This window comes from Falco punctatus (assembly GCF_963210335.1).
Source record: "Falco punctatus genome assembly, contig: scaffold_33, whole genome shotgun sequence".
In the NCBI taxonomy this organism is placed as follows: domain Eukaryota; kingdom Metazoa; phylum Chordata; class Aves; order Falconiformes; family Falconidae; genus Falco; species Falco punctatus.
The window spans coordinates 452,810-524,319 of NW_027660146.1; the positions used below are offsets into that span (position 1 = coordinate 452,810).

General features: G+C 47.9%; 2 protein-coding genes and 1 pseudogene across 3 annotated transcripts; 2 read left to right on the forward strand and 1 right to left on the reverse strand.

The window, feature by feature from the left end:
• Nucleotides 1-5,262: 5,262 nt before the first annotated feature.
• Nucleotides 5,263-24,418, reverse strand: LOC308057796 (heat shock factor protein 5-like; annotated as a pseudogene). Its single transcript, XR_013931980.1, has 6 exons — nucleotides 24,289-24,418; nucleotides 23,258-24,036; nucleotides 20,059-20,433; nucleotides 16,721-16,818; nucleotides 11,424-11,940; nucleotides 5,263-6,413 (listed from the first exon to the last, which is right to left on the reverse strand). The product of XR_013931980.1 is annotated as a heat shock factor protein 5-like (transcript).
• Nucleotides 24,419-24,868: 450 nt separating this feature from the next.
• Nucleotides 24,869-30,366, forward strand: LOC308057804 (olfactory receptor 14C36-like). Its single transcript, XM_080411848.1, has one exon. The coding sequence runs from the start codon at nucleotides 27,485-27,487 to the stop codon at nucleotides 28,418-28,420; it is 936 nt and encodes a 311-aa protein (XP_080267974.1). The 5' UTR covers nucleotides 24,869-27,484; the 3' UTR covers nucleotides 28,421-30,366.
• A 26,173-nt stretch (nucleotides 30,367-56,539) lies between these two features.
• On the forward strand, nucleotides 56,540-61,689 carry LOC308057799 (olfactory receptor 14A16-like). Its single transcript, XM_080411844.1, has one exon. It carries the CDS (start codon nucleotides 56,983-56,985, stop codon nucleotides 58,132-58,134), a length of 1,152 nt encoding a protein of 383 aa, XP_080267970.1. The 5' UTR covers nucleotides 56,540-56,982; the 3' UTR covers nucleotides 58,135-61,689.
• The last annotated feature ends 9,821 nt before the right edge of the window (nucleotides 61,690-71,510 follow it).

Genomic DNA, 71,510 nt, shown 5'->3' on the forward strand with positions numbered 1-71,510 from the left:
TTCTTCCAGCTGTGACCAGCTCACCCTTGGTCATCGAGAACACGGAGAGAACAGCAATGCGACACCCACTGCCGTGCCAAAGCTTCATTTATTGCAGCACCGCTACAAGTCTGACAAGGGAATCTAGCTGGCAGCTGCTGCACATCTGTCACCTCCAGAAAGCAGCCCCGCTTCCAAGGTGCATCCACCAGCAGACGGAGATCTAGGAAGAAAAGAGAGTGCTGAGTACACAGCAGTGCTCGGGTATGTTTCCCTTGGCAGCATTCAGAGCAACTCCATTTCTATCAGGCACTATAAAGTACGCTTTCAAAGGCAGGCTAGAACCTGATCACCTGAGGCCCACCCTGCCTGGGCAGGGGTACAACAGGACACACAAGGGAAACCACATCCCACCCTGCTCCTGGTAACAAGACTGTCGGTAAAAACGTCTTATTACAGAAGTTGCTACCTATTTAAAATACCTTATTACAAAACATCTTACTACAAAAGTTACTAATTTTTTTAAAATATCTTGTTACAAACCATCTTATTACAGAAGTTACTACTGGTTAAGAAAGATCTTATTACAGAAGCTGTAAGGAAAGGTTTTGCCTCAGTTCATCTTACTGCCCGGTGCTCCCTTAACACATCCTGGCCCCAGCTGGGAGCTACACAAGCCGAGGTGGTCCTGACAGCTTCTCTGCTCCCTTCTCATGCGTTTCGCTCAGGGCTGGCTCGTATGAACACGCATGAAGCCATTACATTGATGGTTTAGGTGCTCTTCCACATGGATCTCCTTAACACCACAAATAGAGGATGTGCCCCCTTTATCCTTCGAACAGTATTTTAACATAAACACAAATGTATAGCTATTAAAAACTTAAGATCTGCTATCAACGTACATATACAATCTTCCTCTAAAAGTTTAAAAAATATTTTCAAGACATAATTAAAACAGAGTGCTAGAACAATAAATAACAAAGATATTAATAAATAACTTATGATTACAGATACCATTAGCATCAAAAGAAAATTATTAAACCAGAAGAATTCCCCAGGAACGTAAAAGATCAGCAGCTGTGACATACATACACTTGCTGGTGGAACAGAGAGCTGGTTCAGGAAGGAAGAAGGTTTCCTGGTTAATCACTTAGAAAATTAGCTCATCTTTCCTTTAGCTGCCCTCCTGAAATCTCTGACCCATTCAGACCCAGAATCTTGTGACTTTCCAATGCTTTTGTTTCATACACGATCCCCAGTAAAGGGCCACGGTATGACTGCAAGCAAAGACAGCGAGAGCACCAACCACCACCTATGCTGAGCATAGTGTAGCTCGCAACAATGTTAAATAAATAAATAAATAGTTAAATAGATTCCTAATAGAGCACTAAAAACAATTTGCTTCCCTGTAAGGATGTCTCAAGAAAGTTTTTAAGGTTTCCTGTTTACAAAAAGTTCAGACTTTCCATATCTAAAGAATACAAACAGTTAAGTAATTACTTCATATTAATTACTCTGACCACTAGGTGCTTTATAACTTGACAGGTAGAAAATGTAATGAAAGAGGCCTACTAAACAATACCCTACCAAGTTAAAAAGAAAGCAAAAAATAAGAGTGGTGTGGGGCTGGGTTTTTGTTGATTTTATTTGTTGGTTTTTTGTTGCTTTGTTTTGGGCTTTTTTGTGTGTGGTCTTTGGTGTTTTGTTGTTTTTTCTTTTTTCTTTTTCTTTTTTTTTTTTTTTTTTTTTTTTCTTCTTTTAAACACAGCTGAAATGATCCAAAGTGGCTGTTGTGGGCAAAGCTCCACTGCTGCTGGAGTCTGACAGGGGAATCCAGCTGGCAGCTGCTGCACATTTGTCACCCACTTCTCACTCTCTTGTTTCGTCCTCCAGAAAGCACGCCTGCTTCCAAGGTACATCCACCAGCAGACGGAGATCTAGAAAGAAAAGGGAGTGCTGAGTACACAGCAGTGTTCGGGTATGTTTCCCTTGGCAGCATTCAGAGCAACTGCATTTCTATCAGGCACTATAAAATACGCTTTCAAAGGCAGGCTAGAACCTGATCACCTGAGGCCTACTGTTTAAAGAAATAGGAATTCTTCCAATTTTTCAAAAATTTAAATATAAAAACCCAACAAAGCAGATGATAAGAAAAGTGCTCCTGTTCTTCAGTATGTATTATTTAGACGTGCCTTCGCTACCGTGGATACCAAAAGCCAAACATTAATTACTATAAACCCCTGGCAGTATCTACAGAAAGGCCTGACCTGCTTGTGCCGTATCCCTTTGTTTACCCAGAAAAGGCACAATTGCCTCAAAGCACACCACAGCCAGCACCAGGATCCCAGAGAAAACTCGTGGCGTCACAGAGAAGACGAACAAGAGGCTCCTTTTTTTAACAATTACCTTGATCCACAGCAAAACAGAGATACTTCCCACGTATGGCCAGATCTTGCAGGTCAAGAAAGCGAACAAGTACCCCGATAAAGTCACAACAGCGCTACCACTGCAAACATCACCCACAAGAAATTTAACCTCTAAACAGACACATTCACATCTTCCAGCCTCTGTTCGTTCTCTGTACTACAAAGTTCCTGCCCAATAGGCACCACTTTTGCACTTTCTGACAGCTGCCTCCTGCCAAAGCAGACTCTGTTGGGAACACATCTTGAAAACACATAAGGATGGAGAAATGAGGGGGCTTGTAACAATGCACCTCTAAATTATGTCAAGTTAAGACACAGGGTATAACATCCACTCATCCCAAAGAGCAGACTGCTAGGACAGGCAATTTGAAATGCCTTCAATGAATATATAATGACGTCAAGGTAATGGCAACTGAGCTGGAGCAAGCAGCTGCCGCTTGGACCCCCGAGAGCAACTTCGCTTTGGGCTTCGCACAGATGTTCAAGAGTTCAGGGCCAGGCCTGTCCCCACATTAACTCTTAACACCTTTGTAGGAAGAGAGCTCACTGTGACCTGCTAGGAAAACTAAATGAACAGTAACAATATTTTTGGCTGGAAAGTGCAGGAAACAGTTCAAGGGAACAGATGATAGCATGGGAGACCTTGCCTGAATGAAGATTTGCCCTTAGCAATTGCACCTAGAAATCTATTTACCTTGGAGAGAATGAGAGAGAACGCACAGTGACACAACTGTACCGGCATGGGAGTGGGTGGTAAACGTCTAGGGCACCTTGCAGCATGATAGTGATGGATTCACCTGAGACAGCAGCATCTCAGTATTATGTCTGCATTCTTGCAGGAAAAAAAAAGAAAAAAAGTCAGAGAAAATCATCAGATTATTTGAAGGACTAGACAACTCACAGAAAATACATGGTCAGCCATTGAGAAAGAAAGGTTTTTTCCTTAATGTCTTAGCATCAGCTTAAATGCTTCAATCCAGAAGTAACAAATTCCCCCTGCTCCATTCTGAGATGCCTATTTCCAGAAAGATGGGCTGCAAACAAAAATTCCTCCCATCAGAATCTGGTCCTTCTCCCGTGCTCTTTTAGAAGAGGAAGCACAAGCCGCAGGTATTAGGTCCAGTACAGCTGTGTTCACTAGCTGAGTGTACCTGTGGAGCACAATACAGAGGAGATGGGGAAGGAGACTCAAAAGTATTTACAGAGTTCCTCTCAATTGTATGTGAAGTCCAAAAGGACTCCTGTTGCAAGTGTGTATGCTGCCAACAAAAATGGACAGATTTATTTGAAAACTCCCATTTTAACAGACGAGCTCAGCTAGAAAGTAGTGGGAAAAGCAGATGCATCATCAGCACCTTCAAATCTATGTCCTAAGAGCGAGCTTGGGGCTGAAAAAAAGCAGCCCCTGAAAGGAGAACTATTTCTTGCACCTCCGTGTGATAAACACGGCAGGAGCTAGAGCACCATACCCATCGCCTCTCAAGAAAAAGAGGGGGAAGGGAACAGATGACACAGCCTGTAATCATTTGCAATGATGTGTCTTAGTGCTGAGTTAAGTTCTGCACCCTCTGCAGCAGACTCTGGCTCCCGGGAGGACTCAGAAGTAGTTGAAGAGGAGGGTTCTTCACCCACTGTGTAGTTAACCTGCATTAATGACATTAACTTATAAAAACCACAGTGGATGCTAAATGTTTGCACAGCTTCAAAAAGGGACTCTAAAAATCAGTTGAAGAAAAGGTTACTGAGGCCTTTTCTGCTTAATGGTACAGAAATGCCAAAGACACTGTTGGAGACAGGACAACGAACTAGAGACACCTTTCATCTTGATTCTGCTGGGCAGAATGTTCTTAAAACTGGTAAACGAGAATTTAGCTGAGAAGGTTGGTTAAATACATTGGTTTTCCATTTGAAGGAAGCAGATAACCTATTTCAGTGATTTATGGTGCTGCAGAGATGGGCTGGAAGCTATGGAGGGAAACCCTGGGGACGGTGTTTTAGTGAAAGGACGCTCGTCTTTTCTTGCTACAGAACAGCTGTGAAACGCAAAGAAGTCCAGTCCAGCTCTTTGGAGGGAAGCAATGCCTTCTCCACAAAGGCGGGTTTGATTCTTGGTGCATTTTTACAGATTAACACCTTGGGTTGGGCTCAGAGCTGCTCCCAGTCACTGAAGTGACCCTTCCTTCCCCCTTCATTATGTACCACATTATATTGGCTCTCGCCGTGTGGCATCTAGAACTCGGTGTCACCACGTAACAAAGAAAAGTGAACATGTCAACAGCCTACTGAAACAGATGGAGCAAAAGCCTTTTCCACAGCAGGGTATATGTATCAAGGTGCAGACTCAGAAAACTTGCAAAGGAGTGCCCAAAGGAAAACAGGAAAACAGACAGGACTCCATCACACTCAGAGGGTAAGTTGCCAAGAAACACCTGGTAATCATCGTGATGCATTTTAGCACAGAAAGATTAAGAAATAAGTTGTTTCCAAAGTCTCACAGAGGAGAGGAGGTGCTGACAGACAAAGGTGTGGTCAGAGCAGCAGAAGTCAGCTTGCACTTGAGCCTGCCTGCTTCAGGCTTACAGCTGACATGCAGCCGACAGGCTACGCCAGCTTGGAGGCTTGTATCACGCACCCAACTGATTTTGGGCTAGCTTGAGCCTGATCACGTTTGGCTCAGGTGTGCTGTCTATCTCTACCCTTAACACGCACACCAAGCCTCAAAGGTACAACAGTGGAGATGCAGGCCTGGATGACCGTCACATTTCCCAGAGAGCAGACTATGCCAATTGTTGCTAATTAGCGTTAGCATAAACGTGTTTCATCCCTGTGGAACATTCTCATGGGAATGCTTTCCAACATGTTCCTGTACATCACTTTACAACTGGCACGTTAAGCGAATGTTTTGCTTCAGATACGAAAGCTGAGAAGTTTGCTAATTATCTGTGATACCAGGCAGTAATTGAACAAGAACTCTCGATTCTGTGTTTTAAACAAGAGCTTGTCTTCTTTCAAGGTGGCATCCGACCTTTTTTCTCAGCTTCCTGACAGAAATACTTTATTCCTTACTTAAATGTTTGAAACTGATGGGCATTATGAGCTGAACTATTAACTAGCACCATGATCTGGAATCTAGAAACTACCCTTTGAAGTGAGCAACAGCTCTTCAAACTCTACCATCTGCTTTTTGATGAACACCTGTGAGGGAAACAGCTTCTTAGAGACTTGCAAGCTGAACCAAATTCTCTAGAATGTATCCCAAGTACTTTTTGTGTCCTCTTATATCTCTCTAATCTGTGGATGTTTAGGTTTTTCCTTCAGTTACTAGATTTGTGAAGTTTTTAGCCTCAGATACTCTGCTGCTTGTTTTTCTCATGTGTTTCAGGACACGTATCAGACTGGTACAATGTATTCAGTGATCTGAGACAAAGAGTTCAGACTTCTACACTAACTTCATCAGTTTGGTGGTTTTTGCTCCTGGAACTTCCATAGTTACCTCCTTACTCAGTGTTTCCTTCACAGCACTGTCGCCCTCCAGCAAATACATCTATGGACTTAATCTCAATATTGTGACATCCAGGTTTCTGACACAACTCCCAGAACTTCAAGTTTTATTTACTTACATAATTTATACCCTTTCCCACATCAGAGTAATTAGCGTAAGTGTATCTATAGAAGTGTGTTGGTAAGTACACAAAGAGGTTGTACAAGTTTAATATTTTAACTGAAGGAACAATGAGGTACTTACACGGCAGACAACAACTAAATTCTTCTACTCTCCCCTTTCTGTAATAGTTAGTTTCAGAGTAGCTGTCGCCGTAATCTCTGAGAAAACGTAGAATCTTTCTTACCGAGAGAGTTGCCTGTATCTGAACCGCATCTTTTCCTGGAGAAAGATTTTACAGATGAATCTGTCTGTCCTACAGATTCGTTCACAGGCTCAGCTCCTGAAGTGAATTGTCTCTCTTCTGTCTCCGATGTCCTGGATTCACTTTTAACACTAGTATTCTCCTTAAAAAAAACACAACACAACAACAAAAGAAATAAAACCAAAGATCACTCAATGTTATCTTATAATAAAACTAATATAAACCAATAAAACAAAATAAAAGCTATTCTTCTCCACTCCAAAAGGGCATCTAACAGGTGTTGAACACTGCCTAGACAGTTGACGTAGTAAGTGTTTTTAACTCAGAATTAAGGTTGCTAAATTGAAACAAACTCTTACAAAATACCGTATTAAGCAAAATACGAGATCAGAAATCTAGAATACACAAAGTTAGGGTACATGTCTCCACAGTCTGAACTTTGCCCTCAGTTATTAAACTAGCTAGAAGAAATAAGCTAGAAGAAATACAGGTGCGCTCATTGTTACCAGCACCTGTAATAATGACGACAGATCTAGCTCAAACAACTTGGCAGAGCTGTGTGATGCAGAACCACACGTGAACCACACATTTCTGGTTGGGAATCTCACCCCACCCCATCCAGTCATTAAGACATTAAGTTATAATGTGTTGCTTGCTTTTTAGAGCCCTCTGCTGCTGCCCTGCATGTATTTTGCAGGCAACCATTGGGCAGACTGGTACATTTCCATGATCATGTGGCAAAAATCTGTAGCTTAAAAAAAAAAAAAAAAAAAAAAAAAGGCCAAACAACCTAGTTCTATTTCTATTTCGCTGAGGCAGTACAGGCCCAAAGTTAAGCACCTGGAATTTAGCTTTAGACAGAAAAATTTTCTCAATATCACCTGTTCTAGAATATTCATCTCCTCTGCAAATACCTTATCCATCAATAACCTAAAGATGAATGACTGCTCAGAGTCTGCAATGTTTCCTTCTGTTAAGGGGAAAAAAGCTTTTGAAAACCATTATGTGTGAGTTTACAGAAGGCAAGAGGTCACACTTGGTAATAAGATAGTCTTTCCAAAAATCACGCTCGCCACCTTGAGTCTGTCATTACTCAATGTTGAATATATAACAGGCTATGTGTATACATATCAATAGAAACATACATACATTCCTTGACAAAGTTGTATAATAACATTTGAAAAGGCCTGTGCAAATACAGTAATGGAGTACTCCAGGGAGAACTAGTTCCCTCCAACACACCTCCTGCACTTGCTGGATACCCACTTGACTCTTTTTTTCTTCTTTGAAATGTGCTGTCTGGATGTATTGCTTCAGTACTATTAACAAGGCCATGTGAAAAACACGTGGCTAGCAGTGCCTTTTGTCTGATGTCTGAACCACAACTCCTTCCCAGGCACAAAAACAAAGGAGGCAGGCTGGCTGTAGGTCACTACCTACACCAGCTAGAATCCAAGTCTCACAAGTGATGATGACCTCTCTATTCCTGGTGACATTTACATAATAGTAAATTTCCAGGAAAATTAGTGAGCAGCCTTAATGAAGTAGTGAGAGAAGGGAAGATTTCTCAAGTAAGCATTCTAAACTGGATATTCCACCGAACAACTGCTCTAGAAACAATTCTGCAAGTTTCATTATTTAAAAAGAAGAGAATAATGAAGAGCAATACCAGGCGGGGGATGTAGAAACCAAATTGCAGTGTTTGATAAAGAAAAAACAAATAACATGCATATTGGGATAACCATTATTAAGAAACTGTTACTAGCCTACGTGGTGAAAGAAGTCTAGACACTCTAACTAGCAGTTCTGCAAAGGACCTGGGGTGCTGCAGTGCCCAGTAAGGCACCTTGGGCTACACTGGGATGAGCGTGGCCAGCAAACTGAGGAAATTTCATTCCCCCTCACTGCTGAACCTGTACTTCCAATGCTGTGTCCAATTTTAACCCTTACAGCTGCGTGTGTGGAAACTGAAGAGCAGTCATACTGCACAGCACCCCTTTCAGATTCCTTTTTATCACTGTGTTTATAGAATCTTACACACCGACTCTTCAGTAATCTAATATAATAGGTAATAATATTTTCATCCAAACAGCATCAGCCTAGCCCACACAAGTCTGGTTCCCAAGCTATCCCTTCTTTTTATTGTTTGGTCTTTTAAGTGAACATGTTTCTGATCATGGATTCACCGCACCTGTGGACAGACCCTCCACTCAGGTCTAATACTTCTGCAACTTCAGAGTCCAAAACATTGTTTGGCAGAGAATCAAACAAAGCTACCAAAGCTGACAGGTGTGAAAGTTTTGCCTTTTCATTTCAGTTACTGAAAAACGCCAAAACTGCTGCATCTCACTACTTACACGACTTACGAGACACTGACTGGACTATACCTATACCCAGCTGGAACCATGATGGGAAGCTGAGGTACTAAAACTAGCAACTCGCATGAATGGGGTTTGCTGGATTAACCTTCCCCAAAGAAAGCAAGCGTTTCAGCCTTCACATAGGTATGCTGCCAAGGAGACTGAACAAAATTGGAGGCAAATTCCTCTTGATCAATCGTTACAGACATGTTCTATTTCCACTTTAAGAAGCCAATAAAACATTTCTTAGGAGTAGGAGTGGAATAGAATATGCCTATGAAAGGCCAAAGCCTGTAAAGTCTAGGACAGAAATTCACTGAGGTTGAGAGGGCAACACTGGATCTGAACTGTTGAACATACAAACTCTTTTCATGTAAAGAACTGCTCTTTAATTTGCTGTCTTTTAGGAAATCGGGAAAGCAGAATGAAGCAGGTTTCTACTAAACTGTTACTTGTATGAGGAAGACAGTTCAAGGCTCAGTGCTGGTCACAAGAGTAATTAAATGCTGGGAAATACCTGAACGAAACAGAAAACAAAACAGCAAACATCTTTGTGTCACTGTAAAAATGTTCTCTTCATTCCAGAAGAGGATGTACTAGAAAAAGTTGAGAACAAATCCAACGCTAACCAGAGGTGCAGAGCAGCTGCCACGCAGAGGAAACTACATCAGGGCTGTACAGTCAGGAAAGAGGACTACTGAGGCAGCTGTGATAAGCGATGCGGAAAGTCACAAGTGACATGCAGTAAGCAGCCAGGGATGACAGCTGAATGTCCCTTCTGAGACGGAAATGGGGAAGCATCACATGAAACTACTAACAGCCACGCACAAAAGGAAGCTCTTCGTGCAGGAATAGCTCGTGAGCAAAGTACCAGCTTGGTCAAAAGGTCCTGTATGCTAAACCCGACAGTTTCAAGGGCTGACTTCAGTCCACAGAGCGGAAACCTAAGATGAAGTACACAGTATCATCGCAAGGCCTCGGGCTGAAAGTAGCTGGAAAGTATAAGCAGGAATGCCCTGTTCTGTTCGCGGGCCTTGTTCTTGCTCTTCCCTACACATCAGATTACAGCTGTTGTTTTGAGACTTGACACTGGGCAAGACAAAAGAGCTGTTTTGATGCTCTTGTACAAACAGTGGAGGAATTTGCTCCCCCTCTGCTCCTATAGAGAGGAATAGAGCGGTCTTCTGTGCGCGCCCACTGTTCTGTCATAAGCTTGCTCTAAAAAACATGGTACCAACAGCCACTGAAAGCCTGAGTGCTTCCGGATTCAGGGATGAGGAAGAAAACTGTGCTGGAGCCTGAAGTGAGGAGTACAGGCACAGAAGCCTCCTCTGAGAGTTCTGCACCTGCCATGACCGCAGGCTCTGGACAAGCAGGGTGTTAAGTTAACCTTCCCTCTCCTGAGTTTGGGAGGAGGAGACTAGTTAAAGAGTAGTTCTAACAGGAAGAGGGAATCTGTCAAACAAAACGCTGAACAGTCCCCGAATTGCTCTTCAATTGCTCAAAAAGTGAGGCCAGTTATTTAACCAGTTACGGTCCAGGACCAACATCAGGATTCTCACAAATATACAAAACCTCCCTCCCAAACAACTACGTGGTTCATGCACTTAATTCCCCCAGTTCTTGACAAGGAAGTTCGGGTCACGGACTCCAAAGGCCTTCAACAAGGGACAACCTGTCATTCTAAAAATGCAGTTCAAAAATTCTCGAAACTGACAACATTTAAAGTGCGGTCAACGCTTAATATAATGAGTGGGCACCAATTAAGGAGTACTGCCAACTCTATGCACTAGCACAGGGATGTGCTCTTCCCTACACAGTACGGAGCAGAACAGTCTAGTCTAGGCTTGAGCTATGCAGAGGCTTGATCAGAATACACATCCCTTTCTAGAAAGATACCCAAGAGGAAGATGACTAATCTTTATAACGCTGAAAGCAACAATGGGAGGTTTGCACCAGCTGATGATTTCCGATCTAGAAACTTCAGCGAAGGCGTCAAGCTACCGACAGAACAATAAAACAGTAGCTTCAATGCATACACAAAAATGAGATTTTGAGTGCCTACATGCAAGGTAGGTCTCATGCAGCAGAAACAGATGCAGTCAATCTCCTGAGTTTACTTTGTTTTCAAAACAAACCAAAAAAAGCGCAGAGCATGCATTTGCTGCCTTAACAGAGTAACATCTAGAATGCCCCTCACTCCTCATGAGACTTACAGTTTTACATACAGGGAAGACCAGGTACAGGTAGACTGAAGTACAATTACGACTTGTTGTACACCACAAAGTATAAACCAATGAAGATGCTTTATACCATTCAAATGTCAATAAACTATACTTTCCACAGAAAACAGAACTTAATACCTATTTATCAGAAACAATCTAACCGTTTATCTAAATTTAAGCAAAAATCTGCCTCCAGTGGCAATTCTCAAAATACTCTTCTTTGTTGGAGATTAAAGACGGTATGTTACAACCTAAAAAAAGCATCCCCTTCATCACCACGAATACACCTGCACTACGCATGTTTCCCATGCAAATGAGCACCCTGACTTGGCCAACAGGCTGACACATGTCATGCTCATTACCATGGGATACTTTTTCATTCCGTCTTCTTTTTTATATCTTGCTTTACCAAGCAAACCCTTCACTGTCCATTAACAGCTTAATTAAAGAAGCCTTCAGTTCTTAAGCAGGCAAGAATATTGAAAAGCTATCGGTCCAGACCCTAGCATTACTATCAAATATAGTTAGCTCAAGAAAGATGTTGATTTATCTCCCTTTACCCCTTACCTGCTCTGGACTGAACAATTCTCCCTGAAAAAAACATGAGGGAGAACTCAGCTAGGCGGTGATCTGGTTCTTTGCTCTGTTTTTCATCTGCTTCCTGTGCGGTCAGAAGTTCTTGTAGTATTTTAGCAGCAGCAGCAGTTTCTATAGACAGAGTGGTATCGGCAGCACAAAGAATGTCAGAAGGCTGTAATGGAGACAAATTCAGTGCTCCATCTGCTTCCGCCAGAAATGATGTGTCTTAAGTTACAGGAGTGAGACGTTCTGGCTGGCTTTCCTCAGTTGAAGGTGTGTAACTATTAACAGGCAGTGCCTGATTTTCATTAAGCTCCAGGATTGAATACTGGCTCTCTACAGGTGCCACTTCCACCTTTTCAGCTTTGCATGATGAATGCACCTCATCGGCAACCTGAAACATGGCTTCAAGACTGCCTTCTGCCTTCTTGTTTTCTTCAGATATATTACATAGCCAGTCAGATGGCATCAGTTCAGCTTCGTAAGATGACTGCATTGGAGGATTCTGGAAAAAAACAAAATACAGTGAACTTTTGTATCAAAAAATTACCATGACAGGATGTGTATTGATTCTGTTTATCCATTTATCCAAAAGCTTGAAAGATTGTCTGTTATTCTCAGTTAAAATAGCAAGCTTAACCAGAAGAAAAAAAAAAGAAGCTACTACTTTGTCTTGGTTTTCATTAACCACCTTGCTCTTGGTGCACTTGCTTTCTTCTATTCATTGTCTATCCTGGAGAGAAGGTTACTTTCCAGGAGCTGGTGTATGCCTGCAGATGCATTGTCTGCACACCCTTTGGACCGCAGGTGTTAAATATACCCAAGCATTCAAATCAGAGACTTCTGGTCTTAGTAGGACCTGTGGGGGTACATTAGAACCACCCTCTTCACGTGCCACATATGTAATAGAAAATGAGAGAGAAAATCCACCTGCCTTCAGTTCCTTCTGAAACTCAAGCATTCCTGTTGTGTATAAACCACAACATTTTTAAGCAAAAGAAAAGGGTCCATATGCTGTAAACGTGCATATGGACAACACAACTTGAGGAACTCACCGCTTCTTAACCAATAATACCGTTTTCCTCCTCAAATGATTGTCCATAGGCACATCTACACAAGGGGTGCCCCCCGGGGATGCCCCGGTCCCAGGATGAGTGGGAGTTCAAATACCGGTGAAAGCAAATACTGTAAAACTGCCCTGCCTGTCACAGCCTCATGTCTGGACTCTCCTGTCACGACAGTGTCCCACAAAGGCACAACTCAAAGTCTGCATCAATCTGCATAAAAACCCGACAGAATTTCAGGTCAGAAACACTTCTTGTAGAACCTACAGCGACTGCCTTTGCCATCACAGATCAGGTCTGAACACTACTAACATTTTTCACTGTAATGACATCACAGGATGACAGGACACAATCAGCAATCCAGTGATGATTTTTTAAGTAGAATTTATATATAATGGATATATATCAAGTATATCGTTCTGTTTAAAACAGAACAAAGACAATGAAAGAGTTTTTTCAAAAGCAGCAAGTCCTACCCAAGTGAAATGATAGATGACATTTTAACAGCCAGTGTCTGTACTGCTACTTCTTCTGGAGGCGACTCAGTCAAAGGACACTAGAAGGGTCATTTCTTCTGACAAATACAAGTCATACATGTTGAACAGAAACTCAGGTCTATTTAAAATACAGCCTTCTTTTGGAAGAGATCCAGTACGAAGGATTAGTCCTTAGTACCTGACTATCCTTAGACCTTCTAGCTGAGGTCATGGTTAATGAAAAGCTACTTCCAGAGACGAGTAAATTAGAGAATGGGAAGCTACAGGATCACCTACTAGGAAAGCCGTATCAGATCAAATGCCAGTGAAGGACTTGGTCTCTCTCTGATGGAGATACCACAAAGAGATGAGATCCCGTCTCCTGGGTGTGTGAAGTCAAGTCCTAGTGTGGATTCGTGTAGATGTGCCAGTTTGTAGATAGCCACACACTGTGGAGGGTGGGGGGAAACGGAGGGGAAAATAAAACGTGGAATTTGAGAAATTTAGGTTAAGTTAAGCAAAATCTTTTCATTAAAGGCTAAGCCACCTTTATGTTTTTATGAGATAGGTTCAAACATTATTCCTCTCATTTGATATTTTTTTTTCAGTTCTATTTTTTTTTAATGTTAACAAGGTGTTTAATTTCTGTTGCATTGCTTGTTTACTGTCGTAAGTAGTCAGGATTTTAAGTAGATCTGGGTTACCAAACCGTCCAGGAGTAAGATCATCCCTGCCAAAAACCAACCAACCAACCCACCCATACTGAATCTTTTTCTGCCTCTTCTTAGGGGACCTCAGCTTGAAGCTGTTATAGCACATATTGTCCTCTTGGATGCACTACAGGATCTCGTATGTATTTCCAACAGGAGAAGGTGGCCACGCAAAGGTACAATTTAAATCCTTTTAGTTCACCTGGAGAAGATATGACAGACGAGGATGGGGGGGGGGGGGAGGCAGCAACGAAACAAGGAAAACTGATAAATATTGAGAAGTCAGGGCTTGAAAGACTAATAGTTTGCTGGTCATTCGAGCTCAAGAGGAAAAATGGTCTAACTTAGCAAAAGTGGTGAAAGAGAAGATGGGCATTTCACTTATAAGATTAGCATAGTGTGTGCAGGAATTAAAGCACAACCACACCTTTTCAGGGACTGCTAGGACTACACAAATCTGGCTTGAGTGCTTGGGCAATCGGAATTAGTTCAGACTTGATTTCTTTTTGAAATAACATGGCTGATTATCATTCCTTATTACAAATAATAAGGACTGCTTTTAAGGTCAGAAAGTTGTTCTTCTTTTTTCTTGCACGTAAATTCCGTTTCCCGTTACCTCTTGCTTCAGTTCCACAAGGAAATACTGACAGCTTAATAACCATGGTAATAGCAATAATCAAACAGCAGGGCTGCTATTAAAAAAAAAAAAAAAAAAAACAAAACGAGGTGGGGGCAGGAAAAAAAAATATTGCTGAAATCCAATATGTAGCCTCAGGTCACATCTATGATAAAGCAGCAGGGAAGTATTGAGCTAATGGTTGTGAGCTGCCAGCACTGCTGTTGCAGAAGATAGCAGGAGGTCTCTCAAAAGACTCATTCCTACCCAAGGATACTGATTCATCACACTAATCCAAACCCCACTTAAGAGAACCCAAATGAAAAACGGGTAAGAAGTTGTACCTGCGCTCCCTGTTTTGTAACCAACTGTGATAAGAGTGTAATACAAACCTCTGAAACCCCGATTTCAGAAACCTGGTGAGATACACCATCATCAGCCACCATGTCTGGGTATAACCACCTATGTCCCCTTGCCATTCCACGCAGTAATTCTCTGTAGCTTTTCCTGGAGAGCAAACTGCAGCCAACCAACCAGTTAGTTACCGGCCTGGTCTGCCCATGTTCCAGTCAGGGTCACCTAACACTTTCAGCAGCTCAGGTGCGTACTGTACAAGCCCAGCAGCTGGCCTCCAAGACCCAGAAACTCCACCTGTCTTAATCTCTCCTAAACTTAAAAGTGATGCGCTCTGCAAGACCCAGTAAGGAACAGCACAAGGTTTAAGCTTCCTTGTCCAAGAGTGCCCGCTTTTCCTCTGAGACCACAAAGCACCGTCTGGATCCAACAGAAACGGGGCTGGTAACCAGCTTGCTGACTACTAGTGCGCCGATGCGGTTCCCTGTCTTCGGGACTGGTCCAGCAGTTTTGTATAGGCTTTGCCACTCCTATCTAGCAGCACACAGCATGACCAAACAGCCTAAAACGCCCCGTAAACCATGCTTCAACAGCATTGCACTGAATTCCTGCAACTGGTGGAAGGTATTGAGTGGAATGATAGGAAATATACCATGCAATAGTTCTATTTTTTGTGAAGAACAATAAAAATGCTTAGTCAGACAGGGCTGATGAATTTTACCGCTTTTGAGGATTTGTGCAAGTGGTTACTGATGGATGATCGATACACCAGCAGGGCAGGATGCTCAATACTGCAGCTTGCCACATCCCCCAGCAGAAGTCTGGGGAAGTATATGCCCCAGAACACACAAAAGGCAAACTGATTATTCCCCACAGCTCAGCAAGAACCGCAGGCAAACTGCTGTCTTCTGTACCACCTGCACAGCCTGTCACCACGTTCCAGGAGAAATGACCTATGCTACGCTAAGACTCAGAAATCTCTAGAAGTCCTGTTGATCCACGCGGTACGATAGCTGTGTTACCCTGCTCAGAGACAGCCGGTTACTGACCTGGTGGAACTGATACAGGGCACCGCTCGCCTTTGGCCTTCTCACGCTATTTAATAAGCTATTTAATTGTGATTTCCCATCACTCAGACGGATCCTCACGTCCTGGATGAAAAAAGCAGCTCACAATGAAAGTGAGAGGACAGAGATGCACTGTGCGAAAAATAAATACTACAGTATCGACGGCATGACTGGCTGTTGGCTATTTATAGCCTTACACTAACGTGTTATCCTGGCCATAACCTGCCCATCGTGGATAAGCTTATTTTTTAAAAATGTCATGAATAAAAGACAAAGGTTGATATTTGCAAGACAGGAAACTGGATGATCAAGCTTGGGTAGGTCAACCCTTTTTCAACACACATAAGCATAACTTGCTTCGCTTGTCCTCTGTGAGGGGGAAAAAAGTATATGCGTTATGCTGTAATAGAAAAGGAAGCTCTTGCATTCTTACTTCAGATCTTCTGATACCTGATAAGCCAGGCCCTCCAAATAAGGTGCAGTTTCCACTAGAATTACGTAACGCATTTACAGGAAGTACTGGATTTATCTTTAATAAGAGATCTCTGAGGTGGGGCCCATTCCAAAAAGTCACCTTAGTTTTTCTCGTTCATCAAATGAAACTCAGGACTGCAGGAAGCTGTCCGGGACAAAGAAGTGGAGCTGCTTCTCAGTATTTTCATAATATTAAAGAATCTCTTTTTGTCCAGGCAAGAACATTCTTCAAATACAAATGCAGGCTCATTAACTAAAGGTGATTCTGGTGAAGTCAAGCAAAAAAACACTCCACTGATGAGGACACCCACTATGCTGCTACCCTGAAACCTAACCTGAATTACAAAACTACCCGTTTAACATTCAGTGGCTCTTTGAAATAGGTATTTGTAAACCACATCACTTTCACTTTATCAAGCAGATCAGTTTTCAAATTTATGTCCTTAATTTCACACGTGTATAAACCTGCAGTTCATTCATACAGTCTCCTTCGCTTTCACCTCCTTTCAGTAGGCTACGCTCACCTGGACAAAGCTGTCGTGGGTGCACGCTGAAGCAGTAGGACCAGCACAGCCAGCCAGAGGATCTGTGTGGGCTGCTGCTGAACAGCTCTGTGGTGTGGCTGCAAGAATTCAAACACAGCTATCAGACCGCCAGAACTTGTGTCTGGTGTGCAGAGTTCTATTGCTTACTTTGATTAAACATTTCAATAATCACACAGTAAGCGAAATTCCAGAAATTTATTGTTACCTCCCAAGTGACTTTAAGACCAATTTCTTAATCTTAAAAATATTTAAGGTATGTATAGATATATTAAAAATATATATTGTAAAATTGGTAAAACACACACATACCTGCAGAAACTTCATAATCACAGTCTTTTGTGTCTTAATATCACCTCTTTGATTTGGCTGCTTGAGTTTCTTGTCACAATACACCGTAGAAAGCGTATTCACATAGCTGAGCCTAGGTGTTCATACAGACATACACACTTGTGACCATGTGAATTTTAAGACTTACAAAGAAAATGAATTATCTTAACCGAGAGTGTATCATTCCGAAGAATATCATGACTACTCCTAAACTACCACTCACCAGGAAGGTTTTCATATGTAAATGAACCCTACAGGCACAGATGTATTCAAAAGGCGTGATTGGACTTGCACTGCCAGGTGGCACCAATAACTAATATGTCTCACATGGTCTCTGTGACTGATTTTTCATTATTAGACACTCTCAGATAATAAAGCTTCAACGCATTTCTTTGACGCGATTCTACTACTGTCAAAGGTTTTGCAGATAGCTGAAAGTAAACAGAACTAAATCCTTAAACTAGTTACGGTCTAAGGCTAGTGGGGAAAAAAAGACTTAGATGAGCATATTTTATTTTACTGACTTTTCAATAAGAATCCTAATGAAAAACCAGTGAAATCTTTTTGTCACGGAAGTTAACAAACAAGTTTGAATACACATAAAAAGAAATCTTTTCAGAAAGTTCTACTTTGATTTCATTTAATGGGACTTCAAAAGTGAAATGAAAAGAGTCAAGAATAAGATTGAAAATACATTCTTTAGTTCTCTCACTTATTAAATACGTATCTTAAGGTTAACTATCCCTTTCCAAACAAACTAATCTTGCTGCTATGCTCTCATGATGAAGGAAACCAGACTTTTTCATGTGGACATCTGAAGAAACACGATTTCAGCATTCTGTATAATATACAGAAGAAAGGATAGTGGAGAGATTAAGAGATACACAGGCACAGAAGTAAAACCACTGAGACAGTCCTAGAGTGACAGTGAAAATTAAAAGATTTATCATACTCCAGTGAAATGTCACTTACACTCTCAGAAACGCCAATTAATTCCCTGGAGTTTTCATACGCCTCAGATTCCCTAAGTTTCTGTATTTTAGTTTTGATTACACCTTGCAAAGTTTGGTATGTTTTCACCGCGTTCTCACACCCACCTCCCACCCCAGAAGATTCAACCTGAGGAACATAGCCAAGTTATCCTTTAAACTTAAAGCAACAAGTGTCATCCAGTGAGAGAGATCTACATATTCATGTCTAAATCTACGCTGGTCTCCCTCAGCTCCCCTACAGGCAGTACTTCAAAACAGGCACTTCCAGGACACCAGTAATCTCACCCCAAGACAAACTCTAAACCAAGCAACGTGAATTGCACCCAAGACACCCCTTTCCTTCCCTTGACTACGGAAGAGGGCTGGGGCCTTAGCTGAGATAGAGACAACTACAATTCATCATGATGAGTTTCAGCCTATGCTCTGTAACAACGGAAACACAAAGCGGGGACCACCTCTCACCTTAATTAAGCAAGTATTCTGGATGAGGCTTGGAGCAACCTGGTCTAATAGAAGGTGTCCCTGCCCACAGCAGGGGGGTGGGAACTTGCTGATCTTTAAGGTCCCTTCCAACACAAACCATTCTGTGATTCTCAGGACACCTGCTCCTGGGAGAAGACTTAATAGTTAGCAGCTGGTAAGGCAGGCTCCACACTTTGGCCACCACAGTAATCTTTGCATAAGGGGCACAAGGCAAGGAGCATGTGGCAGAAGTTGCCTGTCTCTTAAACATTTAAGTGTGTCTACAAGAAATGCCCAGCTCCTCAGAACCCTTCCTTGACAAAAATGACGTTATGGAAACTAGTGATTATTGTCCGAAATGTTCTCAGCAGAGGTCTCAGAAGAGATGCACAAAAGATGTAATGATTTCACTGTGTAGGATTTCTAAACAGAGATAGATAGCTGTCTTTGTGAAGGTGCGGTTGCCAAAGGAGGAGCAGGCAGAAGGAAAGAATAATACCTGAGCTTTAGGTTGTTCAAGGAAAGAGTCACTGTTCTGAATTTCAGAAGTTTTAGGGAAATTAAACAAAAACACCACAAAACAACAACAAACAGACCACCACTCCCCAGAAAATAACCTATCATATGATTTTTCCAATTCAAAGTAAGGGCAAGGAAAAGAACAGTAATTTGCTTCAACTCCTCTTCTGAAGAATAAAAACACTTAAGTGAGACTGATTTATTTTGTAATCGAGTGATTAAGTGAGACTGACAATTGTGGCAGAAATAATTTAGAAAAAAGAAAGGAGCCAAGACACTTGTACTTTCTAGTCTTCAGTGCATAAAAAAATACAACATAAAGAAGCTAAGCAAGAAAAAAAAAATAGATACAAAAATAGTACGAGCAGAATGAAATATTCTACACCAGGAGTCCTCAAACTATGACCCGCGGGCCAGATATGGCCCCCCAGGGTCCTCAATCCACCCCCCCTTATTTACAGAACCCCCACACCACCACCACCCTGCTGAGGGTTGAGGGGGGAAACCAAGCAGACACAGATGACTTCCTGCCAGCTAATCTGCATGCCGGCCCCCTGTTTAAAAAGTTTGAGGACCCCTGTTCTACACAATACTTTTGACTGATCTTTGAGTTTAAAACCTTAACCTGGAAAAACATGAGACCAAGGCCTAGGATACTACTTCTTAACAAGGTCTCAGTGCTTTAATATCATTGTCCAAGTTTTGCTTAATTAAAAAAACAAAAAATGAAAGTTAGCCTGACACTGACTAGTTTTGGACAAGTGATTTTCTCCTCGCCCTTTAACCTGAACAGAAAGGCTATCCAGGAAATCACCAGGGGACACACAAAATCTGGAGGAAGGACTGAAATACCAAACAGAAACTCCTTTTGCTTTAAAGGTCCATCTTCTTTTTAGACTTGACACTTTCTAATTCTCACTTGAGATATACACATGGCAGAGTATTGTAGAAAAATATTTGAAAGTCTCACTTTAAAATCTATTTTTGAAAAGCAAATGCAGAAATTTATTTTCATACCTGTTGGATAACAGGCTTGTGAGTACGGCACTGAAGATGCAGAGCTGCTGCAATTTGCAATGGATGCGGCAACGCTTTGAGTCCCTTGCTGAAGTGGCGGAAGAGAAGCCACAGGCTGGAGTGTGTACGTGGCTCCTGTTGGAAGTGTCTGGAGTACAGGAAAGGCAGCCCCTTTATCTGGAAAAGCTGGGCAAGCCCCTCGCCCTGGCAGCAACCCAAGTGGTCCCTGCTGGATCCAAGTGGAAGGGACTGGAGTCGGATCTAATCTTTGTGCTGGTAAAGTGCTGGGGGCTTGGCACGAGGTTGCCATGTAGGAGTAAGGAGAGAAAACACCTTGACCGTAAAGTTGATGAAACTGCCCTACAGTCAGCAGTCCTGCAGTGGGTACAAATTAAAGTGAAACAAGTGTTAAGGAAAGGAGTTTTCACAGGCAAAGAAAGGCAATATGAAGAGCCAAGGCTCTGCAACGTTATTTGGGAAGACTACCTTTGCTCCAGCACACTTAACCCAGAAAGGAGACTGTACTCTTAGACCCGAGCATGCAGTAACTGCTGTGTGGCACACGAGTGAAGCGCCAACACAGGTGTCTGCGTAGCATTCAATCTCCTTAAACTGGCAGTAACGAGTTACCCATATTTAGAAATGTGCTATAAATCAAAAAGTGTAGTAACTTACTAAACCAAACAAAAGCAATTTTGAAAGTACCGTGTGTTAAATCAGACAATACATTTTTAAAAAGGGACATCATAAAGCAAGATTTTACCAAACTCCACTACTGACAGTTCACAAACAGCTAAGGGAAGGGCAATGTCAAAATCCTCCAAAGGACTTTGCAAGTAGTTTATGACAAGTCATTTATTTGGTCAAGAAAAAAAATTCAAAGCCAATTTTTTCTCAGTCAGCTCAACTAGTTCAGTGCAGACTAAAATATCCCAGACTTTGCCATTTTGTTATTTCCTAGATAGTCCTTTTACTCTTCTCTATTATTTTACAGTTTCCTCTCTCAGACAGTGACTTTTTCATGAAATGGTATTTGCTTTTATACCATGACAGCTCGATTTCTGTTTTGGTGATTTTGTTGAAACACTGACAGTAACACCCCGAACGCCTGTGCTCATTGATTTCTCTAAGAACTACTGCATTTGTGACTCCCCTGCAGGACTGCATTTAGCCATGAGAATTACAAGTTTCAGGATGGTTCACATCAACAGGGTTTATCTAGAAGCCAGGCTTTCTCAGACCTGTAGTTTCCAATTCTCACTCAAAAGGACTTTTTTTTTTAAATAGCCTCACATTTACCTCTTGCACTCCTCTGATGAAAGCTAATTCAAGAAATCAGTAACATACAGTCATTATTCTGCAAGTTCACATTTAACCATTAAGAATCACTAAATAAATACCAGCTGACCCTGAAAATTTGCTAAGACTTAATGTATAGGACTGTTTATTTCCTGTTCAGTACTTTCACCATTTATAAACAGAGAAGGAACAGGGGTATGAAAATCCTTTTGTTTATATTTTACCTTTGGATAGGGACATGAAGATTATCTAGTTCTAACACATAGACAAGACACCACAGGATGCCAAGTTACCAACCTCCTGTTGCTGTACAGGAATTGTTCCTGAATGTTTAACACAGTGTTACATGCTGCAAGACACTGGGAACAGACTGACGCTTTGCAAGCAAAAGTATCTCTTATCTATCAAATTACCTCACATTTACAGCAAAGACGTGTCCCTAAATAGTCAGTACAGAGCACAACAGTGCATTGTCAGCCTGTCAGAACTTGACTGCATAGAAACCCCAATGTTTTCCTTGTTCTGTCTTTCTAGAAAATGAGACTCCTAGAGCAAAAACTCTGAAACTGCAGCCATCAAAACAGAGGACAAAAAATGAAAAAGTCATCTCTTTCTAATAATTTCCTTTACCAGTGGTCTGCATTACATCAGACGAACCACATTTCATTGAAGTCTGCAATGACTCATCTTAGCGTTAACAACGTTCACATCAAATCATTAATTTAAATGCTTCCTAGCCTCCCTACTGAAATAAGTTCCATCCCTTCTCCGATGCTTCATTTTGTTTTCTTGGTATTGCACGTGCAGTTCCACACACATCACAGAAAACACCACTTGAATTAGATGACAGTTCCTACCCTGACACAGTAACCAAGAGTATGGTGATACCCTACTCTGCTCTAAATGCCATCTGGTGCTGCAGAGAGCAGTACCATCAGCTGCTTCTCCCCTTCTCCTGGTCGCACAGTCCTGCTGCTTCTCCTACACTGCGCCTTACAGCTCTGCACCCATGGGGTGCATCACCCGGGTCCAAGAGCCAGCCACAAAAAGGCTATTAAAGTCTTCTCCGATCATTGCGCTGAACCAACATGTTGCTGTATCAGCTGCAAGGAAGATGACAGTTAACATGCCACCAAAGGAATGAGAAGCAGGAGTGCTCTTCTGGCAGCAGCCCACAGTCAGAGCAGCCCAAGAGCACTGCAAAGCAAGATATTCACATCTTCCTTACACAGCACCAACTACAAAGCTTTCGGGCCGATACAAAATGTGTGAAATAATCCTGAGGGCTCAGACTTGTCTTGCAAAGAAGGTTAGAAAGAAAGAAAACATGTTCTAGGGCTTTTCAGCAGTATTATTTTCTAATTAGCTCTCACCTACTCATGCAGTCCTTTTTAAAAACTGTGTAGCTTGTGAATTCTTTTTCAGGAGACAACTGACAAAAATCTTACTACCAGGTCTTGTCTCCTTTGCACATAACTAACAGGATGCTCTAGTGATCACTTCACACGACTCACTGTTTCGCACACATTTAATGACAGCTTATTAAGCACCCCTACTGATGGGCATCCTTACTGACGGGCAAGAAGCGGTAACGTTCATCTGGTAGATCTGTGCCAGCACCACAGAGATCGGGCAAGGGTGTTCTTAGTGTAGTACGCAATGGAGACTGTACTATAGTCTACAGACAGCCTGAAATACATGTGAACCATGCTACTCATGCTTACTGGCAGCAGATCTACCTGCATAAACAACAACAGCTTCCCTACACCAGGTGAACTGAGATGCCACCGGCAAGGACAGGTAACCCTTCTCCCTCAGGGGAGTGCTGATTTTCAAAACCCTTGCCACCCAGCGCTTCTCAAAAACCCACCAAGGCCCCACACGGCCCACTCCGACTCACCAGGCCTGTTGGCATGGCTGAGCATCGAGGGCGGAAGCAGCGGTTGCCCGGCCAGTGGCATGCCAAGCAAGCGCTGGAAGCGGTGGGGTGGGCGGCTGGTCACAGCCAGGCCCGCTGCCATCTTCGCCTTGTTGCCTTTCGTCAGGCGCTTCAGGTGGACGAGGAGGTCAGGGCGGTCACGTTGAAAGTGGGGGCTGCGGAAGTGATGCAGGGGCCCGGTGCAGTTGCCACCGTTGCCTTGTCCACCCTCTGGGCCCAGCCCAGGCCCAGGCCCCACCACACTGCTCCCCGGCAACATCCCCACCTTGCAGAACCATAGAGATTGAGCTGCCGGATGAAGCTGCTGAAGTTCTTGGTCTTGAAGAAACCGGCAGCTGCCACTGCCCCGTCGCCACCCGGCTGCGCGGCGACGGCCGGCCCGGCGCCCAGCAGCTCGCACCCAAAGAGCGGCTGGTTGATGACCAGCCCCTGGCCGGAGGCATCCCAGCGAACGGAGCGGCAGCGCGGGCTGTTGACCAGCCGCCACAGTCTGGCGGGGAAGGTGTCGGCACTGACGGGGACGGGCTGCTGCGACGCGTCCGTGTCGGTAGGTGGCACCAACGCCGCGCTCAACCGCCGCCCGCGCGGCCTCCGCTTCCCCCGCCACGCGCCGAACGGCACGTGCCCCGCCTGCGAGGCGCTGCCCGCCGCGCGCGGCCCCCGGCCCTCAGCCCCGCCGCGGCGCTGGTCCGCGCAGCGCCCCGGTCCCTCGGCACGGCACGGCCGCAGCCCGGCCCCCCCTCAGCTCGCCGGCGCCCTCAGCCCCGCCACCCCCCTCAGCTTGCCGCCGCCCTCAGCCCCCCCTCAGCTCACCGGGTGCCCTCAGCCCCGCCACCCCCCTCAGCTCACCGGGTGCCCTCAGCCCCCCTCAGCCCTGCCATCCCCCTCACTCCCCCCGTCCATTCGGCTCCCCAAGTCCCCTCAGCCGGGCCATGTCCCTCAGCCCCCACCATGTCCCTCAGCCATCCCCTCCGCCCCACCAGTCCCCTCACCCCGCCGGCCCTTCAGCTCCGCTGCCACCAGCATCTCCCGTAGCTTCTGTGAGTGACCGGGTGGCTGAGGCCTGGGGCCGAAAGTTGCCGCTCGGGACAGTCCCGCCGCCAGCCCGAAGCCGTGTGCCATGGCCTCGCTTGGGCCGAAGAACACTGATGAAGACCATGATAAGTGTTCTGTAAACTGAGGGAAATGACATCCACTGCGGAGATCCTCACACACATCTGCAGGCTGTCAGGTCTGTGAGGTGTGATTTACCCTTGGGAAATCCACCTGGACAGTTACCAGCTCAGGTGCCAGAAGTGTGAAGTGAGTTTTTTTTTTTTTATTTATGACACTTGATCATGCTTCACATTGCTTGGAGATTTAAATAATTCTTCTGCGCCTTAGTGCAGCCAGTCCTCTAAAGGCAAACAGGTGGGAGATGGTGCAAACGAGCTGCAGCACCCACCTGCAGAATTGAGGGGAGAAGTCTGATGTAAGGAGAAGGAATGTAAGTCCCAGGGGACAATGAGAAAAAGGCTGGTGTTGGGGGCATTCAGAGCAAGGTTGTCCATCCTGTGTCAGACCTCAAGGGACTGCATTTCCTACAGAGGCTTGGTGGGATCCTGCAAGCCAGTGGTCAAGTAACCACCTGCTGACAGTCACAGGACAGCACAGTGACAATGCTCCTTTAGGTGTCTGCAGGTTCTTTGCATCGGCATTCTAGCACAGCTGACAGATGGGCCAACAGCTGTGATGCTCACCTGGATCTGAGACCCTGCATCATTCATGTCCACCTTGGTTCTAGGAGCAAAGAAATGGTGGAGTCTCATCTCCCAGGGGCAGTGAGGCAGGAGAGCAGCAGAGTGCAGGTGCCAGGTCACACACTGGCAGGCTGTGGCCTGTGCAGAAGGAGGGAACGCTCCTTCGGGTGCCCTGGAATTGCCTCACAAGTATAAACTCCATTTTCAATGTTGGAACCGTTGGAGGCTGCTGTCCTTGCCGAGCAGGTGATCTGAGCTCTGCCACCTGCCTTGGCACTTGGTTCCCTCAGTGTCACAGCTCTGTCTGCAACAGGACGGGCTCCAGCTGCCTCTGCGTGGGCCCCTGGCTGAGGGCACTGCTGCACATCTGGGCTGAAGCCCCCCAGCTGCGGCACCAGCCCAGCTCTGCCTGGCCATAAGGCAACTGGTACCAAGTGTCCCCGAGCCCGTGGGTGCAAAGGCTTTGCTTCAGAGCAGAGACATGGCCTGGACAAAGGAGACCTGAGTCTTTAGCCCTGAGACTATAAATCCAGAGTTACATGCCTACATTGTGTGAGAGTTACTGAAGACATCACACACCAAACCCACACATTGGAGACCTGAGCTGCTTTCCTGTGAACTTCCTTCTGTGCTGGCTGCTGAAGGGTTAACAAAAGCTGACACTCATGCTGAAATCTTTTTTCTAATCAGAGAAAAGCCATTGCTAGAAAAAAATGTCTCTGCAGAGCTGAGAGACAAGACATCAGTGAGTGCACCATCCTGCTGCCCAGCAGGTTCCCCTGCAGCCCCAGGGACACGTGGAGGGAGCCCAGAGGGGCAGAACAAGGGAGGCAGGGAGAGCTCAAAAGCAGACCTTGTTGGGAGGCTGCTGAGAGCTCCCTGCTGGAGAAATCTGCAGAGCCCTTGAGCCGGTAAGTGTGTGGCTGCAGGGCAATGCCTCTGCAGTTGCTAGCCGGGTCTGCAGCAGCTGGGGCACCCCCAGCCTGTGGGACCGTGTGGGAGCCTTTTGCTGTGGAGGAGGCCAGTGTGCTGCAGAGCAGGGCTTCCCTGCTGCAGCGTGGGAGGGCCAGGGCATGTGGGCTGCCTTGTGCCAGGGCCGGCTGCAGGGCTGTGAAGGTGGCTGTGCAGGCAGGGGTGCCCAGGGCTGTCCTTGCCAGCAGGGTCCCTGCAGCCGCGGGGGCTGTGTGCTGGGGCAGGGGCTCTGCCGCCTGCCAGGGGCAGCTCTCAGCCTGCCGGGGGGCTCCCGTGCGGCTGCGGGGAGAATGTGGGGGAGAAAGGAACGACCCCCATTAGGAAAAGGTCCCTGTTCTTCTGAGTGAGTGCTGCATGTGACAGGGTTGCTCACAGCTCCAGGTCATTTCCAAGGCGACTTCTCATGAGCACGTTCATGGCAGGGTTTTTCTGCTGGAGTCTGTTCTTGCCTGAATCTCTGCTGCCACTTTTATCTTGCTCATCTTGGTAGGAATGGAAACTTAACTGTGCAGGTCAGAGCAGGGGCTGAGATGCTGAAAGCATCACAGGGAGGTTGATGAGGGAGCTGAGCAAGTGCCTTCCCTCCCCAGCAGGCTGCAGATGAAACCAGCATCAGCTCTCCTTTTCCCTCAGGCTTTGGGGGAGCTGTTTGTTCCTGCCTGCAGACAGAGAGCGGCTGCAGGGCAGAGCTGGCACACAGGGGCTGAGCTGGGCTCTGTGAGCGCTGGCAGGGAAGAGCCCTGGGGCCAGAGAAAGAGCTGCTGGCAGGGACAGCTGCAGGCAGCAGAGCCCTGGGCAGGGAGGGGGGGAGATGCTGAGGGGAACCCTGATGCAGGGGAGATGGGGGCACCTCTTGGCCATGGTCTGCCATGCAGGTTCCTTCCCTGAGCAATGCACCTCTGCTCTCCTCTCCCACCCAGCACAGCCTTTAGACCAAGGGGTCCAGACCATTAGTAAACTTCTCATCCAGCAACTGGGAAGGATCTGGAGGGACAGAGCAGATTCCCTCATTCTCCCAAAGCCACAGACAGTCCCCTTGCCTCTCAGCACTCACTCTGCTCTCCCTGAGCACAGCACAAACCCCTCCTGACCTGACTCTGGCCGCGGCTGTTGCTCAGCACGGGTGGAGCAGATGCTGACAGGCCCTTCTGCGCTGGGAGCAGATTGGGCTGAGCCAGTGCCAGGCCAGGACTGGCCCCTGCCCCCACAGCTCCCATGAAGCCCCTGCTGCAGAGCAGGGCTCACTGCTGGGCAGCCAGCGGGCACAGCCCCTGCTCCTCACAGCACACTCGGCCAGCACTCAGCACAGCTCCAGCCACGGCTCTGAAGGGAGCTCTCCCAGGAACGGGAGAGGGGGGGACATGGGGCAGAAGGGGCGCATCTAGGAGAAATGCCTTTCACTTGGCTTTACAGAAGTATTGCCTGACTTGTCACTGGTTTTGCTCCATAAAGAGGACCCTATGGTTGGAGGCAGCAGATGTCCAACAGCAGCTCTATCACCCAGTTCCTCCTCCTGGCATTGGCAGACACGCGGGAGCTGCAGCTCTTGCACTTCTGGCTCTCCCTGGGCATCTACCTGGCTTCTGTCCTGGGCAACGGCCTCATCATCACCACTGTAGTGTGTCACAAACGTCTCCACACCCCCATGTACTTCTTCCTCCTCAACCTCTCCCTCCTCGACCTGGGCTCCATATCCACTATTGTCCCCAAAGCCATGGCCAACTCCCTCTGGGAAACCAGGGCCATCTCCTATGCAGGATGTGCTGCCCAAGCCTTTCTCTTTTTATTTTTCCTTTCAGCAGAGTATTTTCTCCTCACTGTCATGGCCTATGACCGCTTTGTGGCCATCTGCCAGCCCCTGCACTACGAGACCCTGCTGGGCAGCAGAGCTTGTGTCCACATGGCAGCAGCTGCCTGGGCCAGTGGGTTTCTCTATGCTGCGCTGCACACGGCCAATACACTGTCACTGCCGCTCTGCCAAGGCAATGCCCTGGGACAGTTCTTCTGTGAAATCCCACAGATCCTCAAGCTCTCCTGCTCACACACCTACCTCAGGGAAGTGGGGCTAATTGTGGCTAGTGCCTTCGTAGCATTTGGTTGTTTTGTTTCCATCATGCTGTCCTACGTGCAGATCTTCAGGGCTGTGCTGAGGATCCCCTCTGAGCAGGGACAGCACAAAGCCTTTTCCATGTGCCTCCCGCATCTGGCCGTAGTCTCCCTCTTTCTCAGCACTGCCATGGTTGCCTACCTGAAACCCCTCTCCATCTCCTCCCAATCACTGGACTTTGCGGTCTCAGTCCTGTACTCGTTGGTGCCTCCAGCAGTGAACCCCGCCATCTACAGCATGAGGAACCAGGAGCTCAAGGGCGCACTGAAGAAGCTGATGCAGTCAGGTGTCTCTCAGCGGCAATGAACTGACTGTGGCTCTTTACAAAATATTTTCAAGTCACGTATAGAACATCCTGTGTGTTTAACATTCCGTCTATGACAATCATGTTTTTATTTCAATGTATTTCTTAACTCCACTTCCTCAAAAGCATGAACCCAGCCTCCCTGACCCAGAGGCCTTTGTACGTGTGCCTGGGAGGCTGGTACATATGGACTCCTGTGTCATATCTCATTAATAAAAGGGTGGGTTTTTTCAATGCCTATACCTGGAGGTTGGTCTCTTCTTCCAAAGCTGAGCCCAGGAATAGGCTGAAGGAATTGCCCCCAGAAGACCATGCTGCTGGGCTTGGGTTCCCCATGGCTCAGGGCAGGAGGGCATGGGGCAGTGTGTTAGGGCATGGGCCTGTGTTGAGCCTTCGCGTGTGGGTGCCCAGTGCCCATGGGAATGGTGGGTGACCAAGAGGGATGTGCCTGGGACCATCTCCCTGGGCTTTCAGGCACCGCTGCCCTGCACAGCAGCACCGCCTGCTCAGGGCCATGCCTGAGACCACATCCCTGGGCGAGAGCAGACGTCTCTGTGTATGCCCCAGCTGGGGCAGGCTGCTGTGACCCTGGTGCAGCAGGAGGTGCCTGGGGAGCCCCCAGGCCAGCAGCCTGGTGCTGGGGACAGGGACTGGCCCCGAGGGGCTGCTAGGAGTGGGCAATCAGGGTCCCTGTGAGAGAGGAGCAGCAGACAGAGGGAGGCAATGTCCTCTGTCCCCTCGTGCCATGGCTGGCACCTGCCCTGGGACTGACTGGCAGGATGAGTCCCCTCTCTGCCCACCAGCATCTCCTGTGCCCTTGTGAGGGTCTGCGGCCATGGGGTGAGTGCCCAGAGCTCTGCAGCCCCCTTTGGGTGGGCAATTGCATGGGGCCAGCCCAGCGTGGGCTGCTGTGTCTGCCTGGGCTGAGGAGAGGGCAGGGGAGGTGGGCAGAGCTGGGGGCGGGGGCTGGGCAGGGAAGGGCCAGGGAGAGGCAAACTCCTATGAGAGCTCAGCTGTGTGGGTGTGCAGGGTGGGGGCACACAGCAGGGTGGTCCTGGTGCAGATCTGGGGGTCAATGACAAAGGAAGCAAGGCACCAGGGGAGCAAGACTGAGGTTCCTCCTCTGTGCCATGTTCTTTGGAACCTAAGGAAGCCGTCCCAGGGAAATTTTCCCCCAAGAAGTCCCAAGCAACGCTCATTTCCATGTCTGGTTATAGATCTCAGCCTCTATGAGGGTCCTTTGCTGCCTGATCACCTCTTTCCTCCTCTCTGCTTCAGTAATACCCAACTTCATCACCATTTTCAATAAAAAGAGAATCAATTTCCTACTGTCCCTTGTTACACACAAGTCCCATAGTTCTTGCCACAGTTGATCACTCAGCCAAGGTGGTGGTCAGACACCTTCAGCCAGATCAGGTGCTCAGGACTTCATTTTGACAAATATTGAGGCAGGCATTGAATGAGATCCCACCAGCTGTCCCGGGTCTAGCACATCAGTCTTGAACTCTAAACAGCTTCTCAAAGACTCCCAAATCTCTCTCAGCCTTTCCTTGTCTATAATGTCCTCCAGGTTCCAGCCATCATTCTGGACTGTGCAGGAATTGCTCCAGTCTGGCAGGGTCTCTCTTGTGCTGGGGAGCCCCACTGTGGGCTCAGCAGTCCTGATGTGGTCCTGTGGTGGGTTAACCTTGGCCAGCACCCAGCCAGCCCCCAGCTGCTCATCCACTTGCCTGACTCAACAGGACAAAAGAAGAAATTATACCAGCAGTGCTCATGGGTCATGGCCAAAGATGTGTCATCATGTCAAAATTCAATTTTATTTATTGCCAATTCAAAAATACATGAATTGTGAGAAACCAGGACTGAAACATAAAGACCATTCCCCTCACAGTTTCTCCAAGGGCCAAATTACTCCATTGCTCCCAATTCACCTACACACCAACACCCTGAAAGGGTGTCAGTAGATTTAGGGATGTCCACATTGGAGGGGATATTCAGCAAGTTATGTGCATTGATTACAGATGTCAGATATGTCAATTGCTTTACCATTCTCCAATTTAAGACATACAATATCATTGACAAAACAAGACCGATCAAGACCAATATCAAAAGGACAACAATAGGGTGACACAAGTTGTTCAAGATGCCAGTAGCAGTCGGTGACCATCAGAAAAGTGTGTCCCACCATCCATGTTCTGCATCTTTTCTCACTCTTCTCAAGACACGGTGTATTTCTTCCACATTGTGATGGACAGCTATCCAGGTTTTACGTTCGTTTTCTCTAACCTTTTCCAGAATCTTGATCAAGTGTTGATGCTGTAACAGTTGTTTTACCAAGGTGAGATTCATTCCCATGGATACAGGCGGCAATTCGTGAATCAGTGTATAATTAGATTTCAAGAGCTGGTGAGATGTGACTGGGGCTAAATAGGAGAAGTCACATCCAGTGATGTTCATAAAATTGCAAACGCAAAAATTGGAATGATTCTTAGCATCTACAATCACCGTATCTACAGATACAGAATTACAAGCAGTTCTCAAACATGCACAACCTTTGCCAATATATACAAGCACTGTTTCAGGGTTATCGTCAGGACGAGTCTCAAAATGACAGATATTCTGTGTAGTGTCTAAACAAATGTCCTGAGCTCTGATTGTGGTGCCTTCACAGACAAATCCTTGTTGTTCCTGCACGATAGAAGATTCCAAATCTACAGTTTGCCATTTCTCACCCACCTTTTGGGCCCATACTCTATGCTCGAAAGGATAGAGTATGGCTCCATTCTGGTTCAATCCTAAGGCAATAATGGGGTAGATTACATTTACTGACGCATGGGATATCGTCAATACAATAGTGGTGGCAATGTTTATGGTGGGGTTATAAGTAAAGTTTACCAACTTCCACCAGGATTGGAGTTTCCTCTCAAAGTTGGTGGCACTGTCCCAGACTACTTTCCGAATTTCAGTGGGAAAAGTGCCTCCTTCACCTTCTCTAATAATCGAGGCAGCCACTGATTGTATCCTTAATTGGGCCTGGATACAACTAAGAGCCAAAGAAAGGTTATTTTGGATTATAACAAGTGCATCTACAATCAATTTGTGATCTTCCACATTCACCTTTTCCCATTTTGGTAACACATCTGCTAACTGCCACTGGTCAGTTCCCAGAGCCAATAGGGAAGATTGCAAAGGTTGTTGCAATCCTGCCAGATCATTAGCTGTAGTTGCCAATTTGTTCATTAATATCTCTGAGTCAATGCCATTCAGAAACCCCAATCCTGTTCCCAAAACATCAGCGAGGTCTCTCCGAGTCCGTTTCCCAGAAGGTGTCCGTCTCCGCAGCCAGGTTATCCATCCCTCCTAAGAGGGTTTTAGGAAAGGAGAGCAGGCTGGCTGAATATCTGAAACATTAACTTGCATCAACAACTCAACTCGTTTAAGAGACCGCTCTGGATTAAACAACATTTGTTGCTGACCTGTATTTCTGATCATGTATGGTCCATTTTCAAAAATTTTTGGATTGGGTACAGCCATTGGTTGAGTGGTAGGTGTAATGACATCTATTCTGAGTTCCCCCCAGTATTCCGTGTTGTTCATGCCACGCATAATCTTATAGGGGTACTGCATTGCAGTCAAATTCAGCCAACAATCTTGGCTTTGGTTTTTACATGACAAAATAGAACATGGGGTTCAATTCCATAGTTGTTTGTTGGCACAATAAAGGATTCAGTAATTAATCTGCATCATATGAAGATGTTGTCACCCTGAGCCACCATAAAAGGGCGTAAAACTTTATTTTTGTCATTCAGCGTGAGGGTCATGTCCATGCCATTGTGTGTGACTATTGCAACAAGCATCACTGGCGTTTTAGTTACAGCATTTATTTTGAATTTGAAGGTCAGACTCAATAGATCTGATCAGTTTGCCAAATTGCTTTGCCAATTACACACCACATAGAAAGGTCTCGTCAAGGTGAAGTTATACCAACAGTCAGTCTTGTCATTTTTACAAGATTTAGAGATCTCAGCGTTGCTGGTACTTGGATCCATGGTGGTAGAATTGCCAGCGTGCTTTTGGCGATAGCACATAATAAGGGATTCTTGTTTATCACATTCGCACTCAGCAGTATGACAAAGTTTTGCTGAAATACCGGGGTGAATTCTGGTTGTTAAATTTGGATCCAAAAGATTCCCAGAGACGGTAACTAAAGAGGCCTTTTCATAGAGAAGTCCTTCCACTTTTCTACATCCTACCATAATCTTTTCTCCAATTATTCCAGTTAAAGTTCTGATCCAGTCTTTCTTATCCCACTCCCATCCAAGTGGGGAATAGGCCTTATCATCATGCAGTACTACAGTGGCCAAATTTGGAAAGTGATTCTTGGGATACTGCCTGGTAAAACCAGTATGCCCGACAATAGCTTTAGACCAAGGCCATTCAGCACCCTTTTGGTTATACGTAAGTGGGAAAATACAAAAAAGTAGTACCAGTCCAATTTTACTATTAGTCATTTTAAAATTTAGGGCTATGAATTTTAATCTATTTATAGTTCATGTTCTCAGTGTCCCTCGGAGTTCTCCTGTAAAAATAAAACAACAGAGCTTGCCTCCCTGAGGCAAAAGGATTTAAAACGATGGGATTATCCAGTGGGTATTTATCTTATGTTCCTTTCCCAGGGCATCAGAGGCCACCCAAGCACATGCATTCAGTGGGGTTTTCAGTACCAGTGGTACGTTTCCCACAGTAGGTAGTGCCACCAGAACGGGTTGTCCTGGGAAGTGAGCTGGGTTTTTTGAGTCATTTGGTTCCTTTAATGAGGCAATCAAGGAAGGAGCCGTTGGGCAAAAAGCGGTTATTTTGGGGCATCCGTTTACCCCCCATCTATCATTTACACCTTTAACAACTTCCCACAAGCGGACATCCCAATTTCCTTCATGAGGTTTCAAAAGTCATTTTAAGGTCCTTTCTACAATTCCATTAGCTTGTGGATAATACGGGGTATGAAACACCCATTTAATCCTTTCGCTTCGTGCCCAATCTTGTACGATTCTGGCAGTAAAGTGGGAACCATTATCAGATTGTATTTATTGTGGTTTTGGAAAAGTTCCAAACCATTCACGCAGCGCTTGCACAGTGTTCTCCCCCGTAGCCCTGTTAAAGGCTTCTACTTGGACTAGTCCTGATGTTATTTCCACTCCCACCAGCACAAAATATTTTCCTCCCCATCTCTTAAAGGGGCCAATATAATCCACCTGCCAGGCATCCCACAAGCCTTTTCCCTCCCTCAAATGCAAAGGGTCATCCTCTAAAGGGTGCCTTTCAAGTCATCTTTGACATTGTTCGCAGGCTGATATACAGGTTTTACGCATTTCTCTGGTGACGGGCCAGCCTCGGGCAAGGGCTTCATGGTACAGATCCTGTGTGTTTGTGTTTTACATGCAACTATTCTAACAGGCATTCCCAGTCTTCTGAAATCTGGTCCTTCTGTACAGGAGCTAGCCTTGCTAACTCATCAGCCCGGTTATTCCATTCTCCCGCTGACCCCCCATCTATCTGATGGGAAGCTACCCAACCTACAGCAAAGTTCCCTCAGCTAACGATACTTAAAATGTCTTGCCATTTTTCCTTTTGCCACACTGGAATCTTATTAGCCTGCCATTCATTTTGCTCCCAGAAAGGAAGCCATTTGGTACATCCTTTAAACACTGCATAAGAATCAGTATAAATGTAAATAGGAGAAGTAGTTTGTGCTTCATGTTGAAAAATGCTCCATACTGCAATTAATTCACCAACTTGTGCACTACCCTCTCCCTCTGTTATAATTTGCTCATCGGAAGAGGTATGGAGCGCTACTGCTCAGTATTTCTACACTTGTCCTTCTCGTTTGGCAGAAGCATCAGTAAACCAAGCACTAACTAACTGTTCACAGAGAAAAGGAGGGGCCACCTGGATGACTGAGGCAGGTTTATCTTGGCCCTCGTCCAGGCTCTCTACTTCTTGTATAGCTAGGTTTTTTAAAACTCCTTCAGATACAGAGAGTGTTACAATAGTGTTCAATCTGAGCATACCACTTTCGTACTGAGGCTTTCTGGGCCACCCCGTCAGGGGGAGGGGTCCCAGTAGTGACTGTTTTTATAACTTTAAATGTGCCTCTCAATATAATGGGTTGTTGTTGTATGATTTTTTCTACTTCTATGAGAGCCAAGCTAACCGCAAACAAACCTTTCTCCCAAACAGTGTATCTTTTCTCAGCACCCCTAAAGCCACGGGAGTAAAATCCCACAGGCCGGGTTGGACCCTCAGGGCCCCACTGCCATATGTGCACTGACAGTCCTGATAAAGCAAACCCCCACTCCACCTGGAAGGGGTCTCTAGGGTGGATAGGACCAAGAGCTTGGTGTGCTGTTGCTTCAAAAATTAACAATTGCACAGCCTCTTCCTGAGAAGCAGTCCATTCCCATTTGACCCCTTTTCTTAGCAAATAATAAAGAGGTCTGGCAATGATAGAAAAGTCCAGGATGTGTTTTCTCCAGAACACCAATAATCCTAAGACATGTTGCAGATCCTTTTTCGACTCAGGCATTTTGATCTGGTCTAAGGAAGCAAGGGTATCTGGTGGGATGCATGTCATTCCCCCTTTCCACCAGATTCCTAAGAATTTCACTTCTTGTGAGGGCTTTTGGACCTTTTCTGAAGGGATCTGCAAACCCAGATTTTCCAAATGTGAGGTTATGTTCTGTTGGGTTGCTCCCACATCCTCTGTTTCATCCCCCCTCCACAAGAATATCATCAATATACTGATAAACAGCTATGCCTTCGGGTTTTGGTATTTTTTCCAGCTCCTGGGCTAAAGCATGATGAGCCAGCGTGGGGGAGTGTTTGTATCCTCGAGGAAGGTGGGTGAAAGTAAATTGTTCCCCTTCCCACGTGAAAGCAAAACGTTCTCTGTCTTCTGGCCACAAAGGAATGATAAAAAACATGTCTTTAACATCTATTGTTGCCATGATTGGATGGGCTTTTTCCTGGATTATTATTATCAACTCAGCCAGATTAGGGACTGCAGCAGTTAAAGGATCGGCGTTAGCATTCAGTCTCCGAAAATCTACTGTAAGCCGCCACTTCCCATTAGGTTTTCTTACAGGCCACACTGGAGAATTAAAGGGGGAATGGATATTTATCAGCACTCCCATTTCTCGTAACTCCTGCATGACTGGTTTAATGCCCTCCTTTGCTCCCAAGGGAAGGGCATATTGTTTAATTACTCTGCTGAACGGCAGTGGGGGTGCGGTTTGAAGCAATCTGACATGCAGTGGCGGTGTTCCAAAGGTCCACAACAATCCTTCAGAGTCCTCCCACTGCTTTCCCCTGAGGGCATCCATTCCTAACAAATTTGTTGGAATGTCTCCGACCACCATTATGATAGTCATCGTACCTCCCTCTCCTGGAAGAGTCAATCTTACCGGGGCAGCTTTCATAATTTCTGTCGACCCTAAGGCATTCAGAACATAAAAATGGCGCTTCAAGGGAAAACCCCCACATCTTTCAGCATCTTCCTCTGTCAGAGCAGAGACCTGTGCACCAGTATCAATTAGAAAAGTCACTGGTGCACGCTTAGGGCCAGCTATAGCTGTGATTAGCAAATCTCCTCCTTTAGCTTTCATGAGCTGTCAGATATAAATCCATCCTTCATTCCCCCGCCCACTACTAGGGAACGGAGGTTCTAGTTTCCCTGCTTATGGGAAACAGCTTCCTCAGCGGGGGGAGCTGAGGGTGCATCGGGTGATATTTCTTTCCTACGCTGTGTATGAGAGGGTTGTTTTGGATTATACCACTTTAACACTACCTTGCTCAATTTACCAAAGGGTAAGCCGTCCATTATATCCCTGGGGACTCCTTTTTTAATTCCCCAAAGCCACCACTGTTGTCGAGTCATGGACTGTCCTCCCTCTCCTGTTTTATGGTGTGGATGTTCCTTTTTCGGGACAGCTGCAGCAGCTACAATTTTACCGGTGGGGAGGGGAAAATCCTCAACTTCTATTTGGCGGATTCCCCTTGACTTTTCCTCCAGAATTTTTGCAGGACCGTATTTCCTACTATAATCTATCAATTCTTGTGCTACAAGTCCCCAGGTCCACACCTTTTTATTACTTGATGCTGGAGTCGTATGGTGGGAAAAAACTGAATCTGGTGTGGCATCAATTTCATTTCTCTGGCTTCTAATAAAACCTTCCAGCCTTTCTACAGCACCCATCTATGCCATGGTCCTCTGAAGGCTAACCCCCGTAGGTCTGAGTGACTGGAAGTCCCCTTATCAAGGGGGTCATGATTTCAGGATTCACCGGCAGCATCACTGGGGATTCACATCTGGGAATTAATTTTCTTTCATGTATCATCTGTAAACAAGCTGCTTTGTGTACACTTTTTAACAATTGATCAGCTGTGCCAGTGATTGCCAGGGGATCCCCTCTGTCCAAAGGGTTCAATCCTCCAGCCCAATAAGCAGCTCGCTGGGTTAAAGACCATGGGGCACGTTTATCTCCTGTTGTCAAGAAAACTCCGTGACCCCAATAGCCACCAGCTTCCTTTTCACTCAATCGAATTTGGTCCCCCCCAGTTAGGGATATGTGCCACACGTACTCTGTTTTGGACTCTTTAGGAAGACGTCCATACTCTCTTTTCTGTTTGGCTAACTCGGTGGCAGTATATGGTATCTCTTTGGTTGTAATGTGAGGATCATCATCATCCTCATTCAGATAAGTATATTCTGTTTTAATTAGGGGCCTCACTTGAGGGTTGTCCACAAAACTTTTTCTTGCCTCCACCAATCCTTCTGAGGGTATATGGGGTTAATTAGTCGAATACCCTTTTCCTCTACTTCTGGCTCCATTTCACTCAGGACTTCAGTGTTTTTAGAGCATGCTGCCTTCAGGGTGGTTTTTAACAAGTGGTTTTCTTCCCTTTCTTTCTCTAATTGTTGTTCTAAGTCATAATTCATTGTTTGCAGAACTTTCACCAAATTTTCAAGGGATTCTCTAATTTTGTTTTCATTGCTACATTTTCTAAGGTGATCTTCAATTGCTGCGACCAGGCTGGCTCCTAAAATGGCACAGACTATAGATTTGCCCTTACCTGATCTAACCTTAGCTTCAGCCTGTAAGGACGTCACTTGGTCCACTACATTCTGCAAGTTTGCCCAATCATCTAGAGCCCAGTCTTCTCCGGGCACAGAGGGTCAAGCCCCATACTTTGCCAGAAATGTGTAAAACATGTCCCGACCTTTCATTAACAAAGGATTTTGTTTATCAGTTTTTTTGGCCATTCTTACTACGAATGGACCAAACCCACTTCGGGGAGGCTAGACTTAGTTACAAACACACAGCCACTGCTGTGTCACCCATCTCTTCCCTGAATGGTTGAAGGGACCAAAAATCTGCTTCGGGAAGGCAGCTTATAGTTACTACAAGGTAGTTCCTTCACTTTCCCGAGCAGAGCAGACAAATACTCATTAACACGAGGGCAGCCCCCCTTTATAGCACTTTCCCCCTTTTTCACTTTGAGTTCTTTTAGTTTGATCCCAACAGACAGAGCCCTCAATCGGAGTTTGGAGTGCTAAGGCCTAGGCGTGTGTGGTATGTGGGAAATTCGAGTCGCCCCCCTTGCTTTCTGGACACCTCTCACCCAGGTGGGTGTAGGGCCAGGTGCGGCTAGAACAAAACGTCCTTCCCCTGTTACAAACCACACACAACCTGCACTCCTCTGTCTCTCAGGATCCTGTCCGTGACGCCAGTTTAATGTCACGGTCCACTCAGTGGACTAGTGAAGGTTCGTTAACTATGATCTCGAAGAGCAAAAAAGCAAGGCAACCACACCAAGGGGTTATGCTTCAATCAAAAAGCACAATTTTGTTGTTTGCCCTTAAAGTGGTGTGCAATAGGAGGAAAGACAGAAAGTGAATAAAGGTAAAGTAAAAAGAAAAGGAAAGAGGAGTATAGCTACCACCACAGGTCCAAGGCATCCATATGGTCCCAGGTCCAGGCAGCATCCCACTGGTCCTTCCGATCATCGTGATACTTGGTGGGGAAGATCTCCAAAGTTCAGTTGCTAAGAAGGCATCTTTTTATGCCAAGCAACACACCTTGCTCCTCCTCTGGTCCATGGACTGCCGCCAGTCTCCGCCCTCTCGAGCCAGGTTATCTTGCTCCAGTGGCTGGTAGCTTCAGACCAGGAGGCGTATTCTTGTGTTTTCTGGTTCGTTGCTATGACCACGGTTGTGATCCATCTTCTGGACAGCTGTTATGCGGCCTTATTCAATACCAGGTGGCAGGGAGCGGCATGCAGTTCTCCTTCCCAGGGTGTACTTGTTCCTTTCAGTCCCAGTTTGCAGGGAGCAGCATAGTACTCCTCATACCGTGCAGTTCTCTTTCCCAGGGTCTTTGTGTCTTGGTGTCCATGAGGACCACATTCCATCTCCAGGTCTCTGTTGACAACGTTGAGACAATATTGCTCTTTTTAGACCGACTCTTACAGACCCCACCATCTTTATGGTCAAAGGTTACATTTCTTTCTGTCTTACTTTACTCTTTGATGTTACCAGAATGACAGAGAATTGAATTTTGAAGGGACCTCTGGAGATCATCCAGTGCAATCCTCAGATGAGGCAAGCTCATCTTGAGCAGTTTGTTCAAGTCCTTGTCTAGGTGGGTTTGGAATATCTCCGGGGATGGACATTCCACAGCTGCTCCTGGCAATCATTTCCCGTGATTGATCACCCTCAGAGTCAAAAATAATTTCCTTGAGTTCGGATGGAGTTTTATCTACACTAATGTGACCCTCACAAGGCTTTTCTTTGGCAAATGAAACTGTCCATGTCTCTCACACTTTCTTCCTTTGACAGATGCTCCAGTCACTTCACCAGCTTGGTGGCCATTTGTAGAACATGCTTTAGTAGGTCAACAACTCCCTTGCCCTGGGAAGCCCAGCCCTGGTCACGGCACTCCAGATGTGGCCTCAGCAGTGCTGAGAGGAGGGGAAGGATCACCTCCCCCCATCGGCCAGCGATGCTTGTCCTAATGCAGCCCGGGGGCTGTTGGCCTTTGCCATGAGGGTGCATCGATGGCTCCTGCTCAGCTGCTTGTCCTCTGGCACCCAAAGGTCCTTCTCTGCAGAGCTGCTCTCTGGCCGGCCTGCCACCAGCAGGATAGCCCCAGGAGGGCTGGATCACGGGCTGGCCTCCCCGGGGGGCTTGCTCAGCACCAGCAGCAGCATCTTGCCCATCTTGGAGATGAGCTTCAGCTCTGGCACAGGCCGCAGGGTGCTACAGAGTCACCTGGGAGAGCAAAGCCCTCTCCTGCCAGGGCTGCGCAGCCCAGGCCTGTTTCCCTCTGGCCTTGGCCACTGAAGCCTTTGCTCTCGTGGTGGGAACCTCCTTCATCCTTCTGCTGCCCCCTGCCACCCGCTCCAGCATCCTCTGCTGGGCAGCAAACCCCTCCCACACAAGGGCTCCCGTCCCTGGGTACTGGTGTCCGTGTGACAAGCCTGCCCTTGGCCCTGGTGCCACACCTGAGGTGCTGCAGCCCACATGGGCCCCAGAGCCCACCGCTTGGGGCACGGGCAGCAGGAGCCCCCAGTGCCACCACAGAGCTGTGACATCAGTGCCGTAAGCGCTGAGGAGGGGCAGGGCAGCTCCCATGCCTTTGGCGGTGGATGGAGACACAAGGTCTGTAGGGGAGACCTACGGGAAAGATGAGGGGAGGGGGATGCTCTGTGTGATGTCAGGGCATCTCAGACAGATGGAGCTCTTCTAGTGGATGGGCCAAGGGGTGAGCTGTTATTGATGAGCACAACATCCTGGGATATGCAATATCCCAGGATATTGTGAGCTCCAGGTGGGAGCTTGTGTGTGGATCAAGGGGAGAGCAGCCAGGGTGGCACTTTGGGAGGAATTAGTTGTGGTTTGGCCCAGTCCAGCACCCAAATGCCCGGAATCAGTTCCTCATTGACCCCTTACATGCCCAGCATGATGGGGGCGAGGATCAGAAGAAAACTCACAGGTCAGGACAAAGTTCAACAGGAGAAGCAAAAGCTTTGTGTGCAAGGAGGGCAACATGAGCAATTCGCTCACTCCTTGCCATGGGCAGGCAGGGGTTCAGCCATCTCCAGAAAAGCTGCTCTTCAGCACATCTGTCAGTGACACGGGAAGACTAATGCCACGACCACGCATGTCCTCTTTTCATCCTCCTTTCCCTGAGCTGTTATTGATGAGCACAACGTCCTGGGATATGCAATATCCCTGTGGTCATTTGGGGTCAGCTGTCCCAGCTTCTTGCATCCCCCCAGTCTTCTTGTAGCGCAGGCAGAGTGTGAGAAAGAGAAGCCTTGGTGATTGCTCTGCAGCGGTGGCCAAAACACTGGTGTGTGGTCAGCGCTGCCTTAGGAAGAGACGCAAAGCACAGCACCAGAAGGGCTGCTGTGAAGAAAATGCACTCCATGCCAGCCCGAGCCAGGACAGAGCGACAGGTCATACAGTCAGGGTGAGGCATGAACAATGTCTTCTTGAAATGACCTGAGGAAACCTGTGGGTCACAGAGCCTGTCTCTTCTGGGGGAATCAGTCTCCTTGGTGATCACTGCACAGGTAAGCCAGGATGCCAGGAGCCCAGGGGTTGTGGGCAAGTTCCCCATGACCAACAGCCCACCCAGTCTGGTGCCCACCTGCACCTGGGACTCCAAAAAGTAAGAAATCCTCAGTGATGTGAAGACCAGTGCCAGCCTTTTGTAGTGACTGTGAAGTGGTGGTGTCCCTGATGCCCAGGCACGTGGGGAAGGAGAGCAGCAGAGCACAGCCCTGGGAGAGGAGGGAAGGAGAACCTGGCCTACTGAGGGCACTGGCAGGTGGGATCCCATGGGGGCAGGGGCAGGGCCCTGAGAGCATCCCTAGGCCTTCCTGGCCCTGACCAGCCTCATGTGGGGCCTCCACCCAAAGCTTTCTCCATGGCTCCAGGAGGGCATTGATGCCAGGAGGAGATTCAGCTCCAGCGTGATCTATGCTGTGGTTCTGCAGGTCTCCAGCAAATATTTTAGACACAGCGTTGCCTGTCCATAGACCTTGTTCGTTTGGCCTTGCAGGCTCATTTTCCCTCTTGATACTAGATGAGATGTCCAAGGAAATGACACTATGACCCTTTAAATCCTAGGGGCTCTCTGCTTCCTTACTTCCTATCCCTTCATCAGTTGTTAGCAGGAGGAGAAGGATAAGCAGGTCAGGCTTCTGGGTGTCAGGGACAGAAAAGAAGGATCAAAAAAACCCCAAAGCTTCAGCTCCTTTCATAGAGGTATTAAATCTTTCACAGGAACCAGAAAGCACTGAGATTTCTCTGCCTCCCGCCTTTTAGCAAAGAAGTTCACACTATCCAAGTAGAGCGTTTGTTTGCATTCTGTTTACAGCTTCAGGCACCCGATCATGTGGAGGTTGGTCACTGCATTACGTCTGGCCAAGAACATTCTTATTTCCACATCTGACGATTGCACCACAGTTCCAAGACTGGCTTCATCTTCCTGACCACCTCCCCATTGGGACTGGCAGGTCACTAGGAGGCTCCCAAGGCCTTCCCTTGTGCGGGCTGAACAAGGCCCTTGCCCTCAGTTTCCCCTCCCAGGAAAGTGTTCCAGCCCCTGAGCATCTCAGTGACCCTTCACTGAACTCATTCCCAGTCATACACAGCTTCCTTGCTGTAATGGGTTCTCTCTGGAGCCATCCAGCAACTTCTTCCCTCCCCAGCCAACACCAAAAATTAACACAGCAGTCTACTCATGGTCTAACAAGCGATGAGTACGGGGCACAATCACTTCCCGCACTCTCTTGGCAAGGCACCTCTTCATACGCTCCAGGGCACTGCTGGATGCTTCTGCTACCAGGTCACGGGCTGGGATTGTGTTTTGCCTTCTGTCCCCCAGCACCACCAGGGCCTTTTCTGCACAGACACTGCCCAGCCAGGCAGGTCCCAGGCCCTGCAGCTGCAGGGTGTTAGTCCATGCGAGGGAGGTGCAGGCTCTACCCTTGGTCCTTCCTGCATCTGTGCAGCTCCTGACAGGGCGGCCATCCCACCTGCCAGGGTTCCCCTCCATGGCATCCCTAGGGCACAGGAACGGTCCTCTCAGTTTGGTGCCACCGACAGACATTGTGAGAGTTGCCTCCACTGGGTCCTGTGTACAGCTACTAAAAGTCACAGCGTAGGGTACAGAAGACACCCCTGTGCTGCCCACACTGCCCCAGTATGTCCCACTGCCCTCCAGGTGGGGTGTGAGCCCTTCCTCATTGCTCTCTCAGCCTGACCATCCAGCTGGGGTTTTACCCATCTCTTTCTGTACGCACCCAGAGTGTCACAGCCTCACTTGGGCAGAAGAACACTGAGGGAGACCATGGCCAGAGTTTTGCTGAAGTCGAGGGAATGACATCCACTGTGGAGCTCCTCACGCACAACTGCAGGCTGTCAGGTTGGCGAGGCAGGACTTACCCTTGGGAAATCCACCTGGACAGTTATCCGCTCAGGTGCCAGAAATGTCACCCAAGGGGACTCACCAGGGGGGTTTGTGCAGCCTGTGGTTCCCCGAGCTGCACTTACGGACTCCTTCCAAAACAGTTGTAACACTTACTTGTCCTTTCTCACAAGTGACCTCTGCCAATTCAAGGAACTTTCAAAAGTGATACCTCAAGGAAATAGTGATTTTATACCAGAACTTCACCATCATTATTACAGTTATACCACGCCCTTATTTTCTCTCATCTTTAACATATTTGCACCTGAGCAGGGGACAGTGACGACTTCTGAAGTCATCTTTTCAGCAGAGTGTCTCAGCAAAGGCTCTTTCAGTTATACACCAGTTTTCTCCTCCCTTTATTCTTTGGTATTTTAGGTACCTCTCACCTGTGCTGCTGTTTTTAGCTTCAGGAAGGAAAAACTTGCATGTCTCCCCACAGCCGAACTGTCTCCTTACCCAACTCTTCCCTTGTGTTTAGATCTATATTTCCGTATCTAGCACCTAAAAGTTTTCTCATGAGAGTGTCTCTTGCAGAAAGGCACATCATCAGAGACAGCTTGGACATGGCATCTGCTTGTGGAGGGTGTTGGCTCATTTATGACACTTGATCATTCTTCACACTGCTTGCAGATTTGAAAAATTGTTCTGCAGCTGTGTGCCGCCAGTCCTCTAAGGCAAACAGGTGGGAATGGTGCAAAGGAGCTGCAGCACCCACCTGCAGAATTGAGGGGAGAAGTCTGATGTAAGGAGAAGGGATGTGAGTCCCAGGGGACAATGAGAAAAAGGGTTGGGGTTGGGGTTATGAAAAGCAAGCTTGTCCATCCTGTGTCAGACCACAAGAGACTGCGTTTCCCACCAGTCTGGAACTACTGAAGACACTCTGCATCATTATCACTTGGAGAATGCAGCTGGAACTTCTCCTCTAACCTTAAGAGTAGCAAAATATAACCTATGAAATAAATAAAGGAATTATCATCTGGTGCACTTTGAAATCTTCCCTTTCAACTACACCATGAAACAGCTCATTTTAGCTACACAGGTCTTCAACATCTGAAGGAAATGCCAAAAAGGCAAATACCTCATTAGGGCATTGGGGGCTCCTGTCATGAACCTGAGCTACCGAGAGCAGACTGAACCAACCACTGAAGGAATGTAAGTCAGAAGCAACACTGAAAATACCTTCAAACATTGATGGGTCCCGCTGAGGGCCATTGCTGACAAAGCGTCCCCATGGACTCGTTAGAGTAGCTAATTAGAGGCCAGACCTGCAGGTAGGCAAAGGTACTGTGTCGGTGGCTGTAATGCTGCAAAACACATTTGGATTTTTTTTATGAAGCAGAAAGACCAAGCCCTGACCCCTAAGCTCTTGGAGGGCAGAAGAGAAGACCCTCCAAATCAAGTTCCGTGTCACAGGCATTGGTGGCAGAGGCAGCTGCCAGTGCCAGGGGGACAGAGGCCTCAGCCCCCTGTGGGGCCATTCAGCCTTGCTGCAGCCCTGGGCCATCTCCACTGCAAGTTGCCCTACACTGTCCATGTGGCACCTCTTTCCACTCTGGGGGTTGGACTCTTCCTTGCTTTCCTACCCAGCACTCACACCCGCATTTCTCTGCCTTTTCTGAAGTTTCTCCCCTCATCCCTGCTTGTTCCTTGAAACTCAAAGCCATGGGACGATCCAGGCTGCCTCTGGGTGAACTCTGGCATCAGAGGGCAACCCTCCGAGGGACATTTCTTTTTCCTCACATCCAATCTTACCCTTCCAAGCAGCACTTTGTGGAGGTTTTCTCTTCCTGCCACTATCAGGAATCACTCTCTTATCTCTGACATCCCCCTTCAAGCAGGTGCATGCTATTACTGTGGTGCCCTGAGGCTTCACTTTGCCAGTCTCAAGGAATCCAGGACCTTCAGTCTGGTTCCACAGGCTCCATCCAGGCAGGTATCCTCCACAGCCTCTCCAGTTTTTCCCCATTCCTCCAGAATGAGAAACCTCAAAGCCCAGGCAAAGATAATCTGGATGTGGCCACAAGAGTGCTGTGTCAAGGGGGATGGTGCTGAGTCAAGGGGGATGATCAGTCCCTCTTCTAAGTGGCCACCTATGGTGAAAACCTGCAAAGAATCACCAAAGGAGGACAGACAATGGCCAGGGAGGAAAGGGAAAGGAGGGGAGGGCTGCTTGCGTGGGAGGATACAAGGGTGGTCAAGGAGAAGCAGTTGTGCGTGGGAAAGGAGGGGAAAAGGTAGGAAAGGGTGAAGAATAGGAATCCATAGGAAGCAGCCAAGCAGCCCTGCATCTGAGCAGCAAAGCTTGGAGTGGGAAAAGAACGTCGCAGGTCATCTGACCAACTTTCTGTTAGGCTTCAACCGCTGCTGGAAACTCCGATAGGAGTTTACACACAGTGTTGAAAAATCCAAAGAACTCTCACTGAGTGGAAATTAAAACAATTAGAGTCTAAACAAGAAATTATTCGAGAATCCCATGAGTGGTGGGAAATTTTTACCAAAGGAATAAACCCTCAATATTATTGTTACCACTCCAACGAACCAGTCCCCTTTTGTAGCTGAAATCTTGGCTATAAAGTGCAGAAGGGAAGTACTAACCGTGTCTTGCTTTGCCCCATTAGTTAAAGCTGCAAAGTGGGACGCCTATGTAAACAGGCAGAAAGCCCAAAGCAGCTGTTCTCCTGAAGAATTCCCTTGCTGCCGAGAAGATGGTACACCCCGTGGCTCGAAGCAACCGAGTCGACGGGCAAGGCAGAGGAGGAACAAACTGTGGAGAAAAGAACCAGAACAATGGGACACAAAAGCAGCAATGGCCGAACTTCCCCAGGACTGGTAAAAATATACTTAAATTGGCAAAATTGACAGACACCCTTTTTCCTGGTATACCGTTAGTTTTGTTATTGATAATAACACAAGCAAATGGAAACCCTCATGAACCTATGGCCTGGAAATTATATAATTTACCAGAGTCAAAATTAATTCAAACTCAGATCGGTCCAGGGAAGTGGAATTTCTCCGTGCATCTATATTCCTTGATACCTATAGAACAGGGCTCCCCTGTTTTTACCCCAGATCTAGCAAAGCTTCAGGCCCAATGCAAGGCATTTTATATATGTCCAACCACTTTGTTGTCTGCTTTAGCAGGACTGCTTATTATGTTGATTCTGGGACTTATATTTGGGCCTTGTATATTACGCTATATTTTACATTTTATTAAAGAACGGTTTGACATAGCTAAATTGCTTATTTTAACTACGAGGTCTGGGGCAAAATATAAGAGTGTATCTATTAATGAGGATGAAGATTGTTGTGAATGCGTTATGCCACATGAGAACTATGCCTATTGTATTTGTGAGGTATTACCTTGTGAGTGTTATGATAAATGTTGGGATTGTGGAAAAAGGTTTGCTTGCAGTGCCGAGAATGAAAGTAGCATCTAATAAACAATAATAGGATAAAAATAAAAAAAGGGGGGATTGTGAGAAACTATGGACTAGGGTATTGTTTATTAAGATTTATGTTAAGCTCAATGTAAAGGTTAGGCAACAAAAGATATGAAAACGCTTATGCAAACAGCTACCAGACACCGCTTGTGTAAGATAAGATAACCGCAATACACAAACTAAACCAGACACCACTGGTGCAAGATAAGATAACCGCAATACACAAACTAAACCAGACACCACTGGTGCAAGATAAGATAACCGCAATACACAAACTAAACCAGACGCCAGGGCAAACAACCCCATATAAGGACATATGAGTGAGGGGTCAACTATGGGACAAAGGAGGAAGACCACCAGGAGGCAGAAAACGACCCCCTAACAACAATTGAAGCATGACTCCACTACCTCATGAACACGGAAGTAAAGATGTATAAAAAGGGACTGTTTGAACTGCTCAGGACGGCAGTTGGCGGAGCACAGACTCCCCTGCCGTCCAGCGCTGGTTTTGCTCATATTCTACTTGCTATAATTAATAAAATTTTAATTGGATTATGATCCGTTGTGGTCTCAATTTATAACACACAGGCTCTGTGGGACATCTGCTCCACTGCTTGACTGTCTTCATGGGGAAGGAAATTGTCTTCCCTTGCTTCAGCTGATGCCCATTGGCCCTCATCCTCCCATCATGCACAACAGGCAAGAACCTGGCTGCCTTTTCTTGCTGATATGACCCAAGAAGATATGGTAAGGCTGTTATTAGTTGTCCCCAAAGCCTCCTCTTCTCCTGGCTTTGCACCTTTCAAATAAGGCCCATGGCATCCTGGGCTGCATTAGGAAGAGCACTGCTCAAGGTTTGGTGGAGGTGATCTTTCCTCTCTACTCAGCCCTGCTACAATTTGTCTTGTTGACTTGCTCTTGATTTCTACTTTACCAGCGTCACCCATACTTGACTGAAAGGTGCCATCCACATTTTTCACCATTCCTGCCTTGTCTTTTGTTCAAAACAAGTCCAGCAAAGCATTTGTGCCATGTTGGTCAGGGATCATTGCTGCGATGGAGAGACGGGACGCGGGTTGATACAAGCAAATGTAATTTTATTGTACAGAAGCACGAGTTTATATACACTTTCAGAAGTCGCGCGTTTTAAAAAGATTGTTTCTTGAAGCTGCATTTTTTAAACGGATTGTTTCTTGAAGGTGCCCGTTTTAAACAGATTGGTTCTTGAAGCTAAGCCTTGCATACCAGGCAATCCCAGATTGGTGGTTAACTACCATCAATTAACAGCAAGGTGTTACCTTTCCTTCACGGCATCCGTCCCCCACTCCCCTATGCTCTCTCAGCATGACTCATCATGTTAATTGTTGTGTCTATTCACACTCCTTGTCTTCCCAGGGTTAGTGACCTACAAGCTCGAGCACATTCCCTTCAGCTAACTGATTGCCATGCATGGCCCTAATTTCCAGCCCGCTCCTGCAGATCATCTTCCACTTTCCCTTCAACCAAGGCCTTCAAGTACAGGTCCCTTTCTCTAGCCACCTAAAGGAGATGTCGTTCTCCTTCTAACCTTCATCATAAGGTTGAGAGAATCTGAGCAGAAGACCTTTGCACATGGAGGAGTTAATGATGAGTGTCACAGGAAACCTGAGCAGGCCTGTGCTGTGCTCCATGTACCTCTTGGCCTTCAGGCTGAGCTGTGCTGAGTGTGTCCCTGGGTTGCAGAATAAGCCGTATTGGAAGAAGAAAACTGCAGGAAGCTGCTGGTGAATGGCCAACCGCACGCCCTTACCTTTACCTGGGACTGCAGTTACCAGCTCCCAAGTGAACATCTCCTCTTAGAACACGAGAAGTGATGACTAGAATGGGTTTCCCTGGCAGAAAACACTTCAAGATCTCACAGAAGACAATGTGGCATAAGCCTTCTGCAGGCAGGATCTGCACAACTTGCTGCACCACTCTCCCAATGCTGGAAACTCCGTGTTCCCGGCCTCGGAAGGGACGGCATACAGCTGACACGATTGTCTCTGTGTGTAGAGAGTTTGCTCTAACCAAGGCCATTTGAAATGACACTTTGTCTCAGAGTCCAAGTGCCTTTCTTACTGCAGCCATAACCAGCTGGGCTGCTGATGGCCAGTCCCCCAAGGAAGCTGGAGACTCCAGGGACCTTAAACTTGCCTTCATAGCCACGTGCCTCCTACTGGCCTATGAGCTTCTCAGATGTAATGGATGTCGTAATGATAGCCCAGATCATCAGCCTTCTTGTGGCCTCGGTTACTCCTTGGTTAGCAGCTCCTGAATTGGAGAAGGCAGTGATAAAGAGATGCACGGGAATGGAAGAGATGGGCAAGGACCCTGCAGGTGCCACGACGGCTTTGCAGGAAGAAGTGTGAGGAATAGCCCCTACAGCTGTGCAAAATGGAATGGCATTAGATAGGAAGTTGGCGGCTGAAGGCAGAGTCTTTGCTGTTCTGAATACCAGTTGTTACGTATAAGTAGATCAAAGTGGGAGAACGTCACAAATATAAAAATAATGGGAAATTTCCTAATATTTCTCATGAGCCCTAGAATGTTCACACCTTCTCTGGAATTCAAGATATTTGGAATACGCTGACGACCTCGTTTCCTGATTTACAGCTATGGGTTAAGAAGTTCATCCCCAGATGCTTTTCTCCTCTTTCTCTATGATCACTCCAATCCATTCTACCTATGTTGTTTCTGCTTTAAGGTTCAGAGAGGAAAAGTTGTTCTGTCTTTCAGTAGTGTCTCTAATATTCCCTATGGGCAACTCTTCAGTTGTGGCAATAGACCTCATGAAGACCTGTACGAAATAACAATTATATAGAGGAGCAATGTATTTTTTTATTTATTAATTTCTATCCCACTCCCTCCCAAACACACCCCTGATAATTAATCCCTCTTTTATTCCTGTGTACACCCCGTTCTATAAGGAAAGCAGCCAATTATTACTGCCAAGAATTTGCTATATTCAGCTGCAGAGATGGTTGAAGAAGTCTGATGTCAAGTGATGTAAGTCTCATGAGGCTGAGGACAAAAATATTGAGGATGGAGAGCTGAGGAGCAAGGCTGTCCACGCGGTGTTTAGCTCCAGGGACTGATTTTCCAACCTGTCCACACCTCCTCAGGAGACACTGTGCATCAAGAGCAATTGGAAAAGCCTTCTATCATTTCTCCAAAGTGCTCATTACCTGCCTTCCTCTTTCACTGTACTGCTGAAACTTATCTCATTAAGTGTAGGAGCCAAACTTGAAGACCAGATGTCCCTGATGGAAGAGACATGGCTCGTCAGGGCATTCTGCCTCTTCGTGAGCCCAGGGTATCTGTGGTGCTGTGGACTTCAGGTGTTCAGAGGAGACTGAAGAAACCTCTCAAGAACACCAAGCCAGGAGCAAAGCCCACAGCCCCTGGAAGCGTTAATGGGCCCCGCTGAGGGCCATGGCTGAGAAAGCCTCCCTATGGCCTTGTTAGAGCCCATCCTGGGAGGCTGTAAGAGCAGGAAGGCAAAGGCGCTGTGCAGGCAGCTCTGCTGCTGAGCAAAGCCTTGGCTTGCTTGATGAAGCAGGAAGGCCAAGCCATGACCTGCAGCCTGTGGGGAGGTCGGTGCTGTCCCTCACACAGGGCTCAGGGCTCTTCCTGGGGACCATAGAAGGTGGGCATCCAATGCCCAGTGAAGGACAGCAATGGCACAGCAACTTCCAGCTTCCCCATGGGGCTGCAAGGAGGCAACGATGTCCCGGTGCCATGGGACAATGTGTCTTCTCACAGATTTCAGTGAGAGAAACAGCTGCCTTTGCCAAGGGGAGAAAGAGCTGGTTTATGTTCCTGCCTTCAAGCCCTGCCAGTGCCCTCTGCCATCTCTATTTCAAGCTGTCCTACATGGTTGGAGCCCTGCCCCTGTTGCCCTGCAGGCTGTAGGCACCATCTCGCTGCCCTGCCTTGCTCTCACCCCAACATTGCCATACCTTTGCTGAGGTACCTCCACTCTCACCGGCTGTTCCTTGAAACACAAACCATGGGCTGATCCAGGCTCCCTCTGGCTGAGCTCTTGCATCGCAGTAGGACCCTTGTAGTGACAGTTCTTCCTCCCGATAGCTAGTCTTCATCTTCAGCATTAGACTTTGTCTAATATAAAAATTAGATTTTCCCTCTCTCCTCTTTTTTCCCACTACCCAGGAAAGTTTTACCACCTCAGGAACTACTCTCCAAGCAGGGAACCTAACTCAATATATTTTTTTGGTGGTCTTTCCCCTCAAAAAAGTGAAGTCATCTCCACATGGTCTTCTAAACCACATGGCTGCTGCAGGCCTTTCAGCTTCTCCCAGAGACATGACCTCGCTACATTCCTACTGCTGTCCTGTCATGTCCACAGGCAAAATGGAGATGACAGCCTGTACCCCAGCCCTTTTCCTGGAGAGGTCCTGTGCTGTAGCTTGGCAGAGGGACTGTCCCAGCCATGTTCCTGGTGCTGGCCTGTCACCTCCAGAGACAGAACTGGCCTCACAGGCCCCTTCACAGCCAGGCACGTCCTCCTGCATGAGGAGTTCCTGAGAATCAGCTGTCCTCCTCATAACACACCCCTCCATCACCCTCATTCTAACCCATGACCTGGCCACAGAAAAGCAGCCTTGTTTCATTCAGATTTATCAAATGCATTTCCCACAAGCTATTTGAGTGGAGAAACATTTTTCACATGAACTTCCGTAGATGTGTTGACACACACATGATATACGATCTTTCATATATATGGCTTTTTTTTCCAGGTTGCACTGACTGCTGGAGATCATTGAATCCAGCCCTCCAACTGAGGCAGGGTCAGCTAGAGCAACTTGCTCAGTAACTGGTCTAGGTAGGCTTGTGATATCATAGAAGCATAGGAACAGAGAATCATTTAGGTTGAAAAAGACCTTAAAGATAATCAAATCCAACCGTTACCACAGGATGGCCAATCCCATCACTAAATCATGTCCCGAAGCACTGCATCTATGTACTTTTGAAACACCTCCAGGGCTGGTGATTCCACCAGCTCCCTGGGCCGCCTGTTCCAATGCTTGACCAGCCTTGCAGTGAAGATGTTTTTGCTCATATCCAAACTAAACCTCTCCTGGTGTACCTGGGAGAAGAGACCTACCCCACCTTTCAGGTCTACAACCCAACCTCCCAGGTCTACATCAACCTTTCAGGCAGTTCTAGAGAGCAGAAAGATCCCCCCTGTGGTTCATCATCTCCACACTATACAACCCAAGTCCCCTCAGGTGCTCTTCAACTGACCAGGGAGCCAGACCCTTCACCACCGTTGTTGCCCTTCTCTGGACATACTAAAACACCTCAACATTACTCTTGGAGTGAGGGGCCCAAAATGGAAACACAGTGTTCAAGGTGTGGCGTCAGCAGTGCCGAGTACAGGGGATCGATAACTGCCCTGGTCCTGCTGGCCACACTGTTTCTGGTACCAGACAGGATGATATTGGCCTTCTTGGCCACCCGGGCACACTGATGGCTCATGTTCAACCATCTGTCAACCTGCACCCTCAGGGTACCTCCCCACCAGGCAGCCTTCCAGCCACTCTGCCCCAAGCCTGTAGCCTTGTGTGGGGTTGTGACCCAAGTGCAGAACTGGCACTTCTCCTGGCTGAACTTCATACAATTGGACTCACTTGAAAGGTCCAACCCGTGCAGATCCCTCTGCAGAGCCTTCCTGCCCTCAAGGACATCAGCACTTCCACCCCACTTGATGTTGTATGCAAACTCACTGAGGGTGAACTCAGTCCCCTTGTCTGGGTCATTGATGAAGTTCTGAAACAGGACTGGCCCCAGCACTGAGCCCTGAGGAACACCACTCCTTATGGGCCATCGTCACCTGGATGTCACTCCATTTCCTACCCCTCTTGGGGCTTGGCTGTCCAGCCAGCTCTAACCCAGTGCGGAGAACACCCACCGAAGCCATGAGCAGCCAGTTTCTCCAAGAGAATGAAGTGGGAGGTGGAGCCAAAAGGCTTTCCTAAGGTCCAGGTAGACAGCATCCACAGCATTTCCCTCATCCACTAGGCAGGTCACCTTGTCCCAGGAGGAGATCAGATTCATCAGACAGGACCTGCCTTTCATAAACCCATGCTGGCTGGTCCTGACCTCCTGGTTTTCCTGCGCCTCCTGTGTGATGGCGCTCAGGATGATCAGCTCCACAACCTTCCCTGGCACTAAGATCAGGTTGACAGGCCTGTAGTTATCCCGATCCTCCCTCCTACCCTTCTTGTAGGTGGGTGCCACTTGACTAACATTCAGCCTTCTTGGACCTCCCCGGTTAGCCAGCACTGTTGAAAGTCACCCCTGTGGTGAGGCAATAGAGAAACACACCAGTGATTTTCAAAGTGTTCCTGCATCACGGGATGTCCATTGTCAAGGACACAATCAAAAGCACCTTGTCCTTTCTGGGTATAAGGTTCACCGGAACCACATGTCCTCTGGGGCTGCAGAGGCATCGCTGGCAGCAATGCCTTCTCCTGCAGCACTGCACAGTCCAGCCCTGCATGTCTCTGGTCCCAGGGACAGCATGGATTGCTCTCCTTAGGGACATCTCATTTCACCTTCACAGTGACCTCTGCCCACCACCCCAGCATGCGCTGCAGCAAAATATTTTGCTTGCGTGTGACCTTGGACACTTGGTAGCCATTATTATTTTTGTTGTTACATGTCTGAGCTTGGCCCTGGTGACACAGGTGTGGTTCAGGGTAACTGCTCTGAAATAACCTAAATCAGGGAGAGGAAGGGGAAAAGTCTTATTTAAGCAGCGTGAGGAAGCCTTAGGATCAATAACCTCACATCTTCTTGGGGAATTTAGAGATCCTGTGGGTTTACATGGCAAGGGTTTGGGAGTGGTTTGGAGGTGTTTGCAGGGCTGGCAAAGGTGAGAAGAGATCAAGAGCTGACTCCATGGCCATAACAGCCACTTTCATTTGACTCCAAAATGGACCAGCCCCTGCCCAAACCTGAGCCAATAAGCAATTCTAGTGGCACCTCTGTGATACCCTATGGTAGAAAGGACAAAACACAAATGGAGAGGAGTGAGAATTATGTGAGAGAACAACCCTAAAGACATCAAGGTGAGTGAGGAAGGAGGGGAGCAGCGAGACAGAGGCTTGGTGGGATCCTGTAAGGCAGTGGTCAAGTAACGACCCGCTGACAGTCACAGGACAGCACAGTGACAATGCCCCTTTAGGTGTCTGCAGGTACGTTGCATCAGCATTCTAGCACAGCTGCCAGATGAGCCAACAGCTGTGATGCTCACCTGGATCTGAGACCCTGCATCATTCACGTCCACCTTGGTTCTAGGAGCAAAGAAACGGTGGACTCTCATCTCCCAGGGGCAGTGAGGCAGGAGAGCAGCAGAGTGCAGGTGCCAGGTCACACACTGGCAGGCTGTGGCCTGTGCAGAAGGAGGGAACACTCCTTCGGGCGCCCTGGAATTGCCTCACAAGCATAAACTCCATTTTCAATGTTGGAACCGTTGGAGGCTGTTGTCCTTGCCGAGCAGGTGATCTGAGCTCTGCCACCTGCCTTGGCACTTGGTTCCCTCAGTGTCACAGCTCTGTCTGCAACAGGACGGGCTCCAGCTGCCTCTGCGTGGGCCCCTGGCTGAGGGCACTGCTGCACATCTGGGCTGAAGCCCCCCAGCTGTGGCACCAGCCCAGCTCTGCCTGGCCATAAGGCAACTGGTACCAAGTGTCCCCAAGCCCGTGGGTGCAAAGGCTTTGCTTCAGAGCAGAGACATGGCCTGGGCAAAGGAGAGCTGAGTCTTGAGCCCTCGGACTGTGCAATGAAGTGCTGAAATGGGCTCTGCAGGGCTAACTGAAGCACTGAGGACATCCTCCCCGCACTGCCTGTAGAACCACCAGACACACACGTACACACACGCTCCTTTAAGAGTACTTTGATCCTTTGCTGCAGTCTTCCTGGTGTCCTCTCTAGTAATGGGTTAACAAAAGTTGGTATTCCTGCACAAAACTTTTTCTCCTAAGAGAATTGCCACTGCAGGAAATAAGTGTGTCCCCCCAGGTGAGGCAAGGAGCATGAGTGATTGCATCAGGCTGCTGCCCAGCAGGTTCCCCTGCAGCCCCAGGGACACCTGGAGGGAGCCCAGAGGGGCAGAGCAAGGGCTGCCTTGGGCTGCTCCCTGCTGCCCAGCTGGGCTGGGCTCCTGCCATGGAGGGAGCTCCTGGCAAGCGGGCAGCGCTGCAGAGAGACAGCTCTGCCCACCAGCAGCTCCTCTGCAAAGCGCAGCAGGGCTGAGGCACTGCCTGCAGGCACCCAGGGCAGAGGAGCGAGGCAGGGAGAGCTCAAAGGCAGACCTTGTTGGGAGGCTGCTGAGAGCTCCCTGCTGGAGAAATCTGCAGAGCCCTTGAGCCGGTAAGTGTGTGGCTGCAGGGCAATGCCTCTGCAGTTGCTAGCCGGGTCTGCAGCAGCTGGGGCACCCCCAGCCTGTGGGACCGTGTGGGAGCCTTTTGCTGTGGAGGAGGCCAGTGTGCTGCAGAGCAGGGCTTCCCTGCTGCAGCGTGGGAGGGCCAGGGCATGTGGGCTGCCTTGTGCCAGGGCCGGCTGCAGGGCTGTGAAGGTGGCTGTGCAGGCAGGGGTGCCCAGGGCTGTCCTTGCCAGCAGGGTCCCTGCAGCCGCGGGGGCTGTGTGCTGGGGCAGGGGCTCTGCCGCCTGCCAGGGGCAGCTCTCAGCCTGCCGGGGAGCTCTCCACAGCTCTGGGGGCGTATGGACTGAGCCCCAAGAGGGAAGGATCTCTCTGCTGTTGAGAGTGTGCTGCATGGCTGAGCTCTGCTTAGAAGTATAGGTTACCCTCAGAATATGTCTGGATGAGACTTTTCGTATCGAAGGTCAGCGCAGGGATTGCTATGATAAATACAGGGCTCTCCTCAATCTGTGTTTTCAATTTTCTGTTGTTGGGGGCAGGAGAGGGAAGGCAGAAATGTTAATGGAGATCTCGAGTTTGAAGATGTCACTGACACTCCCAGCTGTAACTCTGAGTGATGAGGAGGTCTGCCAGGAGCCTCCTGAAGTGCCCTCAGCACTCCTCTGTCTATGAACAGCAGCAGCAGCACCTTTGCTGGGGCCATCAGGGTCGTTCTGAGCTGCCCTTTTCCCCCTGCGGACAGGACCCTGCGCCCAGCCAGTGCCCTGCAGAGAGGCACGTTTGTGCGGGGCCAGTGCACAGAGGCAGATGTGTGGTCTGTGAGCACTGACAGGGAAAGACCTGGCACAGGGAGATACCTCCCACAAGGAAAATCTCCTGACATCCAGGATATTGCATGGACTGATAGGAAACTTCAGACAGAATTGTTGTTGAAAGGAGAATCAGAAAGCTCTCTCTGACCATGTGCAGTGCAGACCCCTTTCTCTGAGGCATTCCCCTGGCTGCTCTCCCCCCAGCAAAGCCTCTGCCCTCAGGGCTGGGGGTCCCGAGGTGTGAGCCACCCCCTCTGCAGCCAGAGCTCCAGCAGAGCCGCGGTGCAGCTCTGCAGCCACGTGCCCCGGCCCCTCTGCAGAGCACAGGGGCTGAGAGCAGCTGCCCGGCAATGTTGGTGTGTGGGAGGTGGCGAGCAGAGCTGGGCAAGGGCAACGCTGCCCTCAGTGCCCGGCACGCTCGCCCTGGACACTCTTGCCTAGACCGTCAGTGCAATTTTACTCCTTTCTCTGCCTTTTTGTGTTAGTTTTATTCTCTTGCTCTTGCTGTCAGGCTCTCTGGGGATGGGTGTTTCAGCTGCAGAGTCACACTCTGACCTTGTGGGTCCTCTCCTGCAGGTGTGTCCATGGGAACAGGTGTCCCAGCTTTCCTCTCACCTGTGGGGCTGTGGGCAATGCCCTGTGTGGGGCTGGGCAATGGGCTGGCTCTCCCTCAATCTGATGCTCTTGTTGGGGCACTTGGCTACCTCCTTGAAGTTCCCTTCCAAGCAGTGAGTTGCCCTCCAGAATGGAAACCTGTCCCCTCGCACCCATTAGTGATCTGAAAGCCCCACGTAGAGGCGTAGAGTTTCTGTGATGGAGAAAACGCTGTTGGGGTGGGTGGAATGAGCGGTGTATCCTTTGCTGTGGGTGGGATGCTGAGTTCTGATGAACATCTACAACCTTTACTGGTCTGTGGTGGGTCAGTCTGTTCTCAGCAGTGCCTTGTGGTATTTCAGGGTAACATGAGAGTGTGGCCACCATTCATCTCAGGAAGGTGCAAGCCCACAGAAACTGGGAACCAGATGGACAGACCACCTCCCCTCACTGGGCACTCACCCACAGGCAATCCTCTTGCCTCACAGACCTCACTCTGTTCCACCAGAGGGCAGCAAAAATGCTCTGCTTTTCTGACATCCGAGAATACTGAACAGGAGAGATGGGGGGAGCTGTGAAAAAAACGAAAACTCTCTTAAAATGCCTTCACCCTTCCCGTTCCTTAGCACTGGCGCTGCAGACGCTGACCAGCCCTTCTGCGTTGGCACTGGTTTCACAGGACAAAGTTAAACACCAGGACTGGTCCCTGCCCCCACCCACTGCTGCAGAGTGGGGCTGGCTGGTCAAGAGCTCATGGGCAGATGCCCTGCTCTTCATCGCCCACACGGCCAGCACCAAGCAGGGCTGCAGCCACACAGCTGCAGGAAGGTCTCTGAGAAAAGAGAGGGATGTCTGTGTGTGACGGGAGGATGGTCTGTGGGAAATGGCTTTGATTTTGCTTGTAGACTCTCCCATAAATTATCACTGTCTTTTTCTCCTGTGACAGGACCCTATGCCCAGAGGCAGCAGATGTCCAACAGCAGCTCCATCACCCAGTTCCTCCTCCTGCCATTTGCAGACACGCAGGAGCTGCAGCTCTTGCACTTCTGGCTCTCCCTGGGTATCTACCTGGCTGCCGCCCTGGCCAATGGCCTCATCATCACCGCCGTAGTGTGCGACCGCCACCTGCACACCCCCATGTACTTCTTCCTCCTCAACCTCTCCCTCATTGACCTGGGCTCCATCTCCACCACTCTCCCCAAAGCCATGGCCAACTCCCTCTGGGACACCAGGCACATCTCCTACTCAGGATGTGCTGCACAGCTCTCCCTGATTCTCTTTTTCCTTTCGGCAGAGTGTTCTCTCCTCACCGTCATGGCCTACGACCGCTACGTGGCCATCTGCCAGCCCCTGCACTACGGGACCCTGCTGGGCAGCAGAGCTTGTGTCCACATGGCAGCAGCTGCCTGGGCCAGCGGGTTTCTCTATGCTGCGCTGCACACGGCCAATACACTGTCACTGCCGCTCTGCCAAGGCAATGCCCTGGGACAGTTCTTCTGTGAAATCCCCCAGATCCTCAAGCTCTCCTGCTCACACACCTACCTCAGGGAAGTGGGACTTATTCTGGTTAGTGTCTTAGTAGTGTTTGGGTGTTTCATTTTCATTGTGCTGTCTTACATGCAGATCTTCAGGGCCGTTCTGAGGAACCCCTCTGAGCAGGGACAGCACAAAGCCTTTTCCATGTGCCTCCCGCATCTGGCCGTAGTCTCCCTCTTTCTCAGCACTGCCATGGTTGCCTACCTGAAGCCCCCCTCCATCTCCTCCCCATCCCTGGACCTGGTGGTGTCAGTCCTGTACTCAGTGGTGCCTCCAGCAGTGAACCCCCTCATCTACAGCATGAGGAACCAGGAGCTGAAGGACGCACTGAAGAAGCTGATGCATTCAAGACTCTCTCAGCAGCCCTGAACTGCCTGAATCTCCTCACAAGGCATTTCCTGGTCATCTCTGGAACATCCTGTGCATTTATCGCTTTTAATGTCACAATTGTGTTTCTCCTAGAATGTTTGCATGCACTCCACTTCTTCAAAAGAACGAACCCAGCCTGCCTGACCCAGAAGCTTTTGTACTTTTGCATCCAGGATGGTGCAACTGGACTCCTGTGTCACATCTCTGTAATTTAAGGGGCTTGTGTAGTGGAGATATCTATCAACTTCCCAGGAGAGTAAAGCACCAGTGTAGACCTCAGCTGTGTGAGTGTGCAAAGTTGGGGCAAATAACAGGGTGGGGGCACACGGCAGGGCATCCTGGTGAAAATCCCATGGTCATGGTGAAGGAAGCATGGCACTAATCGGGTGGGACACAGGGCTCTGCTCAGTGCCATGTTCCCTGGATATCCATCCAGGGGAAGATGCCCCAGGTGCCCCAAGATGTCCTAAGCACCAGTCATTTCCTTTGCTTGTTGTACACCCCAGTCCCTACGAGGAACATTTGCTGCATGGTCAGCTCTGTCATCCTTAGTGGCTCAGTGATACCCAACTCCATTGCAACTCTAAATGTAAATGGAGCCACTTTCCTACTGTCACTTGTTACACACAAGTCCTATAGCTCTTGCCACAGTTGGCCACTTAGCCAAGGCTGTGGTCAGACACTTCCAGCCAGATCATGTCCTCATGGCTTTGCTTTGACAAATAGTGAAGTAAACCACTGACTGAGATCCCACCAACTGACCTGGGTCCAGTCTTTCACTCTAAATGTTATCTCAAATAAACCCCAGTTTCTCAGCCTCTTCTTGTTCATAACATGATCCCGGTAACAACCATCCTTCTGGACTCTGCAGGACTTGCTCCATTCTGTCAGGGTCTTTCTTGTGCGGGGGAGCCCCACTGTGGGCTCAGCAGTCCTGATGTGGTCCTGTGGTGGGGTTAACCACAGCACCCAGCCAGCCCCGCAGCTGCTCATCCGCTCCCCTGACTCAACAGGAAAAAAGAAGAAATTATACCAGCAATGCTCATGGGTCATGGCCAAAATGTGTCATATTAAAATTCAATTTAATTTATTGCTAATTAAAAAATACATGGATTGTGAGTAACCAGGACTGAAACATAAAGACCATTCCCCTGACAGTTTCTCCAAGGCCCAAATTACTCCATTGCTCCCAATTCATCTACACACCAACACCCTGAAAGGTGCAAGGGTGCTGCGATGGAGAGACAGGACGCTGCTTGATGCAAGCAAATGCCGATTTATTGTACAGAAGCACGAGTTTATGTATGTTATCAGAGGCTGCATGCTTTAAACAGATTGGTTCGTTAAGCTAAGCATTACATACTAGGCAATCCCTGTTTGGTTAACTACAAACAAAGGACACTTCAAGTAAGTTTTTACACTCATCAATTAACAGCAAAGTGTTACTTCTCCTTGGCTCCATCTTTTCCTCATCTCCTTACCTTTCCTCAGCCTGACTCATCCTGTTGGTTGTTATCTATTCACCCTCCTTATCCTCCCAGGGTTTATGGCCTACAAGCTCAAGCACGTTCCTTTCAGCTAACTGATTGTTACTTATGGTCCTGATTTCCAGGCCCCCTCCTACATCTCCCCCTTCTTGTTTTTGAGCAATCCAAATCCCATTTGTTGTAAACATGCATTCGATCAAGTTACTCATCACTCCTTGTAAGCATTGAAAGAAACAAGGAACACATAATACTAAAACCAACAATACTGTCAATACCATCAATGCTCCTTTGATTATGGTTTGTAACCAGCCCCCTAACCCAAGGCTTGAAAGCCAGTCAGAAAAAGGATCATGTCCTTCAGTAACATGCTTCATATTCTTGTGTAGTGCTGCTAATTTCTGAGCTATGCTTTTTGAGTGATCAGACAAATTCATACAACACATTCCTTAACGATGTTCACTACAGGCTACTCTCTAATCTTCATGCTATTTCCTTATCTTCTAGAGGTGACATCACATTCCTCCTTTGTTCTGTCTCATCCTAGTTTCTTCTCATACTCCCTCAAAGTTATTTAACTCTTTGCTGTAGGATCGAAGCTGCACATCATCAAAGCAAGGCCAAAGCTGCACTTTATCAATGTCAAAACAACCCACTGTCTCTGTTCTGTACAATTCTACAATTTCCCCTTTTTGTTTTTGAACAGCTAGTACCAGGTTTGCCGTGTTTTGCGGGGCCCTTGCAAACATGAAGGCAACCAAGGCAATAGCAAACAATACTTCCAATTGAGTGAATGGATGACAAAAAGGCTGACATTTTCTCAGGTTTTGATAACATGTTGCTGCAGTGGGGCGCCTAAAATCCATTCAGCACATACCATCAAAATCCTCACAGCCATGTCCTTGAGCCAACAACAAAAAGCCAATAGTAGCTCTGTTTTGTATGTCATAGTGGCAAATTTGACTCAGATTCTTAACTGCCTAACAAACAAGGTGATTTAATTCTTTAATGCTTTCCCTGCTGTTACACTGGATAAGAGAAGAACCGCTGCAATACATTCCCATCATAGCCTCCTACTACACTAGCATCTACATAAAGACAACTATCGACATTCAAAGTGCAAACAATATCAACTTCATTTGGATTAACTTTATACAGAGGTAATCAATTACCCCAGCTATCAAGGCTTCTTCATTCCCCACATACATTCACTTTTTTGCAGCAATGTCTGCAAGTCAGTTTCAAGGAAGGGCACACCAAACAAGGACTGGTTCAGTCAAAAAGTTTGAAACATCACATGCCTTCTCTGAACATACCTCTGGGGTCATTCCCTTCATTCCCTCTCTTTTTTATGCAAAGAGAAACACTTTCACCAAAACAGAGAAGCCCCTATTTACATCTCTGAGCCCGGACACAAATCGCAGCTGTATGCTCCACCAGGCTCAGGGCAGGAATCATTCATGCAGTTACATAGTTATATATCACTACAAGCATGCAGACACCTATTAAACACTAGATAACCATGTTTATCTTTCCTATTCTCCTTCACAATACCTAGCTGTTCTCTCATCTCCTTAGGTGAAATATTCTCCAGCTTCCTCTCCTATATCTCTCTCCAGACATTCTCTATCCTCCTCTTTTTTGCTTGTTAATTGCGACGAGGCAAAGGCTGTGTGTAGCTGGGAGACCATGACCTGATTTATGTTACAATCAATTAAACACTGAATACAGGAAAAAAGGCATGGGAGATATAAGGCAAACATCAATAAGGTGGTTAAAGATAATTATAATAAATCCTGTAATACTTTTGATCCATGGCCTAAAGTTTCCCAGCCATGAGAATAGACCAACGGCATTCCGCCCCTGGCTCTGCTGCAGATTTTTAAGGTTTTTAAGTTTTGTATGCTTTTGTGAATTAATTCAGAGTGGTCTCTCAGATTCACATAGCACATCCTATCAAAGTCTTCACACTCGTGTCCCTCTTTTAATAATAAAAGTTAATAGCAACTCGATTCTGTAGCAAGATATGATGGACAGAATCAACATCTGTTAATAAAAAAAAAGAATAGAATTTGTAGTATTACTTTGTTTAGCAAGCTAGCAGCCTGATTTACTAAGCAAGTTAAGAGTGTGTACTATTCTACAGAAGAGATTAGAGAAGCAAAAAAATGTTTTATGCTGCATTCCAGAACACAACCTGAGAGTTACAGTCTGCTGTGAGTTCTGCGTTATAATCATTTGACACATGTTTGCATTGCGATTGTGAAAGTTGCCCGTTTACAATTTTCATTGGCATTATCATAGCTGGTTGTTTTAAAAGCAACCCTTGAGCTTCCTGATGTTCGACTTGTTGCAAAATATTCTGAAGCCGATCAATAAAGTTAGTACATGACTCTTTAGGACCCTGCAAGACTGTGGCGGATGACTCACTAGAGGCTGGCCCAGCCTCCTGCATCCTGACTGCCTTAATAGCCATCTCCTTCATTTGCAAATAGTTGCCCCTGGGATACCTTGCCTGAGTCACAGAATCGGCACAACTATTTTCTCCAGCCAACTGCTCATAGTTAACAGCAATTCCCCGATTAAGGTTTTCAATCAAGGCCACTACACGTAGTTCACAAAAATCAGATAACCACATCATAAATTGTGTCAGAGTTAGTACCATACAAAGCAATGACTTCCAGTCATGCAGTGTGAGTGTATAAGGCTCTGCCATCGCTTCAAGAAGGCACATAGCAAATGTATTATGAATCCTCCCTTCCCTCACTGCTTTAACTCTTTAACAGCCTCGTATTGCACAGGCTGCCATTCTCGAGGTTGCTTTATCTGATAAAATACTGAACATGCCATAGCGACTCCCAAAACCCATCACTTAAGTGTTTCCCACTTGCATTCCTGCCACCAATCCCTCAGACCCCCTTTTCACCCTCCCCGAAAGTACAGTCACAGGAGAGGTGGGGGGGTGGGTGGGGGGAGGTGGGGGGGGAGGGGTTAATTCCTTGTGCAGATCTATAGGACCTGGATCAAAAGGTTTATCAGTGTCAATGGCATCATTATCCAAGTTGTCCTGTTCCCGTGCTTGGTCCTGTGTTGTGAGGGTTGCTGCAATCAGTGACAGGAGCTTTGGGGGCAGAGGAGGTGTGGACGGAATCGCCATCATTGACGGTGTGTTGAGAAGAGTCTCGCTGTCGGTGGAATTTACAGCTTCCTCTGGTTTGGCACCGTTAGTAGAATTAGTCCACACTTGGCAAAGAGTAGTTGGAATTTGCCACCAAGGTGCTAAATGCATTCCTGATGCAGAGTCCCCCTCTGCGGCAGCATCATACAATTGTCTGCTGAACACTTTCATTTCTTTCAAAGTCTCTAAAGTTTCTTGGCTGCTCACCTGTCTCGATGCATACAGGTGTTATCCTCGGGGCTTAGGTTGTCTGCCTGGTCCAGCCAGCAAGACGATCGTTCAGCCAAGACATTTCCTCCAGAACGCAGCCCTCTTCCACGAGCTGTCCTTTTTATCGACCATTTCCGTCCTTATTCTTCCAAGGCTTTGGAACACCACCATAGGGGTCACCATTTGAGGAGACTGAGGCATGGGCTCCTGGATCTGACTAGAAGACTCTCATAGTGGAAGACACTTGATTCCCATGTTTCCCACAGCTCACCTCTCAATTCCAGAGGGACTTCATTTGCCGGCTCCTGCTTCCTTTCAGCAGCTCATTCAACGTTCTGTGGGACTTGCAGCCTGCCGCTCAGCCTGGCGGTTCATAAACCCATCACGTCGGGGTCACCAGTTTGCTGCGATGGATAGTCGGGACGCTGCTTGATGCAAGCAAATGCCGATTTATTGTACAGAAGCACGAGTTTATGTATGTTATCAGAGGCCGCATGCTTTAAACAGATTGGTTCTTAAAACTAAACATTACATACTAGGCAATCCCTGTTTAGTAAACTACAAACAAAGGACAATTTAAGTAAGTTTTTACACTCATCAATTAACAGCAAAGTGTTACTTCCCCTTGGCACCATCTGTTCCTCATCTCCTTATCTTTTCTCAGCCAGGACAGACTCATCCTGTTGGTTGTTATCTATTCACCCTCCTTATCCTCCCAGGGTTTGTGGCCTACAAGCTCGAGCACGTTCCTTTCAGCTAACTGATTGCTACTTATGGTCCTGATTTCCAGGCCCCCTCCTACATAGGGGCGATAGTGAAAAGGGGGTCATGGCACAGAACACCTCTGTTGCTCCTTGCCTCCTCACACATTTCCTCTGCTCCAGCTTGGTTTCTCTATGGACCCCACCATCTTTATGGTCAAAGGTATATGCATTACATTTCTTTCTGTCTTACTTTACTCTTTGATGATACCAGAATGACAGAGAATCAAGATTGGAAGGGACGTCTGGAGATCATCCAGTACAATCCTCAGATGAGGCAAGCTCAGCTTGAGCAGGTTGTTCATGACCTTGTCTAGGTGGGTTTGGAATATCCCCGGGGATGGACATTCCACAAATGCTCCTGGCAATCATTTCCAGTGATTGATCACCCTCAGAGTCCAAAATCATTTCCTTGGGTTCAGATAGAGTTTTATCTACATTAATGTGACCTTCAAAAAGCTCTTCTTCTGCAAATGGAACTGTCCATGTCTCTCACACTTTCTTCCTTTGACAGATGCTCCAGTCACTTGACCAGCATGGTGGCCATTTGTAGAACTTGCTTTAGTAGGTCAACAACTCCCTTGCTCTGGGAAGCCCAGCCCTGGTCACGGCACTCCAGATGTGGCCTCAGCAGTGCTGAGAGGAGGGGAAGGATCACCTCCCCCATCGGCCAGCGATGCTTGTCCTAATGCAGCCCGGGGGCTGTTGGCCTTTGCCATGAGGGTGCATCGATGGCTCCTGCTCAGCTGCTTGTCCTCTGGCACCCAAAGGTCCTTCTCTGCAGAGCTGCTCTCTGGCCGGCCTGCCACCAGCAGGATAGCCCCAGGAGGGCTGGATCACGGGCTGGCCTCCCCCGGGGGCTTGCTCAGCACCAGCAGCAGCATCTTGCCCATCTTGGAGATGAGCTTCAGCTCTGGCACAGGCCGCAGGGTGCTACAGAGTCACCTGGGAGAGCAAAGCCAGGGCTGCGCAGCCCAGGCCTGTTTCCCTCTGGCCTTGGCCACTGCAGCCTTTGCTCTCGTGGTGGGAACCTCCTTCATCCTTCTGCTGCCCCCTGCCACCCGCTCCAGCATCCTCTGCTGGGCAGCAAACCCCTCCCACACAAGGGCTCCCGTCCCTGGGTACTGGTGTCCGTGTGACAAGCCTGCCCTTGGCCCTGGTGCCACACCTGAGGTGCTGCAGCCCACATGGGCCCCAGAGCCCACCGCTTGGGGCACGGGCAGCAGGAGCCCCCAGTGCCACCACAGAGCTGTGACATCAGTGCCGTAAGCGCTGAGGAGGGGCAGGGCAGCTCCCATGCCTTTGGCGGTGGATGGAGACACAAGGTCTGTAGGGGAGACCTACGGGAAAGATGAGGGGAGGGGGATGCTCTGTGTGATGTCAGGGCATCTCAGACAGATGGAGCTCTTCTAGTGGATGGGCCAAGGGGTGAGGTGGGAGCTTGTGTGTGGAACAAGGGGAGAGCAGCCAGGGTGGCACTTTGGGAGGAATTAGTTGTGGTTTGGCCCAGTCCAGCACCCAAATGCCCGGAATCAGTTCCTCATTGACCCCTTACATGCCCAGCATGATGGGGGCGAGGATCAGAAGAAAACTCACAGGTCAGGACAAAGTTCAACAGGAGAAGCAAAAGCTTTGTGTGCAAGGAGGGCAACATGAGCAATTCGCTCACTCCTTGCCATGGGCAGGCAGGGGTTCAGCCATCTCCAGAAAAGCTGCTCTTCAGCACATCTGTCAGTGACACGGGAAGACTAATGCCACGACCACGCATGTCCTCTTTTCATCCTCCTTTCCCTGAGCTGTTATTGATGAGCACAACGTCCTGGGATATGCAATATCCCTGTGGTCATTTGGGGTCAGCTGTCCCAGCTTCTTGCATCCCCCCAGTCTTCTTGTAGCGCAGGCAGAGTGTGAGAAAGAGAAGCCTTGGTGATTGCTCTGCAGCGGTGGCCAAAACACTGGTGTGTGGTCAGCGCTGCCTTAGGAAGAGACGCAAAGCACAGCACCAGAAGGGCTGCTGTGAAGAAAATGCACTCCATGCCAGCCCGAGCCAGGACAGAGCGACAGGTCATACAGTCAGGGTGAGGCATGAACAATGTCTTCTTGAAATGACCTGAGGAAACCTGTGGGTCACAGAGCCTGTCTCTTCTGGGGGAATCAGTCTCCTTGGTGATCACTGCACAGGTAAGCCAGGATGCCAGGAGCCCAGGGGCTTGTGGGCAAGTTCCCCAGACCAAAGAGGCCACCCAGTCTGATGCTCACCTGCACCTGTGTCTCCCCAAAGAGGACAAGATGCTCAGGGATGTGAAGAGCTATGCCACCTTGGTTGTAGTAGTGTGCAGTTGTGGTGTGGTGCATCAGGGGATGCCCAAGCATGTGTGGAAGGAGAGCAGCAGAGCGTAGCCCAGGAAAGGAGGGAAGGAGAACCTGGCCTACTGAGGGCACTGGCAGGTGGGATCCCATGGGGGCAGGGTCCTGAGAGCATCCCTAGGCCTTCCTGGCCCTGACCAGCTTCATGTGGGGCCTCCACCCAAAGCTTTGTCCATGGCTCCAGGAGGCCACTGAAGCCAGGCAGGAGATTCAGCCCCAGCACAACCTGTGCTGTAGGTGTGCGGGTCTCCAGGCACAACCATAGGCACAGCCTGGCCTGTCCATGGACCCTGTTCCTTCGGCCTTGCAGACTCACTTCTCAGGTTTTTTCTTAATTGGGTGTCCAATGAAATGACACTATGACCCTCCAAGTCCAGGCTTCTCTGCTTCCTTTATTGACATCAACTGGTCAGTTGTTGGGAGGAGAGGAAGGAAATGCACATGAGGCTGCTGGGTGTCAAGAACTGAAAGTGGGAAGCAAAACTGTTACCTTCACCTCTTTTCATGGAGGTCTTCATTCTTCCACAGCAACCAGAAAGCACTGAGATTCCTCTACCTCCCCCAGCTGTAGCAAAGAAGTAGAGAACTTCCAAGTAGAGCTTTTTTTCCATTTTGTTTACAGCTTCAAGCACCCCATGCTCTGGAGATAAATCATTGCATCACCTCTGGACAAGAACCTCCTTATTTCGACATCTGATGACAGCCTATCACACTCCTGTCACACAACACAGTTCCAAGACTGGATTCATCTTCCTGTCAACGTCCTCACTGTGACCAGCAGGTGCTCCCGAGTCCTTCCCTTGTGCGGGCTGAACAAGGCCCTTGCCTTCAGTTTTCCCTCCCAGGAAAGTGTTCCAGCCCCTGAGCATCTCAGTGACTCTTCACTGAACTCATTCCCAGTCATACACAGCTTCCTTGCTGTAGTGGCTTGTCTCTGGCCAAAAGCCCAGCAGCCACCCAGCCGCTCCCTCCCTCCTTCCCTCCCCAGTCAGGGCCCAAAAATGAACACACTCACGGACAGGTGGTCTAACAAGCAATGAGTACGGGACACAATCACTTCCCGCCCTCTCTTGGCAAGGCACCTCTTCATACGCTCCAGGGCACGGCTGGCTGCCTCTGCTACCAGGTCACGGGCTGGGATTGTGTTTTGCCTTCTGTCCCCCAGCACCACCAGGGCCTTTTCTGCACAGACACTGCCCAGCCAGGCAGGTCCCAGGCCCTGCAGCTGCAGGGTGTTAGTCCATCCCAGGGAGGTGCAGGCTCTGCCCTTGGTCCGTCCTGCATCTGTGCAGCTCCTGACAGGGCAGCCATCCCACCTGCCAGGGTTCCCCTCCATGGCATCCCTAGGGCACAGGGATGGTCCTCTCAGTTTGGTGCCACCGACAGACATTGTGAGAGTTGCCTCCACTGGGTCATTTATACAGCTCTTAAACTGTAAGCAGGAGAGTCCCCTGTGGTGCCCACATTGCCCCAGTATGTCCCAGTGGCCTCCAGGTGGGGTGTGAGCCCTTCCTCACTGCTCTCTCAGCCTGACCATCCAGCTGGTGTTTTACCCATCTCTTTCTGATCACACCCAGAGTATCATGGCCTCGCTTGGGCAGAAGAACACTGAGGGAGACCATGGCCAGAGTTTTGCTGAAGCTGAGGGAAATAACATCCACTGTGGAGCTCCTCACGCACAACTGCAGGCTGTCAGGTTGGCGAGGCAGGACTTACCCTTGGGAAATCCACCTGGACAGTTACTCTCTCAGGTACCAGAAATGTCACCCAAGGGGACTCTAACTGGTGGCACACCCCTAACCAGTGGGAGTGTGTGCAGCCTGTGGTTCCATGAGTGGCATGTCTGGACTCTTTCCAAGATGGTTGTAACACCTGCTGATCCATCCTCTCGCACAGGAGACCTCTGCCTATAAAAGGAGGTTTCCAAAAGGATATTCCTAAGAAATACCCATTTTCCTCCAGAACATCACTACCACTAATCCTTTATACCATCTGTCCTTAATTTCTCTCATCTTCTACATATTTGCACCTGAGCAGGGGACAATGACCACTTCTGAAGTCATCTTTTCAGCAGACTGTCTCAACAATGTCTCTTTCCATTATCCTTCAGGTTTCTCCTCCTTTATTCTTTGGTCCTACAAGTACCTCACCTGTGCTGCTGGTTTCAGCTTCAGGGTGGAAAAGTTTATATGTCTTCCCACAGCCCATCTGTCCCCTATAATCAAATATTTCCTTGTGATTAGATCTATCTTTCCTTATCTGCCAACCTAAGAGATTTCTCAAAAGAGTGTCCCTTACAGAAAGGCACCTCATCAGAGACAGCTTGGACTTGACATGTGCTTCTGGAGCATGTTTTCCTGTCGATGACATTTGATTGTTGTTCACAGTGCTTGCAGATATAAAACAATTTTCTGCACATGTGTGCAGCCAGTCCTTTATGGCAAACAGGTGGGGGATGGTGCAAAGGAGCTGCTGCACCCACCTGCAGAATTGAGGGGAGACGTCTGATGTAAGGGATGTGAGTCCCAGGGGACAATGAGAAAAAGGGTTGGGGTTGGGGTTATGAAAAGCAAGCTTGTCCATCCTGTGTCAGACCACAAGAGACTGCGTTTCCCACCAGTCTGGAACTACTGAAGACACTCTGCATCATTATCACTTGGAGAATGCAGCTGGAACTTCTCCTCTAACCTTAAGAGTAGCAAAATATAACCTATGAAATAAATAAAGGAATTATCATCTGGTGCACTTTGAAATCTTCCCTTTCAACTACACCATGAAACAGCTCATTTTAGCTACACAGGTCTTCAACATCTGAAGGAAATGCCAAAAAGGCAAATACCTCATTAGGGCATTGGGGGCTCCTGTCATGAACCTGAGCTACCGAGAGCAGACTGAACCAACCACTGAAGGAATGTAAGTCAGAAGCAACACTGAAAATACCTTCAAACATTGATGGGTCCCGCTGAGGGCCATTGCTGACAAAGCGTCCCCATGGACTCGTTAGAGTAGCTAATTAGAGGCCAGACCTGCAGGTAGGCAAAGGTACTGTGTCGGTGGCTGTAATGCTGCAAAACACATTTGGATTTTTTTTATGAAGCAGAAAGACCAAGCCCTGACCCCTAAGCTCTTGGAGGGCAGAAGAGAAGACCCTCCAAATCAAGTTCCGTGTCACAGGCATTGGTGGCAGAGGCAGCTGCCAGTGCCAGGGGGACAGAGGCCTCAGCCCCCTGTGGGGCCATTCAGCCTTGCTGCAGCCCTGGGCCATCTCCACTGCAAGTTGCCCTACACTGTCCATGTGGCACCTCTTTCCACTCTGGGGGTTGGACTCTTCCTTGCTTTCCTACCCAGCACTCACACCCGCATTTCTCTGCCTTTTCTGAAGTTTCTCCCCTCATCCCTGCTTGTTCCTTGAAACTCAAAGCCATGGGACGATCCAGGCTGCCTCTGGGTGAACTCTGGCATCAGAGGGCAACCCTCCGAGGGACATTTCTTTTTCCTCACATCCAATCTTACCCTTCCAAGTAGCACTTTGTGGAGGTTTTCTCTTCCTGCCACTATCAGGAATCACTCTCTTATCTCTGACATCCCCCTTCAAGCAGGTGCATGCTATTACTGTGGTGCCCTGAGGCTTCACTTTGCCAGTCTCAAGGAATCCAGGACCTTCAGTCTGGTTCCACAGGCTCCATCCAGGCAGGTATCCTCCACAGCCTCTCCAGTTTTTCCCCATTCCTCCAGAATGAGAAACCTCAAAGCCCAGGCAAAGATAATCTGGATGTGGCCACAAGAGTGCTGTGTCAAGGGGGATGGTGCTGAGTCAAGGGGGATGATCAGTCCCTCTTCTAAGTGGCCACCTATGGTGAAAACCTGCAAAGAATCACCAAAGGAGGACAGACAATGGCCAGGGAGGAAAGGGAAAGGAGGGGAGGGCTGCTTGCGTGGGAGGATACAAGGGTGGTCAAGGAGAAGCAGTTGTGCGTGGGAAAGGAGGGAAAAAGGTAGGAAAGGGTGAAGAATAGGAATCCATAGGAAGCAGCCAAGCAGCCCTGCATCTGAGCAGCAAAGCTTGGAGTGGGAAAAGAACGTCGCAGGTCATCTGAACAACTTTCTGTTAGGCTTCAACCGCTGCTGGAAACCTGAGTGATTTCCCTGCCATCATGAAGGCAAGATGCATGGTGGATGGAGATCCAGAATCATTCATGCTGGGAGGAACCTCAGGAGGTGTCCAGGCCAACGTGTTGCTCACAGCAGGATCAGCTACGGGGTCAGAGCAGGTAGCTCAGGCCTTCCTTCAAGTGGAGCTTGCAAAACTCCAAGGATGGACATGGCACAGGCTCTGTGGGACATCTGCTCCACTGCTTGACTGTCTTCATGGGGAAGGACATTGTCTTCCCTTGCTTCAGCTGATGCCCATTGGCCCTCATCCTCCCATCATGCACAACAGGCAAGAACCTGGCTGCCTTTTCTTGCTGATATGGCCCAAGAAGACATGGGAAGGCTGTTATTAGGTGTCCCCAAAGCCTCCTCTTCTCCTGGCTTTGCACCTTTCAAATAAGGCCCATGGCATCCTGGGCTGCATTAGGAAGAGTACTACTCAAGGTTTGGTGGAGGTGATCTTTCCTCTCTACTCAGCCCTGCTACAATTTGTCTTGCTGACTTGCCCTTGATTTCTAATTTACCAACGTTACCCATACTTGACTCAAACGTGCCGTCCAGAATTTTCACCACTCCTGCCTTGTCTTTTTGTTCAAAACAACTCCAGGAGAGATTTATCACTATGTTGGTCAGGGATCATCTTCCACCTTCCCTTCAACCAAGGCCTTCAAGTACAGGTCCCTTTCTCTAGCGGTATAAAGGAGATGTTGTTCTCCTTCTAACCTTCATCAGGAGGTTGAGAGAATCTGAGCAGACCTTTGCACATGGAGGAGTTAGTGATGAGTATAACGGAAAAGCTGAGCAGGCCTGTGCTGTGCTCCATGTACCTCTTGGCCTTCAGGCTGAGCTGTGCTGAGTGTGTCCCTGGGTTGCAGAATAAGCCATATTGGAAGAAGAAATCTGCAGGAAGCTGCTGGTGAATGGCCAACCCCACGCCCTTACCTTTACCTGGGACTGCAGTTACCAGCTCCCAAGTGAACATCTCCTCTTAGAACACGAGAAGTGATGACTAGAATGGGTTTCCCTGGCAGAAAACACTTCAAGAGCTGACAGGAGCAGTGTGGGATAAGCCTTCTGCAGGCAGGATCTGCACAACTTGCTGCACCACTCTCCCAACGCTGGAAACTCCGTGTTCCCGGCCTCGGAAGGGACGGCATACAGCTGACACGGTTGTCTCTGTGTGTAGAGAGTTTGCTCTAACCAAGGCCATTTGAAATGACACTT

Excerpts from the sequence above, each read along its gene's own strand:
- LOC308057799 (XM_080411844.1), top strand. The coding sequence starts at position 56,983 with ATGGGCAGATGCCCTGCTCTTCATCGCCCACACGGCCAGCACCAAGCA.
- LOC308057804 (XM_080411848.1), top strand. The coding sequence starts at position 27,485 with ATGTCCAACAGCAGCTCTATCACCCAGTTCCTCCTCCTGGCATTGGCA.